Source organism: Triticum urartu, chromosome 2 (assembly GCF_003073215.2).
Source record: "Triticum urartu cultivar G1812 chromosome 2, Tu2.1, whole genome shotgun sequence".
Classification (NCBI taxonomy): Eukaryota; Viridiplantae; Streptophyta; class Magnoliopsida; order Poales; family Poaceae; genus Triticum; species Triticum urartu.
This window is the reverse complement of record NC_053023.1, coordinates 474,881,327-474,953,415: the sequence shown is the minus strand read 5'-3', so window position 1 is coordinate 474,953,415 and position 72,089 is coordinate 474,881,327. Positions and strand designations below refer to the sequence as shown.

At 45.7% G+C, this 72,089-nt stretch overlaps 1 protein-coding gene across 1 annotated transcript; it reads right to left on the bottom strand.

Moving 5' to 3' along the window:
• Positions 1-53,564: 53,564 nt before the first annotated feature.
• LOC125541686 lies at positions 53,565-55,263 on the bottom strand. Its single transcript, XM_048705027.1, has one exon. It carries the CDS (start codon positions 54,890-54,892, stop codon positions 53,873-53,875), a length of 1,020 nt encoding a protein of 339 aa, XP_048560984.1. The 5' UTR covers positions 54,893-55,263; the 3' UTR covers positions 53,565-53,872.
• Positions 55,264-72,089: the final 16,826 nt, after the last annotated feature.

The window sequence follows — 72,089 nt, the reverse complement described above, 5'->3', positions numbered from 1 at the left end:
CGGCGCAGCACCGAACTCTGAACAAGCTCTTCGACACAACTCACGAAAATGCCTGGAGGGTGCTGTTCCAAAGTGCCAAGGTCCCCCCTCCCATTACTGAGGATCGCGGATTCAGCGCGAAGCGCCAAGCTAGTGCGGTAAGCTGCTTTACCTTTCACATGATACTTATTTTTTATAGATTGACTCCATGCGGGATCTAAACTCCTGTACCTTTGACAGGACTGGCAGGAGACGGCCGGACAGATCGACTGTCCGGCTCCTTTGCCCGAAGGCCCAGCTGACGCTCTTCTGGCGAAGATGCTGACTCCGACTCCTTATACGGTGCCCGAGAAGACGAAGAAGGCCAAGGGAACCCGAAAGAGTTCCCGACGCCAGGCGTCGTCGGACTCACCGTCCGATGACTCTGCGGCGCACTCCTCCCCCGAAGACGAGGAAGAAGAAGAAGATGCTCCCCTTCCGGCTGGGGGAGATAAGAAAAGGAAGGCCGCCCTAACTGGGGGGCCGAAGGGTCCAAGAAGGGAAGGACTCTCCTTCCGGACAGTTCCACCGCCGCCGACGAAGGCGAAGACGAGTGGTTGCCCAGGGCCAAGCCCCTAGGGGGATCGTAAGTATTCGGATACCAGAGTAACTCATAGCATTCCTTTGTCGCACTGCTTTCCCTAACGCCGAACATAACTATGCAGGCCGCCACGAGCCAGTATCGATGTATCATCGGACGGCTCCCTGGGCCTGTCGGACAAGGAGAAGAAGAAGAAGAAGGAGAAGAAGGAGAAGCAGAAGAAGAAGGAGAAGCAGAAGAAGAAGGAGAAGAAGAAGAAGAAGGAGAAGAAGAAGAAGAAGAAGAAGAAGAAGAAGAAGAAGAAGAAGAAGAAGAAGAAGGAGAAGAAGGAGAAGCAGAAGAAGAAGTAGAAGAAGAAGAAGAAGAAGAAGGAGAAGAAGGAGAAGCAGAAGAAGGAGAAGCAGAAGAAGAAGAAGAAGAAGAAGAAGAAGAAGAAGGAGAAGAAGAAGAAGAAGAAGAAGAAGAAGAAGAAGAAGAAGAAGAAGAAGAAGAAGAAGAAGAAGAAGGAGAAGGAGAAGAAGAAGGAGAAGAAGAAGGAGAAGAAGAAGAAGAAGGAGAACAAGAAGGAGAACAAGAAGAAGGAGAAGAAGAAGAAGAAGAAGAAGAAGAAGGAGAAGAACAAGAAGGAGAAGCACAAGAAGGAGAAGAAGAAGAAGAAGAAGAAGAAGAAGAAGAAGAAGAAGAAGAAGAAGAAGAAGAAGGAGAAGAAGAAGAAGAAGGAGAAGGAGAAGGAGAAGAAGAAGGAGAACAAGAAGAAGGAGAAGAAGAAGAAGGAGAAGGAGAAGAAGGAGAAGAAGAAGAAGAAGAAGAAGAAGGAGAAGGCATCATCATGATAATGCATCATCATAATGAGCTCAAAGTGACCAAGTGTCTGGTCACGGGATCATGCATTACGGTACGAGTAAAGTGACTTGCTGGTAACGAGATTGAACGACGTATTGGGATACCGACGATCAGATCTCGGGCAAGTAACATACCGATTGACAAAGGGAATTGTATACGGGGTTGCTTGAATCCTCGACATCGTGGTTCATCCAATGAGATCATCGAGGAGCATGTGGGAGCCAACATGGGTATCCAGATCCCGCTGTTGGTTATTGACCGGAGAGCGATCTCGGTCATGTCTACATGTCTCCCGAACCCGTAGGGTCTACACACTTAAGGTTCTGTGACGCTAGGGTTGTAGGGATATGTATATGCAGTAACCCGAATGTTGTTCGAAGTCCCGGATGAGATCCCGGACGTCACGAGGAGTTCCGGAATGGTCCGGAGGTAAAGATTTATATATGGGAAGTCCTATTCCTCCCCTTGGCCGCACCCCCCTAGGAGATTAGATCTCCTAGGGCCGGCGCCCCCCCCCTTGGCCCTCCTATATATAGTGGGGGAGATGGAGGACTTCTTACCTTTGCCTTTGGTGCCTCCCTCTCCCTCTCCAACACATCCTCCTCCTCCATAGTGCTTAGCGAAGCCCTGCCGGAGTACTGCAGCTCCATCATCACCACGCCGTCGTGCTGCTGCTGGAGCCATCTCCCTCAACCTCTCCTTCCCCCTTGCTGGATCAAGAAGGAGGAGACGTGGCTGTTCCGTACGTGTGTTGAACGCGGAGGTGCCGTCCGTTCGGTGCTAGGATCTTCGGTGATTCGAATCACGTCGAGTACGACTCCCTCATCCCCGTTCTTTGAACGCTTCCGCTCGCGATCTACAAGGTACGTAGATGCATCTAATCACTCGTTGCTAGATGAACTCCTAGATGGATCTTGGTGAAACCGTAGGAAATTTTTTGTTTTCTGCAACGTTACCCAACAGTGGCATCATGAGCTAGGTCTATGCGTAGTTCTCTTGCACGAGTAGAACACAATTTGTTGTGGGCGTTGATGTTGTCAACTTTCTTGCCGCTACTAGTCTTATCTTGCTTCAACGGTATTGTGGGATGAAGCGGCCCGGACCAACCTTACACGTACGCTTACGTGAGACCGGTTCCACCGACTAACATGCACAAGTTGCATAAGGTGGCTAGCGGGTGTCTGTCTCTCCCACTTTAGTTGGAGCGGATTCGATGAAAAGGGTCCTTATGAAGGGTAAATAGAAGTTGACAAATCATGTTGTGGCTTTCACGTAGGTAAGAAAACGTTCTTGCTAGAACCCTACTTCAGCCACGTAAAACTTGCAACAACAATTAGAGGACGTCTAACTTGTTTTTGCAGCAAGTGCTTTGTGATATGATATGGCCAAAGTTGTGATGAATGATGAATGATCTATATGTGATGTATGAGATGTTCATGCTATTGTAATAGGAATCACGACTTGCATGTCGATGAGTATGACAACCGGAAGGAGCCATAGGAGTTGTCTATATTTTTTGTATGACCTGCGTGTCATTGAGAAACGCCATGTAAATTACTTTACTTTATTGCTAAACGCGTTAGCCATAGTAGTAAGTAATAGTTGGCGAGCAACTTCATGGAGACACGATGATGGAGATCATGATGATGGAGATCATGATGATGGAGATCATGGTGTCATGCCGGTGACAAGATGATCATGGAGCCCCAAGATGGAGATCAAAGGAGCTATGTGATATTGGCCATATCATGTCACTATTATTATTTGATTGCATGTGATGTTTATCATGTTTTTGCATCTTGTTTACTTAGAACGACGGTAGTAAATAAGATGATCCCTCATAATAATTTCAAGAAAGTGTTCCCCCTAACTGTGCACCATTGCGACAGTTCGTTGTTTCGAAGCACCACGTGATGATCGGGTGTGATAGATTCTAACATTCACATACAACGGGTGTAAGACAGATTTACACATGCAAACACTTAGGTTGACTTGACGAGCCTAGCATGTGTACAGACATGGCCTCGGAACACAGAAGACCGAAAGGTCGAGCATGAGTCGTATAGAAGATACGATCAACATGAAGATGTTCACCGATGTTGACTAGTTCGTCTCACGTGATGATCGGACACGGCCTAGTTAACTCGGATCATGTTATACTTAGATGACAGGAGGGATGTCTATCTAAGTGGGAGTTCATTGAATAATTTGATTAGATGAACTTAATTATCATGAACTTAGTCTAAAAGCTTTACAATATGTCTTGTAGATCAAATGGCCAATGTAGTCCTCAACTTCAACGCGTTCCTAGAGAAAACCAAGCTGAAAGATGATGGCAGCAACTACACGGATTGGGTCCGGAACCTGAGGATAATCCTCATAGCTGCCAAGAAAGATTATGTCCTACAAGCACCGCTAGGTGACGCACCTATTCTCCCTACAGAACAAGACGTTATGAACGCTTGGCAGGCATGTACCGATGACTACTCCCTCGTTCAGTGCGGCATGCTTTACAGCTTAGAGCCGGGGCTCCAAAAGCGTTTTGAGAGACACGGAGCATATGAGATGTTCGAAGAGCTGAAAATGGTTTTCCAAGCTCATGCCCGGGTCGAGAGATATGAAGTCTCCGACAAATTCTTCAGCTGTAAGATGGAGGAAAATAGTTCTGTCAGTGAGCACATACTCACAATGTCTGGGTTACATAACCGCTTGACTCAGCTGGGAGTTAATCTCCCAGATGACGCGGTCATTGACAGAATCCTTCAGTCGCTTCCACCGAGCTACAAGAGCTTTGTGATGAACTTCAATATGCAGGGGATGGAAAAGACCATTCCTGAAGTATTTGCAATGCTGAAATCAGCAGAGGTAGAAGTCAAAAAGGAACGTCAAGTGTTGATGGTGAATAAAACCACTAAGTTCAAAAAGGGCAAGGGTAAGAAGAACTTCAAGAAGGACGGCAAGGGAGTTGCCGCGCCCGGCAAGCAAGCTGCCGGGAAGAAGCCAAAGAATGGACCCAAGCCCGAGACTGAGTGCTTTTATTGCAAGGAAAGTGGTCACTGGAAGCGGAACTGCCCCAAATACTTAGCGGACAAGAAGGCCGGCAAAACGAAAGGTATATGTGATATACATGTAATTGATGTGTACCTTACCAGTACTCGTAGTACCTCCTGCGTATTTGATACCGGTGCAGTTGCTCACATTTGTAACTCAAAGCAGGAGCTGCGGAATAAGCGGAGACTGGCGAAGGACGAGGTGACGATGCGCGTCGGGAATGGTTCCAAGGTCGATGTGATCGTCGTCGGCACGCTGCCTCTTCATTTACCCACGGGATTAGTTTTGAACCTCAATAATTGTTATTTAGTGCCAAGTTTGAGCATGAACATTGTATCAGGATCTCGTTTAATACGAGATGGCTACTCATTTAAATCCGAGAATAATGGTTGTTCTATTTATATGAGAGATATGTTTTATGGTCATGCTCCGATGGTAAATGGTTTATTCTTAATGAATCTCGAGCGTAATGCTACACATGTTCATAGTGTGAGTACCAAAAGATGTAAGCTTGATAATGATAGTCCCACATACTTGTGGCACTGCTGCCTTGGTCACATAGGTGTCAAACGCATGAAGAAGCTCCATGCTGATGGACTTTTAGAGTCTCTTGATTACGAATCATTTGACACGTGCGAACCATGCCTCATGGGTAAAATGACCAAGACTCCGTTCTCAGGAACAATGGAGCGAGCAACCAACTTATTGGAAATTATACATACTGATGTATGCGGTCCAATGAGTGTTGAGGCTCGCGGTGGCTATCATTATGTTCTCACCCTCACTGATGACTTGAGTAGATATGGGTATGTCTACTTAATGAAACACAAGTCTGAGACCTTTGAAAAGTTCAAGGAATTTCAGAGTGAGGTTGAGAATCAACGTGACAGGAAAATCAAGTTCCTGCGATCAGATCGTGGAGGAGAATACTTGAGTCACGAGTTTGGCACACACTTAAGAAAATGTGGAATAGTTTCACAACTCACGCCGCCTGGAACACCTCAGCGTAATGGTGTGTCCGAACGTCGTAATCGCACTCTATTAGATATGGTGCGATCTATGATGTCTCTTGCCGATTTACCGCTATCTTTTTGGGGGTATGCTTTAGAGACTGCCGCATTCACTTTAAATAGGGCTCCGTCGAAATCCGTTGAGACGACACCGTTTGAATTATGGTTTGGGAAGAAACCTAAGCTGTCGTTTCTAAAAGTTTGGGGATGCGATGCTTATGTCAAGAAACTTCAACCTGAAAAGCTCGAACCCAAATCGGAAAAATGCATCTTCATAGGATACCCTAAAGAAACTATTGGGTATACCTTCTACCTCAGATCCGAAGGCAAGATCTTTGTTGCCAAGAATGGGTCCTTTCTAGAGAAAGAGTTTCTCTCGAAAGAAGTAAGTGGGAGGAAAGTAGAACTTGATGAAGTATTACCTCTTGAACCGGAAAATGGCGCAACTCAAGAAAATGTTCCTGAGGTGCCTGCACCGACTAGAGAGGAAGTTAATGATGATAATCAAGATACTTCTGATCAAGCTCCTACTGAAATTCGAAGGTCCACAAGGACACGTTCCGCACCGGAGTGGTACGGCAACCCTGTCTTGGAAATCATGTTGTTAGACAACGGTGAACCTTCGAACTATGAAGAAGCGATGGCGGGCCCGGATTCTGACAAATGGCTAGAAGCCATGAAATCCGAGATAGGATCCATGTATGAAAACAAAGTATGGACTTTGACTGACTTGCCCGTTGAGCGGCGAGCCATAGAAAATAAATGGATCTTTAAGAAGAAGACAGACGCGGATGGTAATGTGACCATCTATAAAGTTCGCCTTGTCGCTAAGGGTTATCGACAAGTTCAAGGGGTTGACTACGTTGAGACTTTCTCACCGGTAGCGAAGCTGAAGTCCGTCCGAATCATGTTAGCAATTGCCGCATTCTATGATTATGAAATATAGCAAATGAACGTCAAAACGGCATTCCTTAATGGTTTCCTTAAGGAAGAATTGTATATGATGCAGCCGGAAGGTTTTGTCGATCCTAAGAATGCTGATAAGGTGTGCAAGCTCCAACGCTCGATTTATGGGCTGGTGCAAGCATCTCGGAGTTGGAACATTCGCTTTGATGAGATGATCAAAGCGTTTGGGTTTACGCAGACTTATGGAGAAGCCTGTGTTTACAAGAAAGTGAGTGGGAGCTCTGTAGCATTTCTCATATTATATGTAGATGACATACTTTTGATGGCAAATGATACAGAACTCTTGGACAGCATTAAGGCCTACTTGAATAAGAGTTTTTCAATGAAGGACCTTGGAGAAGCTGCTTATATATTAGGCATCAAAATCTATAGAGATAGATCGAGACGCCTCATAGGTCTTTCACAAAGCACATACCTTGATAAGATATTGAAGAAGTTCAATATGGATCAATCTAAGAAGGGGTTCTTACCTGTGTTACAAGGTGTGAAATTGAGCTCTGCTCAATGTCCGACCACGGCAGAAGATATAGAAGAGATGAGTGTCATCCCCTATGCCTCAGCCATAGGTTCTATTATGTATGCCATGCTGTGTACCAGACCTGATGTAAACCTTGCCGTAAGTTTGGTAGGAAGGTACCAAAGTAATCCCGGCAAGGAACACTGGACAGTGGTCAAGAATATCCTGAAGTACCTGAAAAGGACTAAGGAAATGTTTCTCGTTTATGGAGGTGACGAAGAGCTCATCGTAAAAGGTTACGTCGACGCTAGCTTCGACACAGATCTGGATGACTCTAAGTCACAAACCGGATACATGTATATTTTGAATGGTGGGGCAGTAAGCTGGTGCAGTTGCAAGCTGAGCGTCGTGGCGGGATCTACATGTGAAGCGGAGTACATGGCAGCCTCGGAGGCAGCGCATGAAGCAATTTGGGTGAAGGAGTTCATCACCGACCTAGGAGTCATACCCAATGCGTCGGGGCCAATCAAACTCTTCTGTGACAACACTGGAGCTATTGCACTTGCCAAGGAGCCCAGGTTTCACAAGAAGACAAGGCACATCAAGCGTCGCTTCAACTCCATTCGTGAAAATGTTCAAGATGGAGACATAGATATTTGTAAAGTACATACGGACCTGAATGTCGCAGATCCGTTGACTAAACCTCTCCCTAGAGCAAAACATGATCAACACCGGAATTCCATGGGTGTTCGATTCATCACAATGTAACTAGATTATTGACTCTAGTGCAAGTGGGAGACTGTTGGAAATATGCCCTAGAGGCAATAATAAAAGCATTATTATTATATTTCCTTATTCATGATAATTTTCTTTATTCATGCTATAATTGTGTTATCCGAAAATCGTAATACATGTGTGAATAATAGACACCAACATGTCCCTAGTAAGCCTCTAGTTGACTAGCTCGTTGATCAACAGATAGTCATGGTTTCCTGACTATGGACATTGGATTTCATTGATAACGAGATCACATCATTAGGAGAATGATGTGATGGATAAGACCCAATCCTAAACATAGCATAAGATCGTATAGTTCGTTTGGTAGAGTTTTCCAATGTCAAAGTATCTTTTCCTTAGACCATGAGATCGTGTAACTCCCGGATACCGTAGGAGTGCTTTGGGTATACCAAACGTCACAACGTAACTGGGTGACTATAAAGGTATACTACGGGTATCTCCGAAAGTGTCTGTTGGGTTGACACGGATCAAGACTGGGATTTGTCACTCCGTATGACGGAGAGGTATCACTGGGCCCACTCGATAATGCATCATCATAATGAGCTCAAAGTGACCAAGTGTCTGGTCACGGGATCATGCATTACGGTACGAGTAAAGTGACTTGCCGGTAACGAGATTGAACGAGGTATTGGGATACCAACGATCAGATCTCGGGCAAGTAACATACCGATTGACAAAGGGAATTGTATATGGGGTTGCTTGAATCCTCGACATCGTGGTTCATCCGATGAGATCATCGAGGAGCATGTGGGAGCCAACATGGGTATCCAGATCCCACTGTTGGTTATTGACCGGAGAGCGATCTCGGTCATGTCTACATGTCTCCCGAACCCGTAGGGTCTACACACTTAAGGTTCGGTGACGCTAGGGTTGTAGGGATATGTATATGCAGTAACCCAAATGTTGTTTGGAGTCCCGGATGAGATCCCGGACGTCACGAGGAGTTCCGGAATGGTCCGGAGGTAAAGATTTATATATGGGAAGTCCTATTTCGGCCATCGGGACAAGTTTCGGGGTCATCGGTATTGTGCCGGGACCACCGGAAGGGTCCCGGGGGTCCACCGGGTGGGGCCACCTGTCCCGGGGGGGCACATGGGCTGTAGGGGGTGTGCCTTGGCCTACATGGGCCAAGGGCACCAGCCCCAAGAGGCCCATGCGCCTATGGTTTCAAGGAGGAAGAGTCCTAGGAGGGGAAGGCACCTCCTAGGTGCCTTGGGGAGGAGGGATTCCTCCCCTTGGCCGCACCCCCCTAGGAGATTAGATCTCCTAGGGCCGGCGCCCCCCCCCTTGGCCCTCCTATATATAGTGGGGGAGATGGAGGACTTCTTACCTTTGCCTTTGGTGCCTCCCTCTCCCTCTCCAACACATCCTCCTCCTCCACAGTGCTTAGCGAAGCCCTGCCGGAGTACTGTAGCTCCATCATCACCACGCCATCGTGCTACTGCTGGAGCCATCTCCCTCAACCTCTCCTTCCCCCTTGCTGGATCAAGAAGGAGGAGACGTGGCTGTTCCGTACGTGTGTTGAACGTGGAGGTGCCGTCCGTTCGGTGCTAGGATCTTCGGTGATTCGAATCACGTCGAGTACGACTCCCTCATCCCCGTTCTTTGAACGCTTCCGCTCGCGATCTACAAGGTACGTAGATGCATCTAATCACTCGTTGCTAGATGAACTCCTAGATGGATCTTGGTGAAACCGTAGGAAAATTTTTGTTTTCTGCAACGTTACCCAACATAGACAACATACATCTTATCAAAATATCAAACGAATACCAAATTCACATGACTACTAATAGCAAGACTTCCCCCTTGTCCTCAGGAACAAACGTAACTACTCACAAAGCATATTCATGTTCATAATCAGAGGGGTAATAATATGCATATAGGATCTGAACATATGATCTTCCACCAAATAAACCAACTAGCATCAACTACAAAGATTAATCAACACTACTAGCAACCTGCTAGCACCAATCCCGGACTTTGGGACAAGAATTGGATACAAGAGATGAACTAGGGTTTGGAGATGAGATGGTGCTGGTGAAGATGTTGATGGAGATTGCCCTCTCCCGATGAGAGGAGCGTTGGTGATGATGATGGCGATGATTTCCCCATCCCGGAGGGAAGTATCCCCGGCAGAACAGCTCTACCGGAGCTCTAGATTGGTTCCGCCAAGGTTCCGCCTCGTGGCGGTGGAGTTTCATCCCGAAAGGTTCCTCCCTATTTTTTCTCATCGAAAGACTTCATATAGGAGAAGATGGACGTCGGAGACCCACCAGGGGGCCCATGAGGTAGGGGGGCGCGCCCTACGAGGGGGGGCGCGCCCCCCACCCTCGTGAGAAGGGTGTGGGCCCCCTGGACTTCATCTTTGGCGAGGATTTTTCTTTGTTTATTTTAAGATATTCCGTGGAGTTTCAGGACTTTTGGAGTTGCGCGGAATAGGTCTCTAATATTTGCTCATTTTCCAGCCCAGAATTCCAGCTGCCGGCATTCTCCCTCCTTATGTAAACCTTGTAAAATAAGAGAGAATAGCCATAAGTATTGTGACATAATGTGAAATAACAGCCCATAATGCAATGAATATCGATATAAAAGCATGATGCAAAATGGACATATCAACTCCCCCAAGCTTAGACCTCGCTTGTCCTCAAGCGAAAAGTCGATAACAATAAATATGTCCTCATGTTTAGAGGTAGAGGCGTCGATAAAAATAAAATACGGACATGAAGGCATCATGATTATTCTCATAACAACAACATATATAGATTTTGTCATATGATTACTTATGTTCAAGTGATCATCTATTCACAATGCAAAAGTATGAATCATAAACCTTATTGGGTTCCAACAAACTATAATCTCAGTCATTGAAGCAATTGCAATTTATCATAACATCAGAAAAGAGTCTATGTCAGGGCTTAAAAAGCAAGTCCACATACTCAACTATCATCTAGTCCTTCATAATTGCTAGCACTCACGCGATATTTGTGGTTACGGAGTTTTAATCGGACATAGAGAAAGATAGGGGCTTATAGTTTTGCCCCACAACCTTTTACCTCAAGGGTAATGTCAACAATAATGGTTCATGCTCCCCTACATCCAATTAGATATATATATCATGTTCTTTCCAACATGCTAAGCTTGCCAAAGGATAAAATAAAAGAGGAAAGGTGAAGATCACCGTGACTCTTGCATAAGGTAGAAGATAATAATAAAAGATAGGCCCTTCGCAGAGGGAAGCAGAGGTTGCCATGCGCTTTTATGGTTGGATGCACAAAATCTCAATGCGAAAGAACGTCACTTTATATTGCCCCTTGTGATATGAACCTTTATTATGTAGTCTGTCGCTTTTATTACTTCCACATCACAAGATCGTATAAAGCTTATTTCTCCCACACCAATCAATCATACATATTTAGAGCAATTTTTATTGCTTTTCACCGATGACAACTTACTTGAAGGATCTTACTCAATCCATAGGTAGATATGGTGGACTCTCATGGCAAAACTGGTTTAAGGGTATTTGGAAGCACAAGTAGTATTTCTACTTGGTGTTGAGAATTTGGCTAGCATGAGGGGGAAAGGCAAGCTCAACATGTTAGAGGATCCATGACAACATACTTTATCTCAGATATAAGAAAAACATAACTCAGTGTGTTGTCTTCCTTGTCCAACATCAACTCTTTAGCATGTCATATTTTAATGAGTGCTCCCAATCATAAAAGATGTCAATGATAATATATCTATATGTGAGACCTCTCTTTCCTTATTACTTCCTATTAATTGCAACGATGACCAAAGCTGTGTCTGTCAACTCCCAACAACTTTTAATCATCATACTCTTTCTATGTGAAGTCATTACTCTCAATAAGATCAATATGAACTCTTTGTTTCTTTTTATTCTTTTCTTCTTTTCTTTTATTCACCCAAGATCATGGCAAAATAATCAAGCCCTTGACTCAACACTAATCTTTATTATATATAGCTCGCGGACTCGATTACAAAGAGATATCATAAAGCAAAACTCAAAACTAGATCATGCCATAAACTTTATTCTACTAGATCAAGATACTACTAATAGGATTGAACTAAGAAAAACGGTAAAGATAGGAGTTGTGATTGTGATACGATATCGGGGCACCTCCCCCAAGCTTGGCAGTTGCCAAGGGGAGTGCCCATACCCATGTGATTATATCTCCTTCTTTGTTGTTGGTGAAGATGGAGGTGTTGTTGATGACGCAGGCTTAGACTTCTCCCTTAATTTGCGCTTGAGAACAGAATTTTGATCCCTTAGATCATCAATCTCCCATTCCAGGGTTAATATCTTTTTGCATAAGTCCTTCTTGTTCCCCTGCAAGAGACGAAAAGGGATAAACTCGAACTTGGGTTTCTTCACCCTATCAGGGAGACTTGACTTTTTGAACTCCATGTGCATGTCCCCAGGTTGAGGCAATGGGGCTTCATCTTCATCTGAGCTCGTCTCCTCCTTCCCCTTGGGTTCATATTCCTCTTCTTCCTCCGTGGTCCAGCCATCGTGTTCCACATCTCCGTAGACCTTGGGGTTTGCTAAATAATCATCCACATAGCTTTCTCCTTCCGAATCCTGGGAAGACATGTTGATCTAATCTGCAGCGGGACAGCTCGAAACGAAAACAGAGGAGATTTGCGTGATACGGGGGTCAAAACCTTCGGGAGAGTATATAATAAATTTTTACCGACCAAAATACATATCGTGCAAGAAAACGGAGTCCGGAGGGCACACGAGGTGCTCACGAGGTAGGGGGGCGCGCCCACCACCCTCGTGGGGCCCTCATGTCCTTCCCGGACTGCTACTTATTTTTCTATTTTTCTAAATATTCCAAAACGGAGAGATATTGCCTTAAAAATTGTTTTGGAGTCGGTTTACTTACCGTACCACATACCTATTCCTTTTTGGAGTCTGAAACGGTCTGGAAGGTGTCCCTTATGTATTCCTCCGGGGTTACGGTTTCAATAATATTGGTTTCAACATTTATGGGATTACCTGAGATATAATGTTTGATTCTTTGACCGTTTACCACCTTCGGATTTGTGCCTTCGAAGTTGTTGATTTTTATGGCACCGGAACGATAGACCTCTTCGATAACATAGGGGCCTTACCATTTAGAGAGAAGTTTTCCTGCAAAAAATCTTAAACAAGAGTTGTATAGCAATACATAATCACCTACATTAAACTCACTCTTTTTATCCTTTTGTCATGCCATCTTTTAACTTTTTCTTTAAACAACTTGGCATTTTCATAAGCTTGGGTTCTCCATTCATCAAGTGAGCAAATATCAAATAGCCTCTTCTCACCGGCAAGTTTGAAATCATAATTGAGCTCTTTAATGGCCCAATATGCCTTATATGTTGAAGTTCGAGAGGTAAGTGACATGCTTTTCCATAAACCATTTTATACGGAGACATACCCACAGGATTTTTGTATGCAGTTCTATAAGCCCATAATGCATCATCAAGTTTCTTGGACCAATTCTTTCTAGACCTATTAACAATCTTTTGCAAAATTAATTTGATCTCTCTATTGCTCAATTCTACTTGACCACTAGACTGGGGGTGATAAGGAGATGCAATTCTATGATTAATATCATACTTAGCAAGCATTTTATGGAAAGCACCATGAATAAAGTGTGAACCACCATCAGTCATTAAATATCTAGGGACTCCAAACCTCGGAAAAATAACTTCCTTAAGCATTTTAATAGAAGTGTTATTATCAGCACTACTAGTTCGAATAGCTTCTACCCACTTAGTAACGTAATCAACAGCAACTAGAATATGTGTGTATCCATTAGAGGCAGGAAAAGGTCCCATATAATCAAAGCCCCAAACATCAAATGGTTCAATAACAAGAGAATAATTCATAGGCATTTCTTGACGTCTACTGATATTACCAATTCTTTGACATTCATCAAAAGATAAGACAAACTTACGAGCATCCTTGAAGAGAGTAGGCCAATAAAAACCAGATTGCAATACCTTATGTGCAGTTCTGTCTCTAGCGTGGTGTCCTCCATAAGCTTCGGAGTGACACTTGCGTAGGATCTGTTCCTGTTCATGCTCAGGTACACAATGTCTAATAACACCATCTACTCCTTCTTTATAAAGATGTGGGTCATCCCAAAAGTAATGTCTCAAATCATAGAAGAACTTTTTCTTTTGCTGGTATGTGAAACTAGGTGGTATGAATTTAGCAACAATGTAATTAGCATAATCAGCATACCATGGAGTACTACGAGAAGTACTTATAACATTTAATTGTTCATCAGGAAAGCTATCATTAATAGGTAGTGGGTCATCAAGAACATTTTCTAACCTAGATAAGTTGTCTGCAACGGGGTTCTCAGCTCCTTTTCTATCAACAATATGCAAATCAAATTCTTGAAGCGGGAGAACCCATCTAATAAGTCTAGGTTTAGCATCTTTCTTTTCCATAAGATATTTAATAGCAGCATGATCAGTGTGAATAGTTACTTTAGAATCAACAATATAAGGTCTGAACTTATCACAAGCGAATACAACTGCTAAAAGTTCTTTTTCAGTAGTGGCATAATTTCTTTGAGCATTGTCTAGAGTCTTACTAGCATAATGAATAACATTTAATTTCTTATCAACTATTTGCCCTAGAACAGCACCTACAGCATAATCACTAGCATCACACATAATTTCAAAGGGTCAATTCCAATCAGGTGGCTGAACAACAGGTGCAGAGACTAATGCTTTCTTAAGTGTTTCAAATGCTTCTACACAATCATCATCAAAGACAAACGGTATATCTTTTTGCAATAAATTAGTCAGAGGCCGAGAAATTTTTGAGAAGTCCTTAATGAACCTCCTATAAAATCCGGCATGACCAAGGAAACTTCTTATACCTTTGATGTCCTTGGGACATGGCATGTTTTCAATAGCATCAACCTTGGCTTTATCAACTTCAATACCTCTTTCGGAAACTTTGTGCCCCAAGACAATACCTTCATTAACCATAAAGTGGCACTTTTCCCAATTCAAGACAATTTTAGTTTCTTCACATCTATGCAAAACTCGATCAAGATTGCTCAAGCAATCATCAAAAGAGGAACCATAGACGGAAAAGTCGTCCATGAAAACCTCACAAATCTTTTCACAAAAGTCAGAGAATATAGCCATCATGCATCTTTGAAAGGTAGCAGGTGCATTACATAAACCAAAAGGCATACGTCTATAAGCAAAAGTACCAAAAGGGCATGTAAAAGTAGTTTTTGATTGATCTTTAGCCGACACAGGTATTTGAGAGAAACCAGAATAACCATCTAGAAAGCAGTAGTGTGTATGTTTGCATAATCTTTCTAGCATTTGATCAATAAAAGGTAAGGGGTAATGATCTTTCTTAGTAGCTTTATTTAATTTGCGGAAATCAATTACCATCCTATAACCTGTAATAATTCTTTGTGGAATCAATTCATCTTTATCATTAGGAACAACAGTAATACCTCCCTTCTTAGGGACACAATGGACAGGACTTACCCACTGACTATCAGCAACGGGATAAATTATACCTGCCTCCAGAAGCTTTAATATTTCTTTTCTTACAACTTCTTTCATTTTGGGATTCAGACGTCGTTGAGGATCACGAACTGGTTTGGCATCTGCTTCCAAATTTATTTTATGTTGACATAGAGTGGGACTAATGCCCTTAAGATCATCAAGAGTATATCCAATAGTGGCACGATGCTTCTTCGGAGTTTTCAATAATCTTTCTTCTTCATGCTCTGAAAGGTTAGCACTAATAATAACAGGATATATCTTCTTCCATCAAGATAAGCATATTTAAGATTATCAGGCAACGGTTTAAGCTCAAACACAGGATCACCCTTGGGTGGAGGAGGATCCCCTAAAATTTCAACAGGCAAATTATGTTGCAGAATAGGTTCTTGTTTAACGAATACTTCGTCTATTTCCCTTCTTTCATTCATGAACATATCATTTTCATGGTCTAGCAAATAGTGTTCTAAAGGATCACTAGGAGGTACGGCAATAGAAGCAAGACCAATAATTTCATCCTTACTAGGTAATTCTTCCTCACGATGTTGTTTACTAAATTTAGAGAAATTAAACTCATGAACCATATCATCCAAGACAATAGTAACAACATTCTTTTCACAATCTATCTTAGCATTAACACTGTTCAAGAAGGGTCTACCAAATATAATGGGACAAAAGTTATCTTGTGGAGAACCAAGAATAAGGAAGTCAGCGGGATATTTAGTTTTCCCACACAAGACTTCAACATCTCTAACAATCCTAATTGGTGATATAGTATCTCTGTTAGCAAGTTTAATAGTGACATCAATTTCTTCTAACTCAATAGGTGCAATGTCATGCATAATTTCTTTATACAAGTCGATAGGTATGGCACTGGCACTAGCACCCATATCACATAAGTCATGATAACAATGATCTCCTATTTTAACAGAAATAACAGGCACGCCTACCACAGGTTTATGTTCATCTTTAGCACAAGGTTTAGCAACTCTAGCAGCTTCACCGCAGAATTCAATAACATGCCCATCAATATTATCTGACGAGAGATCTTTAACAATAGCAATATTAGGTTCTACTTTAACTTGCTCAGGAAGTGTATAAGTTCTAATATTGCTTTTGCAAACAATAGTTGAAGCTTTAGCATGATCCTTTATTCTAACAGGGAAAGGTGGTTTCTCAACATAAGAAGTAGGAACTATAGGATCATTATAAGTGATAGTTTTTTCTTCAACTTTAATAGGTGCAGCTACTTTTACTTCTATGGGAGGATGATATTTAAACCACTTCTCCTTGGGGAGATCAACATAAGTAGCAAAAGATTCACAGAAAGAAGCTACTATCTCAGAGTCAAGTCCATATTTAGTGCTAAACTTACGGAAAATATCGGTATCCATAAAAGATTTAACACAATCAAACTTAGGTGTCATACCTGACTCCTTACCTTCGTCGAGGTCCCAATCTTCAGAGTTGCGTTTAATTCTATCCAATAAATTCCATTTAAATTCAATAGTCTTCATCATAAGAGAGCCAGCACAAGAAGTATCGAGCATGGTGCGATTGTTTTCAGAAAGCCGAGCATAAAAACTTTGAATAATTATTTCTCTTGGGAGCTCATGATTGGGGCATGAATATAACATTGATTTAAGCCTCCCCCAAGCTTGAGCGATGCTTTCTCCTTCGTGAGGCCAAAAATTATATATATAATTGCGATCACGATGAACAAGATGCATAGGGTAATATTTTTGATGAAATTCCAATTTCAATCTTTTATAATTCCATGATCTCGTATCACATAGCCTATACCATATCAATGCGTCTTCCTTCAAAGATAAAGGGAAGACCTTCTTCTTAGCAACATCATCGGGTACACCTGCAAGCTTAAATAATCCACAAACTTCATCCACATATATTAAGTGCTCATCAGGATGCTTTGTTCCATCTCCTGTAAAAGGGTTAGCTAGCAGTCTTTCCATCATACCCGAAGGAAATTCAAAAGGAGTTTCATTTTCAATAGGTTCGGTAGGTTGAGGAGCAACTCTTTGCTCTACTGGACGGGGTGAAGATACCCCGAACAAGCCCCTCAGAGAATTACTTTCCATAGTAACAAGTGACAGTAAATTTCAGCACACTATATAAATTTTTCCTTACCAAATTCCACCTACCAAAGGCGCTACACTCCCCGGCAACGGCGCCAGAAAAGAGTCTTGATGACCCACAAGTATAGGGGATCTATCGTAGTCCTTTCGATAAGTAAGAGTGTCGAACCCAACGAGGAGCAGAAGGAAATGATAAGCGGTTTTCAGCAAGGTATTCTCCGCAAGTACTGAAATAAGTGGTAACAGATAGTTTTGTGACAAGGTAAATTGTAGCGAGCAACAAGTAACAAAAGTAAATAAAGTGCAGCAAGGTGGCCCAATCCTTTTTGTATCAAAGGACAAGCCGGAACAAACTCTTATAATAGGAAAAGTGCTCCCGAGGACACATGGGAATATCGTCAAGCTAGTTTTCATCACGTTCATATGATTCGCGTCCGGTACTTTGATAATTTGATATGTGGGTGGACCGGTGCTTGGGTGCTGTTCTTACTTGAACAAGCATCCCACTTATGATTAACCTCTATTGCAAGCATCCGCAACTACAACAAAAGTATTAAGGTAAACCTAACCATAGCATGAAACATGTGGATCCAAATCAGCCCCTTACGAAGCAACGCATAAACTAGGGTTTAAGCTTCTGTCACTCTAGCAACCCATCATCTACTTATTACTTCCCAATGCCTTCCTCTAGGCCCAAATAATGGTGAAGTGTTATGTAGTCGACGTTCACATAACACCACTAGAGGCTAGACAACATACATCTTATCAAAATATCAAACGAATACCAAATTCACATGACTACTAATAGCAAGACTTCCCCCTTGTCCTCAGGAACAAACATAACTACTCACAAAGCATATTCATGTTCATAATCAGAGGGGTAATAATATGCATATAGGATCTGAACATATGATCTTCCACCAAATAAACCAACTAGCATCAACTACAAAGAGTAATCAACACTACTAGCAACCTACTAGCACCAATCCCGGACTTTGGGACAAGAATTGGATACAAGAGATGAACTAGGGTTTGGAGATGAGATGGTGCTGGTGAAGATGTTGATGGAGATTGCCCTCTCCCGATGAGAGGAGCGTTGGTGATGATGATGGTGATGATTTCCCCCTCCCGGAGGGAAGTATCCCCGGCAAAACAGCTCTGCCGGAGCTCTAGATTGGTTCCGCCAAGGTTCCGCCTCGTGGTGGTGGAGTTTCATCCCGAAAGGTTCCTCCCTATTTTTTTCTCATCGAAAGACTTCATATAGGAGAAGATGTACGTCAGAGACCCACCAGGGGGCCCACGAGGTAGGGGGCACGCCCTAGGAGGGGGGCGCGCCCCCCACCCTCGTGAGCAGGGTGTGGCCCCCCTGGACTTCATCTTTGGCGAGGATTTTTCTTTATTTATTTTAAGATATTCCGTGGAGTTTCAGGACTTTTGGAGTTGCGCAGAATAGGTCTCTAATATTTGCTCCTTTTCCAGCCCAGAATTCCAGCTGCCGGCATTCTCCCTCCTTATGTAAACCTTGTAAAATAAGAGAGAATAGCCATAAGTATTGTGACATAATGTGAAATAACAGCCCATAATGCAATGAATATCGATATAAAAGCATGATGCAAAATGGACGTATCACATGTACACGTACGTACAGCGGCCAGGGTGCAAGAAAGAAAATACGGCCACGTATGTGTACATACGGGCGGGGGCTCGAACGCCTACTCACGCATACGTACGGCCAGGGCTCGTGTACATGGCTGGGTCGGAACGGAGAAACAGCGTCGTCGTCGTGTTCATGGGGAGGCAACGGAATGCGCCGTGTTCATGGGGAGGCAACGGAATGTGTCGTGTTCATCGGGAGGCAACGAAACGCGTGGGAGCCAACCGGCTGGGTCGAAACGGAATGCATGGTCGTGTTCGTCGGGAGGGCTTGGACGGAACAGGCGATGGAAACGAGGCCTGGCGTACCGCAGAACGGAGGAAACGGACCTCCTACGGTCGAAACGGGGGTCCTGTTGATCGGGAGGGGTGTGGCGTACCACAAAACGGACGAAACGGACCTCCTACGGTCGAAACGGGGGTCCTATTGATCGGGAGGGGTGTGGCGTACCGCAAAACAGATGAAACGGACCTCCTACGGTCGAAACGGGGGTCCTGTTGATCGGGGGGGTGTGGCGTACCGCAAAACGGACGAAAAGGACTTGTGTTGGAGCGCTACAGTCGAAACGGGGGTCCTGTTCATCGGGAGGGGTGTGGCGTACCGCAAAACGGGACTCCACGAGATACTGTTCATCTCCACCGTCGACCTCCTCCAGCCTCCACGGGCTACCGTCGACCTCCTCCAGCCTCCACGGGCTCCTGTTCATCCAGCCTCCACCGCGCGCTACTCCACCGGCTACTGTTCAACCACCCCTCCACGGGCACCCCTCCAGCGTCTACTGTTCATCCAGCCCTCCACACAACGGGGTCCTGTTCAACCACCCCTCCACGGGCACCCCTCCACCGTCTACTGTTCATCCAGCCCTCCACCACACCACGGGGTCCTATTCATCTAGAGGCAACGCCACCGCTCACTGTTCATCCAAACCCCCCGCAACGCTCACTGTTCATCCCAGAGGCAGCATCGATCGGCTTCAGTTAGCAGCAGTAGCGAAGGAATCACTCCATCAGGTTCAGTTAACAGCCATCGATCGATCGCTCGGGTTCAGTAACGCGTAGCCTGCAGTGCAATCGCTCGGGTTCAGTTAGAGCCCAATGCCTCGCTCGGGTTCAGTTAGAGCCAACGCCTCGCACACACGCGCGTACGTGTACGAGAGAAACGCGCATCGCTCGGCCCCCGACCTCCCACCCTAACCGGGAACTCCCCAAAATTTTCCTCGCCCTCGCTTCTACCACGGTTTTTTCCGTCATGGACGGCCCAAAGAATGTCATGCAGCACGCGTCTCCGGCCCGCCCAGGACGAAAAGCCAATTTTCTGTCATGATTTTTTGTCATAAAAGTAGGAGCCCACCACATCTATGATGATACCGGGTTTTGTCACAATTATCGTCATAGAAGTATCATATGTATGACAGAAAAAAAATTCGTTCGGCCCAAAATGTCACGGATGTGTCTTTTTTTTGTAGTGTCCGCCTCGTGTCATATTGACCCATTTGCACCGAAACAAAGGGACCTTCAAACCACGTCCATAGTCAAGTTCCCATATGTCATCTATGTAACCATAATATGTTTCTGTACCCGTCTTGGTTGCTGCATCAAAGCGGACACCACTGTTTTGGTTGGTGCTCTTCTTATCTTGGGTGATCGTGTAAAATGTATTCCCATTTATCTCGTACCCTTTGAAAGTCATTATATTCGAAGATGGTAACTGGGACAGCGAGTACAGGTCATCTTCAATAGAGGCGTCATGCATGGTACGTGTCTGCAACCAGCCGGCGAAAGTCCTCGTTTGTTCACTTGTAATCCAGTCATCAGACCGCTCTGGGTGTTTGGAGCGTAGAAAATTCTTGTGTTCGTCCATATACGGAGCCACCAAGGCAGAATTCTGTAGAACTGTGTAGTGTGCTTCAGTGAGAGAATGTCCATCCATACATATTATTTGATCCCCTCCTAGCGTGCCTTTTCCATCCAGTCTGCCCTTATGCCGCGATTCAGGAACACCAATCGGCTTAAGGTCAGGAATAAAGTCAATACAAAACTCAATGACCTCCTCATTTTCATGGCCCTTGGAGATGCTTCCTTCTGGCCTAGCACGGTTATGAACATATTTCTTTAAGACTCCCATGAACCTCTCAAAGGGGAACATATTGTGTAGAAATACAGGACCCAAAACGTTAATCTCTTCGCATAGGTGAACTAGGACGTGCGTCATGATGTTGAAGAAGGATGGTGGGAACACCAACTCGAAACTGACAAGACATTGCACCAAATCATTCTCTAACCTTGGTATGATTTCTGGATCGATTACCTTCTGAGAGATTGCATTGAGGAATGCACATAGCTTCACAATGGCTAATCGAACGTTTTCCGATAAAAGCCCCCTCAATGCAACCGGAAGCAGTTGCGTCATAATCACGTGGCAGTCATGAGACTTTAGGTTCTGGAACTTTTTCTCTGCCATATTTATTATTACCTTTATATTCGATGAGAAGCCAGACGGTACCTTAATACTGAGCAAGCATTCAAAGAAGATTTCCTTCTCTTCTTTGGTAAGAGCGTAGCTGGCATGACCCTGATGTATGCCGTCTTTTCTGTGCATACGTTGCTGGTCCTCCCGTGCCTCAGGTGTATCTTTTGTCTTCCCATACACGCCCAAGAAGCCAAGCAGGGTCATGCAAAGATTCTTCGTCGCGTGCATCACGTCGGTTGCGGAGCGGAGCTCTAGGTCTTTCCAATAGGGCAGGTCCCAAAATATAGATTTCTTCTTCCACATGGGTGCGCGTCCATCAGCGTCATTCGGAACAGGTTGTCCGCCAGGACCCTTTCCAAAGACTACCTTCAAATCCTTGACCATATCATGTACATCAGCACCAGTACGGTGGCGAGGCTTCGTCCGGTGATCCGCCTCACCTTTGAAATGCTTGCCTTTCTTTCTTACAGGATGCCTGCTCGAAAGAAATCGACGATGTCCCAGGTACACATTCTTCCTACAATTATCCAAATATATACTGTCGGCATCATCCAAATAGTGTGTGCATGCGCGGTATCCCTTGTTTGTCTGTCCTGAAAGGTTACTGAGAGCATGCCAATCATTGATGGTCACAAACAGCAACGCTTTTAGGTCAAATTCTTCCTGTCCGTGCTCATCCCATGCACGTACACCTGTTCCATTCCACAGCTGTAAGAGTTCTTCAACTAATGGCCTTAGGTACACATCAATGTCGTTGCTGGGTTGCTTAGGGCCTTGGATGAGCACTGGCATCATAATGAACTTCCGCTTCATGCACAACCAAGGAGGAAGGTTATACAACATAAAGTCACAGGCCAGGTGCTATGGTTACTGCTCTGCTCCCCAAAAGGATTAATGCCATCTGCGCTTAGACCAAACCATACGTTCCTTGCATCACGTGCAAACTCCTTCCTGTACTTTCTCTCGATTTTTCTCCACTGAGACCCGTCAGCGGGTACTCTCAACTTTCCTCTTTCTTATGGTCTTCACTGTGCCATCGCATCGCCTTGGCATGCTCTTTGTTTTGGAACAAACGTTTCAACCATGGTATTATAGGAGCATACCACATCACCTTGGCAGGAATCTTCTTCCTGGGGCGCTCGCCCTCGACATCACCAGGGTCATCGTGGCTGATCTTATAGTGCAATGCACCGCATACCGGGCAAGCGTTCAAATTCTCGTACTCACCGCGGTAGAGGATGCAGTCATTAGGGCATGCATGTATCTTCTGCACCTCTAACCCTAGAGGGCAGACAGCCTTCTTTGCTTCGTATGTACTCTCGGGCAATTCGTTGTCCTTTGGAAGCATATTCTTTATCATTACCAGCAACTTTCCAAATCCCTTGTCAGATACACCATTTTCTGCCTTCCATTGCAACAATTCCAGTGTGGTGCCCAACTTTTTCTTGTCAGCTTCGCAATTCGGGTACAACAATTTCTTGTGATCCTCTAACATGTGCTGCAACTTCTTCTTCTCCAAATCACTTGCGCAGTTTCTCTTTGCATCGGCAATGGCCCGACCTAGATCATCAACGGGCTCATCTGATGCCTCTTCTTCAGCTTCTTCCCGCATTGCTGGCTCAGCTTCTTCCCCCAATGTTGTATCATCGTATTCAGGGAACCCATGGCCAGGATAGTTGTCATCGTCCTCTTCTTCTTCATTGTCTTCCATCATAACCCCTCTTTCTCCGTGCTTGGTCCAAACATTATAGTGGGGCATGAAACTGGACTCAAACAGGTGGACGTGAATGGTTCTTGACTTAGAGTAATTGTGATCATTCTTACAGCTAGCACATGGACAAGGCATAAAACCATCCGCCCGCTTGTTTGCCTTAGCCGCAAGCAGAAAAGTTTGCACACCATTAATGAACTCGGGAGAGCATCGATCATCATACATCCATTGTCGACTCATCTTCATTACACAACACCGAAAAGACCAAATTAATACAAGTTCATACATAAAGTTCATATATAAAGTTCATACAACACTTAAATGCAACAAACAAATAACTCTCTAGCTAAAGCATTTAAATGCAACAACAAATGCGATCAAGATCGCAACTAAGGTAACAATTGGTCCAACAGCACAATGATACCAAGCCTCACTATCAATGGCATATTTTCTAATCTTTCTAATCTTCAAGCGCATTTTCTCCATCTTGATCTTGTGATCATCGACGACATCGGCAACATGCAACTCCAATTCCATCTTCTCCCCCTCAATTCTTTTCAATTTTTCTTTCAAATACTCGTTTTCTCTTTCAACTAAATTTAACCTCTCGACAATAGGGTCGGTTGGAATTCCCGGTTCACATACCTCCTAGATAAAAATATCTATGTCAACTTGATGGGCATAATTTGTCATAACACGAAATGCAACAAATAGTTTTAAAAGAGAATATACCACATCCGAATCATAACAAGGACGAGGGCCAACGGGGACGGATATTAAAACCATGGCACTATGTATAACAAACAACGTACGGGTAAGATAATTATATGAGTAACTATATATCCAAATCACACAAACATCATTTTTTTTATATAAAACATTCATGAACAAGAGGCTCACCACAAGGTGGTGCCGGCGACGGGACGGTGCGGGCGATCGACGGTGGTTACGACGGAGATTTAGAAGGCACTAAGTAAACCACACCTACATATGCAAACTAAGTGTTATTTTTTTTACCTCAAATTGCATATAAATCAAATACTAGCACATATAATTCCTCCCAAATTACTAAAATCACAAATTAAACACTATATAAAGCATTGCAAGAGCTAATCTAGCAATGAGAGATGAAAGGACAAAGTTGCTAACCTTTGTGATCATTTGAATGGATGGGGGCCTTCAAATCTTGACAAATTTTGGGCAAAATGTGTGATGAGCTCGAGAGGAAGAGGGGAAGAACAGCGAGGAGAGGGGAAAGGGGAAGAACAGAGCGAGCTCGGGTGGACGAAGGGTTTATGTAGGATGACCTTTAGTACCGGTTCATGTCACGAACCGGTACTAAAGGTGCTGGAGGGGCCCCAAACTGACAACATCCTGCCACCACTCTCATTATTACCGGTTTGTGGCACGAACCGGTGCTAAAGGTTCACCCCGAACCGGTACTAATGAGAGCGGCCCGGCTAGCCGTTGGAACCAGCACTAATGGACACATTAATGCCGGCTCAAATTCAAACCGGCACTAATGTGCTTCGCATTTGACACTTTTTCTACTAGTGAAAATAGAAGATTGTATGATGGAAAATAGAAGATTGTATGATGGAAAATAGATCGGGGCCATAGGTTTCACTAGAGGCTTCTCTCAAGATAGAAATTATTACGGTGGGTGAACAAATTACTGCCGAGCAATTGATAGAAAAGCGCAAAGTTATGACGATATCTAAGGCAATGATAATGAACATAGGCATCATGTCCGTATCAAGTAGACCGAAACGATTCTGCATCTACTACTATTACTCCACACATCGACCGACTCCTGCCTGCATATAGAGTATTAAGTTCATAAGAACAGAGTAACACATTAAGTAAGATGACACGATGTAGAGGAATAAACTCATGCAATATGATTTAAACCCCATCTTTTTATCCTCGATGGAAACAATATAATACGTGTCGTTTCCCTTTTGTCACTGGGATCGAGCACCGCAAGATTGAACCCAAAGCTAAGAACTTCTCCCATGGCAAGAAAAACCAATCTAGTAGGCCAAACCAAATCGATAGTTAGAAGGGACTTTCAAAGATATCAAATCATGCATAAAAGAAATCAGAGAAGATTTAAATAATATTCATAGATAAGTTGATCATAAATCCATAATTCATCGGATCTCGGCAAACACACCGCAAAAAAGTATTACATCGAATAGATCTCCAAGAACATCGAGGAGAACTTTGTATTGAGAATCAAAGAGAGAGAAGAAGCCATCTAGCTACTAGCTATGGACCCGTAGGTCTGTGGTAAACTACTCACGCTTCATCGGAGAGGCTATGGTGTTGATGTAGAAGCCCTCTGTGATTGAATCCCCCTCCGGCAGGGTGCCGGAAAAGGCCCCAAGATGGGATCTCACGGGTACAGAAGGTTGTGGCAGTGGAAATGTGGTTCGTGGCTCTCCTGGAAGTTTTTAGGATATATGTGTGTATATAGGAGGAAGAAGTAGGTCGGTGGAGTCACGAGGGGCCCACAAGGTTGGGGGCGCGCCCTCCACCCTTGTGGCCGACTCGTGGCTCTTTTGACGTGCACTCCAAGTCTCGTGGGTGTCTTCTGGTCCAAGAAAAATCATCGTGAAGTTTCATTCCGTTTGGATTCCATTTGGTATTCCTTTTCCGCAAAACTCTAAAACAAGGAAAAAACAGAAACTGGCATTGGGCTCTAGGTTAATAGGTTAGTCCCAAAAATCATATAAAATAGCATATTAAAGCATATAAAACATCTAAAACAATATAAATAGCATGGAACAATAAAAAATTATAGATATGTTGGAGACGTATTAAGCATCCCCAAGCTTAATTCCTGCTCGTCCTCGAGTAGGTAAATGATAAAAACAGATATTTTTTTGATGTGGAATGCTACCTAACATATTTATCCATGATGAAGAACCCCTCCGTGATCGTTTTCCCTCCAACAGAGTGCCAGAAAGGGTCCCCAGATGGGATCTCTCGAGAACAGAGGCTTGCGGTGGCGGAAAAAGTATTTCGTGGACTCCTGATACGTCTCCAACATATCTATATTTTTTATTGTTCCATGCTGTTATATTATCATTCTTGGATGTTTTACAATCATTTTATATCATTTTTTTGGGACTAACCTATTGACATAGTGCCAAATGCCAGTTGTTGTTTTCTACTTGTTTTTTACATCGCAGAAAATCAATATCAAACGGAGTCCAAATGCAGTGAAACTTTTTATGGATTTTTTTGGACTAGAAGACACCAGATGGGCCAGAGAAGCACCTGGGGGTGCCCCGAGGGGGCACAACCCACCAGAGAGCGCCTAGGCCCCCAGGCGCGCCCAGGTGGGTCTCGGTGGCCACCTGCACTGCCTCTTATCTTTATAAATACCTCCTTGCTCTAGAAACCCTAGGGGAGTCGATGAAATTTTATTCCAGCCGCCGCAGGTTTCAGAACCATCAGATCCGATCTACACACCATCACAGAGTGGTTCATCATCCTCATTGGTGCCTCTCCGATGATGCGTGAGTAGTTCACTCAGACCTACGGGTCCGTATATAGTAGCTAGATGGCCTTTTCTCTCTTTGTATCTCAATACAATGGTCTCTTGGAGATCTATTTGATGTAATGACTCTTTGCAGTGTGTTTGTTGGGATCTGATGAATTGTGAGTTTATGATCAGATTTTCCTTGATTTAATATCCAATCCTGATTGTTATAGCCTCCTATTTCTTCTCCGATATTTGGGTTTTGTTTGGCCAACTTGATCTATTTATCTTGCAATGTGAAGAGGTGCTTTGTGATGGGTTCGATCTTGCGGTGTCCTTTCCCACTGCCAGAAGGGGCAGCAAGGCACACATGTATCTTTGTTATTAAGGATAAAAATACGGGGTCTATTCCTGTTGGGGAACGCAGTAATTTCAAAAAAAATCCTACGCACACGCAAGATCATGGTGATGTATAGCAATGAGAGGGGAGAGTGTTGTCTACGTACCCTCGTAGACCGCAACGGAAGCGTTGACGCAACATAGAGGAAGTAGTCGTACGTCTTCCCGATCCGACCGATCCAAGCACCGTTACTCCGGCACCTCCGAGTTCTTAGCACACGTACAGCTCGATGACGCTCCCCAGGCTCCGATCCAGCAAAGCTTCGGGGATGAGTTCCGTCAGCACAACGGCGTGGTGACGATGATGATGTTCTACCGACGCAGGGCTTCACCTAAGCACTACAACGATATGATCGAGGTGGAATATGGTGGCAGGGGGCACCGCACACGGCTAAGGAACGATCACGTGGATCAACTTGTGTGTCTAGAGGTGCCCCCCTGCCCCCGTATATAAAGGATCCAAGGGGAGGGGGTGCGGCCGTCCCTAGGAGGCGCGCAGGAGGAGTCCTACTCCTACCGGGAGTAGGACTCCCCTCCCAATCCTTGTCCAACTAGGAGAGGTGGAGGGAGAATAGGAAAGGGGGGGCGCCGCCCCTCCCTCCTTGTCCAATTCGGACTAGGGGGAGAGGGGGCGCGCGGCCTGCCCTGGAAGCCCCTTCCTCTTCTCCACATTAGGCCCATGAGGCCCATTAACCCCCCGGGGGGTTCCGGTAACCCCCCGGTGCTCCGGTTTTATCCGATACTTCTCCGGAACCCTTCCGGTGTCCGAATATAGTCATCCAATATATCAATCTTTATGTCTCGACCATTTCGAGACTCCTCGTCATGTCCATGATCACATCCGGGACTCCGAACTAACTTCGGTACATCAAAATGCATAAACTCATAATAACTGTCATCGTAACGTTAAGCGTGGGGACCCTACGGTTCGAGAACAATGTAGACATGACTGAGACACATCTCCGATCAATAACCAATAGCGGGGCCTGGATGCCCATATTGGCTCCTACATATTCTACGAAGATCTTTATCGGTTAGACCGCATAACAACATACGTTGTTCCCTTTTTCATCGGTATGTTACTTGCCCGAGATTCGATCGTCGGTATCCAATACCTAGTTCAATCTCGTTACCGGCAAGTCTCTTTACTCATTCCGTAATACATCATCTCGCAACTAACTTATTAGTTGCAATGCTTGCAAGGCTTATGTGATGTGCATTACCGAGAGGGCCCAGAGATACCTCTCCGACAATCGGAGTGACAAATCCTAATCTCAAAATACGCCAACCCAACATCTACCTTTGGAGACACCTGTAGAGCTCCTTTATAATCACCCAGTTACGTTGTGACGTTTGGTAGCACACAAAGTGTTCCTCCGGTAAACGGGAGTTGCATAATCTCATAGTCATAGGAACATGTATAAGTCATGAAGAAAGCAATAGCAACATACTAAACGATCGGGTGCTAAGCTAATGGAATGGGTCATGTCAATCAGATCATTCAACTAATGATGTGACCTCGTTAATCAAATAACAACACTTTGTTCATGGTTAGGAAACATAACCATCTTTGATTAACGAGCTAGTCAAGTAGAGGCATACTAGTGACACTAAGTTTGTCTATGTATTCACACATGTATTATGTTTCCGGTTAATACAATTCTAGCATGAATAATAAACATTTATCATGATATAAGGAAATAAATAATAACTTTATTATTGCCTCTAGGGCATATTTCCTTCATACACCTGAGTCCTTCCTCTCTCTTTAGAGATTCTGTAGAAGGTTGGGTTTGCACCCCATGCTGTGATCTTTCTGTACGTTTGAGTGTCTGGCGTTCATGTGCCCATACCCGATACGTAAACACTGATGTTGTGACTTGCTCTTGGCTCATTATAAAAAAATGGGGCCGGGGCGAATGCCACCATTCTCTAAAAAAAGGCCACGATAAGGGACAGACAGTTGTCTCGGCTGAATCAAATATCGGGGAAAGGGAGTTGCCTCTTGGCTAGGAATCGATGGCTGTTGTGGGTGTATGGCCGACAAAGGATAAGAGGCCCGTAGGCGGGGTGGCCGTCAGGGTGAGGCTGGCTAGATGGCATCGGATGAGTAAGTCGGCAGGAGGAGGATATCGGTTCACCGGCCGGAAGCCATACAACGCCGGAAGGAAGGAAGACGGAAAAGGACGGAGATTGCTCTGCTCTGCTCGTTGATGGGCCTGCCCGCACGGGCGAGAGTGTGAACGAAGGAGGAGGATTGCGGAGACAGAGCTTGGGAGGTCTCGCCTTGTGTTAGGATCTTCTTTCGGTTGCCAGCCAGAGGAAGAGGCAGAGCATGGCGTGAAATCATGGATGGAAATGCGGATTCATGGGACGGCGCGTATGGCCCGCCGTTTGGGGAGACGCGAGGGGCGATCTCTGGGCTCTCCGTCCGGTGAAAGTTGTTGGAGCCCTAGCGTGGGAGTGGACCTAGGGTTCGCGGACATTGAGTTTGCTAGGATCGACGGCAGGGGATCGTCGAGGATGAGAAGAGCTGGCAACGAGCGTTGTTCCCTCTGCTCGCCGTTCTCGTTGGGTGCGGGGTGCGTTAGTGCGGGCGGGCGGGCGCGCGGGCGAAGCTTTGTTTTATAGAGGGAGAAAACAAAGGCTGGCGTCGTCGGCCGTCCGGCGGCGACGCCGGAGAGGTTGGGAGCAGCCGGAGCCATGCATGGCGGCGCGTGGGGTTCGGTCTGCTCGTTTGGGTGGGGGCATGGAGAGAGAGGTCCTTCTGGTACTTCTTGGGTCCGGGGGTGTGGCGTGTCCAGAGCATGGGTGAGGCGAGGCCAAGGAGCGTGAAAAATCATGGAGGGCGATGCCGATTGGATGGCGCGGTGGAGGGAGAAGGGAGGGCATCTCAGCTGTCCCCGTCGGTGAAATTGGAGCAGCTGGTGGGGAGTGGACCGGTGGTACTGGTTCTGCCGGCATCGAAAGAAAAACGCGGTGCTTTGGGCGGGCTGGGAATCGACGCGTTGTTGTGGGTAACCGTCGGTGGCGGAGAGCGAAGAGAGGAATCGAGGTGGGGAGCTGTATAGCCGCCGGCGGTGTTCCTCTGCTCGTTGGTTGGGCCGGGCGAGCGCGCGAGGAGGAGGGAGTGACGGAAATGAACTAGATGAACAGCAAAGTGGGAGCTAGCTGTGGAAATATGGCCCGTACTAGAGGCAATAATAAAAGCATTATTATTATATTTCCTTGTTCATGATAATTGTCTTTATTCATGCTATAATTGTGTTATCCGGAAATCGTAATACATGTGTGAATAACAGACACCAACATGTCCCTAGTAAGCCTCTAGTTGACTAGCTCGTTGATCAACAGATAGTCATGGTTTCCTGACTATGGACATTGGATGTCATTGATAACGAGATCACATCATTAGGAGAATGATGTGATGGACAAGACCCAATCCTAAACATAGCACAAGATCGTATAGTTCGTTTGCTAGAGTTTTCCAATGTCAAGTATCTTTTCCTTAGACCATGAGATCGTGTAACTCCCGGATACCGTAGGAGTGCTTTGGGTATACCAAACGTCACAACGTAACTGGGTGACTATAAAGGTATACTACGGGTATCTCCGAAAGTGTCTGTTGGGTTGACACGGATCAAGACTGGGATTTGTCACTCCGTATGACGGAGAGGTATCACTGGGCCCACTCGGTAATGCATCATCATAATGAGCTCAAAGTGACCAAGTGTCTGGTCACGGGATCATGCATTACGGTACGAGTAAAGTGACTTGCCGGTAACGAGATTGAACGAGGTATTGGGATACCGACGATCGAATCTCGGGCAAGTAACATATCGATTGACAAAGGGAATTGTATACGGGGTTGCTTGAATCCTCGACATCGTGGTTCATCCGATGAGATCATCGAGGAGCATGTGGGAGCCAACATGGGTATCCAGATCCCGCTGTTGGTTATTGACCGGAGAGTCGTCTCGGTCATGTCTGCATGTCTCCCGAACCCGTAGGGTCTACACACTTAAGGTTCGGTGACGCTAGGGTTGTAGGGATATGTATATGCAGTAACCCGAATGTTGTTCGGAGTCCCGGATGAGATCCCGGACGTCACGAGGAGTTCCGGAATGGTCCGGAGGTAAAGAATTATATATAGGAAGTGCTGTTTCGGCCATCGGGACAAGTTTCGGGGTCATCGGTATTGTACCGGGACCACCGGAAGGGTCCCGGGGGTCCACCGGGTGGGGCCACCTGCCCCGGGGGCCACATGGGCTGTAGGGGGTGCGCCTTGGCCTACATGGGCCAAGGGCACCAGCCCCAAGAGGCCCATGCGCCTAGGGTTTCCAAAGGGAAGAGTCCCACTAGTGGAAGGCACCCCTAGGTGCCTTGGGGGGAGGGAAACCTCCCTTGGCCGCCGCCCCCTAGGAGATTGGATCTCCTAGGGCCGGGCGCCCCCCCCTAGTACCCCTATATATAGTGGGGGAGAGGAGGGACTTCACACACCAGCCCCTGGCGCCTCCCTCTCTCCCGTTATGTCTCTCTCTTGTAGTATAGGCGAAGCCCTGCTACTGTGACGCCCTGCATCCACCACCACGCCGTCGTGCTGCTGGATCTTCATCAACCTCTCCTTCCCCCTTGCTGGATCAAGAAGGAGGAGACGTCTCCTGTCCCGTACGTGTGTTGAATGCGGAGGTGCCGTCCGTTCGGCGCTTGGTCATCGGTGATTTGGATCACGTCGTGTTCGACTACATCATCACCGTTCTTTGAACGCTTCCGCACGCGATCTACAAAGGTATGTAGATGCATTCGATGACTCGTTGCTAGATGAACTCCTAGATGGATCTTGGTGAAACGAGTAGGAAAATTTTTGTTTTCTGCAACGTTCCCCAACAGTGGCATCATGAGCTAGGTCTATGTGTAGTTCTTCTTGCGCGAGTAGAACACAATATGTTGTGGGCGTAGATTTGTCAACTTTCTTGCCGCTACTAGTCTTATCTTTCTTCAGCGGTATTGTGGGATGAAGCGGCTCGGACCAACCTTACACGTACGCTTACGTGAGACCGGTTCCACCGATTAACATGCACTAGTTGCATAAGGTGGCTGGCGGGTGTCTGTCTCTCCCACTTTAGTTGGAGCGGATTCGATGAACAGGGTCCTTATGAAGGGTAAATAGAAGTTGACAAATCACGTTGTGGCTTTAACGTAGGTAAGAAGACGTTCTTGCTAGAACCCTAATTCAGCCACGTAAAAAACTTGCAAACAACAATTAGAGGACGTCTAACTTGTTTTTGCAGCAAGTGGTTTGTGATATGATATGGCCAAAGTTGTGATGAATGATGAATGATCTATATGTGATGTATGAGATGTTCATGCTATTGTAATAGGAATCACGACTTGCATGTCGATGAGTATGACAACCGGCAGGAGCCATAGGAGTTGTCTTTATTCTTTTATATGACCTGCGTGTCATTGAGAAACGCCATGTAAATTACTTTACTTTATTGCTAAACGCATTAGCCATAGTAGTAGAAGTAATAGTTGGCGAGCAACTTCATGGAGACACGATGATGGAGATCATGATGATGGAGATCATGGTGTCAAGCCGGTGACAAGATGATCATGGAGCCCCAAGATGGAGATCAAAGGAGCTATGTGATATTGGCCATATCATGTCACGTTTATTATATGATTGCATGTGATGTTTATCATGTTTTGCATCTTGTTTACTTAGAACGACGGTAGTAAATAAGATGATCCCTCATAATAATTTCAAGAAGTGTTCCCCCTAACTGTGCACCGTTGCGACAGTTCGCTGTTTCAAAACACCACGTGATGATCGGGTGTTTTATTCAGACGTTCACATACAACGGGTGTAAGACAGATTTACACATGCAAACACTTAGGTTGACTTGACGAGCCTAGCATGTACAGACATGGCCTCGGAACACAGAAGACCGAAAGGTCGAGCATGAGTCGTATAGAAGATACGATCAACATGAAGATGTTCACCGATGTTGACTAGTCCGTCTCACGTGATGATCGGACACGGCCTAGTTAACTCGGATCATGTAATACTTAGATGACTAGAGGGATGTCTAATCTAAGTGGGAGTTCATTAATAATTTGATTAGATGAACTTAATTATCATGAACTTAGTCTAAAATACTTTACAATATGTCTTGTAGATCAAATGGCCAACGTAGTCCTCAACTTCAACGCATTCCTAGAGAAAACCAAGCTAAAAGACGATGGCAGCAACTATACGGACTGGGTCCGGAACCTGAGGATCATCCTCATAGCTGCCAAGAAAGATTATGTCCTACAAGCACCGCTAGGTGATCCTCCCGTCCCACAGAACCAAGACGTTATGAACGCTTGGGAGACACGTGTTGACGACTACTCCCTCGTTCAGTGCGGCATGCTTTACAGCTTAGAGCCGGGGCTCCAAAAACGTTTTGAGAGACATGGAGCATATGAGATGTTCGAAGAGCTGAAAATGGTTTTTCAAGCTCATGCCCGGATCGAGAGATATGAAGTCTCCGATAAGTTCTTCAGCTGTAAGATGGAGGAAAATAGTTCTGTCAGTGAGCACATACTCACTATGTCTGGGTTACATAACCGCTTGTCTCAGCTGGGAGTTAATCTCCCAGATGATGCGGTCATTGACAGAATCCTCCAGTCGCTTCCACCAAGCTACAAGAGCTTTGTGATGAACTTCAACATGCAGGGGATGCAAAAGACCATTCCTGAGTTGTTCTCAATGCTGAAATCAGCGGAGGTAGAAGTCAAGAAGGAACATCAAGTGTTGATGGTCAATAAAACCACTAAGTTCAAGAAAGGCAAGGGTAAAAAGAACTTCAAGAAGGACGGCAAGGAGGTTGCCGCGCCCGGCAAGCAAGCTGCCGGGAAGAAGCCAAAGAATGGACCCAAGCCTGAGACTGAGTGCTTTTATTGCAAGGGAAGCGGTCACTGGAAGCGGAACTGCCCTAAATACTTAGCAGACAAGAAGGCCGGCAAAACAAAAGGTATATGTGATATACATGTAATTGATGTGTACCTTACTAGTGTCCGTAGTAGCTCCTGGGTATTTGATACCGGTGCAGTTGCTCACATTTGTAACTCAAAGCAGGGGCTGCGGAATAAGCGGAAACTGGCAAAGGACGAGGTGACGATGCGCGTCGGGAATGGTTGCAAGGTCAATGTGATCGTCGTCGGCACGCTACCTCTATATCTACCTTCGGGATTAGTTTTAAACCTTAATAATTGTTATTTAGTGCCAGCCTTGAGCATGAACATTGTATCGGGATCTCGTTTAATTCGAGATGGCTACTCATTTAAATCCGAGAATAATGGTTGTTCTATTTATATGAGAGATATGTTTTATGGTCATGCTCCTATGGTGAATGGTTTATTCTTAATGAATCTCGAACGTAATGCTACACATGTTCATAATGTGAGTACCAAAAGATGTAAAGTTGATAATGATAGTCCCACATACTTGTGGCACTGCCGCCTTGGTCACATAGGTGTCAAACGCATGAAGAAGCTCCATGCAGATGGACTTTTAGAGTCTCTTGATTATGAATCATTTGACACGTGCGAACCATGCCTTATGGGTAAAATGACCAAGACTCCGTTCTCAGGAACAATGGAGCGAGCAACCGACTTATTGGAAATTATACATACTGATGTGTGAAGTCCAATGAGTGTTGAGGCTCGCGGTGGCTATCGTTATGTTCTCACGCTCACTGATGATTTAAGTAGATATGGGTATATCTACTTAATGAAACACAAGTCTGAAACCTTTGAAAAGTTCAAGGAATTTCAGAGTGAGGTTGAGAATCAACGTGACAGGAAAATCAAGTTTCTACGATCAGATCATGGAGGAGAATACTTGAGTCACGAATTTGGCACACACTTAAGGAAATGTGGAATAGTTTCACAACTCACGCCGCCTGGAACACCTCCGCGTAACGGTGTGTCCGAACGTCGTAATTGCACACTATTAGATATGGTGCGATCTATGATGTCTCTTACCGATTTACCGCTATCTTTTTGGGGCTATGCTTTAGAGACTGCCGCATTCACTTTAAATAGGGCTCCGTCGAAATCCGTTGAGACGACACCGTATGAATTATGGTTTGGGAAGAAACCTAAGCTGTCGTTTCTAAAAGTTTGGGGATGCGATGCTTATGTCAAGAAACTTCAACCTGAAAAGCTCGAACCCAAGTCGGAAAAATGCGTCTTCATAGGATACCCAAAAGAAACTATTGGGTACACCTTCTACCTCAGATCCGAAGGCAAGATCTTTGTTGCCAAGAATGGGTCCTTTCTAGAGAAAGAGTTTCTCTCGAAAGAAGTAAGTGGGAGGAAAGTAGAGCTTGATGAAGTATTACCTCTTGAACCGGAAAATGGCGCAACTCAAGAAAATGTTCCTGAGGTGCCTGCACCGACTAGAGAGGAAGTTAATGATAATGATCAAGATACTTCTGATCAAGCTCCTACTGAAATTCGAAGGTCCACAAGGACACGTTTCGCACCAGAGTGGTACGGCAACCCTGTCTTGGAAATCATGTTGTTAGACAACGGTGAACCTTCGAACTATGAAGAAGCGATGGCAGGCCCGGATTCCGACAAATGGCTGGAAGCCATGAAATCCGAGATAGGATCCATGTATGAAAATGAAGTATGGACTTTGACTGACTTGCCCGTTGAACGGCGAGCCATAGAAAATAAATGGATCTTTAAGAAGAAGACAGACGCGGATGGTAATGTGACCATCTATAAAGCTCGACTTGTCGCTAAGGGTTATCGACAAGTTCAAGGGGTTGACTACGATGAGACTTTCTCACCGGTAGCGAAGCTAAAGTCCGTCCGAATCATGTTAGCAATTGCCGCATTCTACGATTATGAAATATGGCAAATGGACGTCAAAACGGCATTCCTTAATGGTTTCCTTAAGGAAGAATTGTATATGATGCAGCCGGAAGGTTTTGTCGATCCTAAGAATGCTGACAAGGTGTGCAAGCTCCAACGCTCGATTTATGGGCTGGTGCAAGCATCTCGGAGTTGGAACATTCGCTTTGATGAGATGATCAAAGCGTTTGGGTTTACGCAGACTTATGGAGAAGCCTGCGTTTACAAGAAAGTGAGTGGGAGCTCTGTAGCATTTCTCATACTATATGTAGATGACATACTTTTGATGGGAAATGATATAGAACTCTTGGACAGCATCAAGGCCTACTTGAATAAGAGTTTTTCAATGAAGGACCTTGGAGAAGCTGCTTATATATTAGGCATCAAAATCTATAGGGATAGATCGAGACGCCTCATAGGTCTTTCACAAAGCACATACCTTGATAAGATATTGAAGAAGTTCAATATGGATCAATCTAAGAAGGGGTTCTTGCCTGTGTTACAAGGTATGAAATTGAGCTCAGCTCAATGTCCGACCACGGCAGAAGATATAGAAGAGATGAGCGTCATCCCCTATGCATCAGCCATAGGTTCTATTATGTATGCCATGCTGTGTACCAGACCTGATGTAAACCTTGCCGTAAGTTTGGTAGGAAGGTACCAAAGTAATCCCGGCAAGGAACACTGGACAGCGGTCAAGAATATCCTGAAGTACCTGAAAAGGACTAAGGAAATGTTTCTCGTTTATGGAGGTGACGAAGAGCTCGTCGTAAAGGGTTATGTCGACGCTAGCTTCGACACAGATCTGGATGATTCTAAGTCGCAAACCGGATACGTGTATATTTTGAATGGTGGGGCAGTAAGCTGGTGCAGTTGCAAGCAAAGCGTCGTGGCGGGATCTACATGTGAAGCGGAGTACATGGCAGCCTCGGAGGCAGCACATGAAGCAATATGGGTGAAGGAGTTCATCACCGACCTAGGAGTCATACCCAATGCGTCGGGGCCGATCAAGCTCTTCTGTGACAACACTGGAGCTATTGCACTTGCCAAGGAGCCCAGGTTTCACAAGAAGACAAGGCACATCAAGCGTCGCTTCAACTCCATTCGTGAAAATGTTCAAGATGGAGACATAGAGATTTGTAAAGTGCATATGGACCTGAATGTAGCAGATCCGTTGACTAAACCTCTCCCTAGAGCAAAACATGATCAACACTAGAATTCCATGGGTGTTCGATTCATCACAATGTAACTAGATTATTGACTCTAGTGCAAGTGGGAGACTGTTGGAAATATGCCCTAGAGGCAATAATAAAAGCATTATTATTATATTTCCTTATTCATGATAATTGTCTTTATTCATGCTATAATTGTGTTATCCGGAAATCGTAATACATGTGTGAATAACAGACACCAACATGTCCCTAGTAAGCCTCTAGTTGACTAGCTCGTTGATCAACAGATAGTCATGGTTTCCTGACTATGGACATTGGATGTCATTGATAACGAGATCACATCATTAGGAGAATGATGTGATGGACAAGACCCAATCCTAAACATAGCACAAGATCGTATAGTTTGTTTGCTAGAGTTTTCCAATGTCAAGTATCTTTTCCTTAGACCATGAGATCGTGTAACTCCCGAATACCGTAGGAATGCTTTGGGTATACCAAACGTCACAACGTAACTGGGTGACTATAAAGGTAGACTACGGGTATCTCCGAAAGTGTCTGTTGGGTTGACATGGATCAAGACTGGGATTTGTCACTCCGTATGACGGAGAGGTATCACTGGGCCCACTCGGTAATGCATCATCATAATGAGCTCAAAGTGACCAAGTGTCTGGTCACGGGATCATGCATTACGGTACGAGTAAAGTGACTTGCCGGTAACGAGATTGAACGAGGTATTGGGATACCGACGATCGAATCTCGGGCAAGTAACGTATCGATTGACAAAGGGAATTGCATACGGGGTTGATTGAATCCTTGACATCGTGGTTCATCCGATGAGATCATCGTGGAGCATGTGGGAGCCAACATGGGTATCCAGATCCCGCTGTTGGTTATTGACGGGAGAGTCGTCTCGGTCATGTCTGCTTGTCTCCCGAACCCGTAGGGTCTACACACTTAAGGTTCGGTGACGCTAGGGTTGTGAAGATATGTATATGCAGTAACCCGAATGTTGTTCGGAGTCCCGGATGAGATCCCGGACGTCACGAGGAGTTCTGGAATGGTCCGGAGGTAAAGAATTATATATAGGAAGTGCTGTTTCGGCCATCGGGACAAGTTTCGGGGTCACCGGTATTGTACTGGGACCACCGGAAGGGTCCCGGGGGTCCACCGGGTGGGGCCACCTATCCCGGGGGGCCCCATGGGCTGAAGTGGGAGGGAACCCAGCCCAAAGCGGGCTGGGGCGCCACCCCCCTAGGGCCCATGCGGCTAGGGTTGAGGGGAAACCCTAGAGGGGGCGCCCCCTTGCTTGGGGGGCAAGCCCCCCACCCTAGGCCGCCGCCCCCCCCCTAGTAGATTCCATCTACTAGGGCCGGCGCCCCCCCCTAGTACCCCTATATATAGTGGGGGAGAGGAGGGACTTCACACACCAGCCCCTGGCGCCTCCCTCTCTCCCGTTACGTCTCTCTCTTGTAGTATAGGCGAAGCCCTGCTACTGTGACGCCCTGCATCCACCACCACGCCGTCGTGCTGCTGGATCTTCATCAACCTCTCCTTCCCCCTTGCTGGATCAAGAAGGAGGAGACGTCTCCCGTCCCGTACGTGTGTTGAATGCGGAGGTGCCGTCCGTTCGGCGCTTGGTCATCGGTGATTTGGATCACGTCGTGTTCGACTACATCATCACCGTTCTTTGAACGCTTCCGCACGCGATCTACAAAGGTATGTAGATGCATTCGATGACTCGTTGCTAGATGAACTCCTAGATGGATCTTGGTGAAACGAGTAGGAAATTTTTTGTTTTCTGCAACGTTCCCCAACAGTTAAATCACATGACGATGTGAACTAGATTATTGACTCTAGTGCAAGTGGGAGACTGAAGGAAATATGCCCTAGAAGCAATAATAAAGTTATTATTTATTTTCCTTATATCATGATAATTGTTTATTATTCATGCTAGAATTGTATTAACCGGAAACTTAGTACATGTGTGAATACATAGACAAACAGGGTGTCCCTAGTATGCCTCTACTTGACTAGCTCGTTAATCAAAGATGGTTAAGTTTCCTAGCCATGGACATGTGTTGCCATTGGATGAACGGGATCACATCATTAGAGAATGATGTGATGGACTAGACCCATCTGTTAGCTTAGCACTTTGATCGTTTAGTTTGTTGCTATTGCTTTCTTCATGACTTATACATGTTCCTATGACTATGAGATTATGCAACTCCCGAATACTGGAGGAACACTTAGTGTGTTATCAAACGTCACAACGTAACTGGGTGATTATAAAGATGCTCTACAGGTGTCTCTTATGGTGTTTGTTGAGTTGGCATAGATCGAGATTAGGATTTGTCACTCCGATTGTCGAAGAGGTATCTCTGGGCCCTCTCGGTAATGCACATCACTATAAGCCTTGCAAGCAATGTGACTAATGAGTTAGTTGCGGGATGATTCATTACAAAACGAGTAAAGAGACTTGCCAGTAACGAGATTGAACTAGGTATTTAGATAGCGATGATCGAATCTCGGGCGAGTAACATACCGATGACAAAGGGAACAACATATGTTGTTATGCGGTTTGACCGATAAAGATCATCATAGAATATGTAGGAACCAATATGAGCATCCAGGTTCCGCTATTGGTTATTGACCGGAAGTGAGTCTCGGTCATGTCTACATAGTTCTCGAACCCGTAAGGTCCGCATGCTTAACGTTCGATGACGATTGATATTATGAGTTTATGTGTTTTGATGTACCGAAGTTAGTTCAGAGTACCGGATGTGATCACGGACATGATGAGGAGTCTCGAAATGGTCAAGACATAAAGGTTGATATATTGGAAGGCTATGTTTGGACATCAGAATGGTTCCGGATGAGTTCGGACATTTACCGGAGTACCGAGGGGTTACCGGAACTCCCCAGGGAGTCAATGGGCCTTATTGGGCCTTAGTGGGAGAGAGGAGGAGGCTTCCAGGTGGAGGGCGCCCCCCCCCCAAGCCCAATCCGAATTGGGTGCCCCCCCCTTTCCTTCCCTCTCTCTCCCTCTTCCTTCTTCTCCTACTCCAACTAGGGAAAGAGGGGAAACCTACTCCTACTGGGAGTAGGACTCCCCCTTGGGCACGCCATAGAGAGGGCCGGCCCTCCCCTCCTCCCCTCCTTTATATACGGGGGAGGGGGCACCCCATAGACACACAAGTTGACAGTTGTCTTAACCGTGTGCGGTGCCCCCTCCACAGATTTCCACCTCGGTCATATCGTTGTAGTGCTTAGGCGAAGCCCTGCGTCGGTAACTTCATCATCACCATCATCACGCCGTCGTGCTGACGAAACTCTCCCTCGGCCTCAGCTGTATCAAGAGTACGAGGGACGTCACCAAGCTGAATGTGTGCAGATCGCGGAGGTGCCGTGCGTTCGGTACTTGATCGGTTGGATCGCGAAGACGTTCGACTACATCAACCGTGTTATTTAACGCGTCCGCTTTCGGTCTATAAGGGTACGTAGACATACTCTCCCCTCTCGTTGCTATGCATCCCCTAGATAGATCTTGCGCGATCGTAGGTAAATTTTTTGAAATACTGCGTTTCCCAATAACCATCACCGTCACCACGCCGTCGTGCTGACAGAACTCTCCATGGCCTCAACTGGATCAAGAGTTCGAGGGACGTCACCGAGCTGAACGTGTGTTGATCGCGGAGGTGCCGGACGTTCGATACTTGGATCGGTTGGATCGTGAAGACGTTCGACTACATCAACCGCATTACTAAACGCTTCCGCTTTCGGTCTACGAGACTACGTAGACACACTCTCCCCTCTCGTTGCTATGCATCTCCTAGATAGATCTTGCGTGTTCGTAGTAAAATTTTGAAATACTGTGTTCCCCAACAGATAAATCTTACATGAGCATAGATTTTTTTTTTGAAATTGCATGCTAGTTCCCCAACAAATCTCGTTGTCGACCACCCCGAACGATAATTGTCAAGACAAATACGGATATACAACAACCGTAGTCATCTGCAAACAGCAAAGAAAAACAATTGTTCAAGTGGTTCACTCAACTTCATGCCTACAGTTTCAAATATTTTGCTTACCTTTTCCAGAAAATCGAGGATGCATGAATGCATCTCAGTTTCATACTATCGTTGAGCAACACGAAAAATCGTTCGAGTAACTTTTGAGCAAATACAAATGATCGACCGCCAAATACGAGGATTAGTGATGAACAATTATCACGCGCCAGCCGAGCAGGGCGGACCCAAGCAGAACGGCCATTGTACTTGTTCGCCCGGTACAAATATATCAACAGCATGGGTCCATTTTTCATGTCAATTTTGTCTCGCTTTTTGAGGAGTTTGTGACGAAAATACACTCGAGGTTTTAAACATGAATTGACTGCAAGTGATTATGTCCATATCGTGTTTTATGTCTATCGTATATATTTGCCAATGAAAGGCGTACATCGATGATCATTTTCCATGTTCTTCTTTCATCGGCCGGCGCAACCCAACAACCAGATCAACAGAAAAAACAACCATAACAACCTACGACACATGACCTAAACTGCCAGAACCGGGGACACTTAGTCAAAACAACTAAGGCCACTCCGGACTATCTGGGGCCATCTTGTGCAAGGAAATTGCACGAACATATGGCGAGTCCCTTTAGTGATCTAGTAAAGGAGCAGAAATGATTCTCGCCTTTTTCCCTAACATGACCCTGAGCCGTCGAACACACGGGAGAAGGTGCATCTTTAAGATAAGGGTTTCTACCAAGCTTTGCAAAAGTATTAAATTCCAGTTTTTAACCGGATCGAAATCAAGTTGCACAATTGAACACTTATAAATAAAAATAGGCATGGACATGAGGACTTACTCTTAAAACCATATATTTACGAACGGGGTCATCATGACATTCGTTTGTGCGAAGTCATCATTAAGATGTGCTTGCAACATTTTGAAGTGGGGGATGTGTCTAAATTAGGCCTTTTATGTGAGATAGAGGATCCAGAGCTCATGCCATCGCTCAGTGGGCTGGCCCAACAACGTGGTGAGCCAGCTCGCTCGGTTCGTAGTTGGCCATTGACTTTTGGGGGAAATGCAAAAAAATCATAAAAAGGAATTCAAAAAATCATGGATTTTAAAATTTTCACCAATTCAAAAATCATGGATTCAAAAAAGTTCATAGTTTTAAAAAAGTTCAAGAGTTCTAAAAAAAGTTCGCCAACGTCAATTTTTAGGTGTGTCAAATCGAACATTTTTCATGGCAAATTATGTTCGTCGAGGATGGAAATTTTAGTTGGCGAGCATGACAAATCCGTCTCAATTCAATTTTTTGCGATGAAACTGCCGTCCTTGCAAATTAAATTTGCCATTATCACACCAGTATAAGTTGCCATAAAAAAGTTTGATTTGCAAAAATCTGACATCTAATTTTAGTTTTCTGAAAATTAAATGGCCCGAGCAAAAATTGGTGGTGATGGTGGGGGGGGGGGGCATTTTGTGGAAACATGTGTAACAGAAATCACTACTGTACGTATGATTATTTTTTATCGGACACTGGTACGACCAGACAACATATGCTATGGCCCACAAACTGATAATTTATGATTTGTCTCTAATCATACTAAGTGTTGGATGGAATTTCATCGTACATATAGCAAGGTTCCAAGTTGTCGGGGTTTCACAGAGGCGGACAACCCAGCGACAGGGATACATGATCCTGATTTTAGGAACATTCTGGAAGGGCCCAAGCTGTTTTTCGGTTTTAGGAACTTCCCGGAGGTTCCTGAACCGGGTTTGTTCTGTTTCTTCTCCATTTTTTTCCTTTTTCTTGATTTTTCATTATTATTATTATTATTATTATTATTATTATTATTATTATTATTATTTCCACTCTTTTTTATTTCCTCCCCTTTTTTCAAGATTACTTTTCCATTTTTTAAAGTGTTCTTGATTTAGAAAAATCTTAAATTCAAAAAATATTTGCTTTTTCACAAATTGTTCAAACTTCAAAATTGACCCTATTTCTTACTTTTTCAGGATTCAGAAAATGTTCGGGGATTTAAAAATGTTTGTGCTTTTCATTATTTATTCAGAAGTTCAAATAACGCACCTATTTTCAATTATTATTCAAAGTTTCAAAATTTGCTAACAACTTCAAGAGAAGTCCTTGTTTTAAAAAAATTATTCAAAAATTCTAAAAATATTCACCTTTTCTAAATTTTATTCTCAAATTCAAAAAATATTCAGGAATTTCGAAAAATGTTTGCTAATTTGAAATGATCATGTTTCGAAAAATGTCTAGGCATTTCAAAAATGGTTTTTACTTTTACTTTTGGAGGGAATTTGAAAAAAACCCCTCATTTTTTCATAAATTCAAAAAAATCAGAATTTTCAAAAACTATTTGAGTTTTAAAAAATGTTTTCATTTTGGAAAAATGTTCAGGAATTTCAAACAATGCCATGTTTTTACATATTTTTTCAATTTCTAAATATGTTTATGTTTTCAAATTTTATCCTTAAATTCAAAAAAAAATTGCGCCTTTTGAAATTTCTTGAGAAGTTAAAAAATGTTCTTATTTAAAAAACCCACAAATTTAGGTAAGATTGTGATTTCAAAAGATGTTGCCACTTTCGAAAATTGTTCCTACACCAATTTTTAAATATTTTGCCCAAACAATTTCGGAGTTTCACAATGTTCCCATTTGAAAAAAATGTTCATGTTTTTAAAAAATTGTTCGTGTTTTCAGAAAATACTTCCTTTTTCTAGTTATTCTGAATTTTTCTAATTTTGTTTGCATTTTTGTAAACTGTTCAGGATTTTTAAAGCTCCATTTCGGAGTATTTTTACTTCGCTTTCAACATAAAACATGGAAAGCGGGACATTGCTTAATGGACCGGCCCAGTCACTACGCCAATGCGAACTAAGGGCAATTCGATGCAGAGAGCGTCGTATACGAGGTCCCCCATGTAAAGCTCCCTTTCGCGGTATTTTTACGTTGCTTTCAACATAAAATGTGGAAGGAGGGACATTGCTTAATGGGCCGGGCCAGTCGCTCGCGCGTGAGAACTGAGGGCAATTTGAGGAGGTCCCTTATGTAAGGCTCGCTTTCGTAGTAGTTTTACGTCGCTTTCTAGATAAAATGTGGAAGGAGGGATGTTGCTTAATGGGCCAGCTCAGTCGCTCGCGCCTGTGCGAACTGAGGGCAATTCGACGCAGAGAGTGTGGCAAACCCTATTTGACGCTCGTTAGCGTCAAAATGTTATGCTTTCGCTGAGTGAGCCATGGGTTGGGCCGGCCCATGTACGGGATTAGCGTTTACCGTTTGATGCGTTCGCTGCCGCTTCCTTCTCTATTCCTTGCGGGGTTTTTTTTTTCGTTTTTCTTCTACGATTTTTTCTTCCAGTGTTTTCACTGTTTTGCCTGGTTTTCAGTTGTTTTCTTCCTGTTATTTATTTTTCTTTTTTGGTTCCTTTTTTCTTTTATGTTTCCTTTTTATTTTCTCTTTCTGTTTTTTCTCTTTATTGCGCATTATATAAAAAGTTCACCGCGTATTACAAAAATCTTCATCATATTAAGAAAATGTTCATTGTATATTATGAAATAGTGCACCTTGCATTCTAAAATTGTTCATCCTGTATTACAAATAGTTCATAGTACATAATGAAATTGTTCAACGTATACTAAAAAAGTTCATTGTGTATTTAAAATTTGTTCATCGTATATACAAATTTGTTCAACGTATACTACAAAATGTTCAGTTGTGTATTTTAAAATTTCGAGTGTTTGTTTTTAAAAAATATCTGTATTTTAAAGTTTGTTCAACTCATATTATAAAAAAATATTTTAAAAAATAACATGATTTGCCGCTGCCTTTTATACTTTAAGAAAGGCGCTGCAATTTTACCATTGTAGGTAGCTAGCTCGGCTGGTTGGCTCGCTTGGATCCAGAATGAGGTCTGCAGTTCGATCCTTTGACCCGTCCATCACCGAGCTCCCCACCATGGCTGTTGTCCTCCTCCGCAAACTCCTCTCTCGGACGACATCCTCCGACTCTGGCCCCTCCTCTTCCCTGAGAGCCTGACCGTGCTCAAGTTCAACCTCCTCAACGCGTCCGACAGTGCCGCAGCAGACCTGACGGAGCTTGATATAATCAGGAGTGTCTTATATTTAGCTACTTTGTGCTCAGTTGGCTTGTAATATAGTCTAGTTGCACATATATTGATGTTTAGTTGGTTTGTAATGTAGTCTAGTTGCACACACATTGATGTTTAGTTGGGTTATAATGTAGTCTAGTTGCACACACATTGATGTTTAGTTGGCAGGAAGACTAGTTGCACACACATATACTCAGTTGGCTTGTAATTTAGTCTAGTTGCACACACACTGATGTTTACTTGGCTTTTAATGTAGTCTAGTTGCACACACATTGATGTTTAGTTGGCAGAAGGACTAGTTATACACACATGCTTAGTTGGCTTGTAACTAGTCTAGTTGCACACATACTGATGTTTAGTTGGCAGGACACTAGTTGCACAGACATATGCGCAATTGACGTGGCAATGTAGTCTAATTGCACACACATTGATGTTTAGTTGGCAGGATTATTGACACACATATGCTCAGTTGGCACCATGTTATATGCTGCATGGTTACACCTGATAAAAACCATTTCATAGCTGAGAAGGAAGATCAGGATGCTCTCTCATCGCAGTATAGTAGGGTGTGTCAAAATGCCATCTCAGTTATTGTATGACTGCATTTTCTAAGGACGCGCTGCAGATGTTTGAGACTGAAGTTTGTAGGTTGAGCGTAGATCTAAAACAGATTGGACTTCTCCATTTAGTAAATAAACTTATGTAGGAGATGTCAATGTACTTAACAATGTACAACAAACCGACCTAGAAGTTGGTAGAAAAAAAAGGGTAGGAAGTGAAACAGGAGTCAAGAAAAAAAAAGATACACCCCCAATAGTTCACTATTCAAATCATTGTATTGCTTCCCAACATCTTCCTCAAGACATGGGAAACACACGTATGTAAACTGTGGATTTGGTGTTCCGAGAACACTATTTTTTTCCACCCAGTCATCTCACGCGTCACTCTGTAGGGTTATGTGGGCTTGTGTATCAAATGTGGGTTAGATGGATTCTGGATGAGGGGATTGGCTAACATCTGTTCTGCTGTGCTGGTAGAAACAGGGGTCCTACCGGATCTGCTCCGGAGGTTGTAGGAGAAGGATGGAGTGGGACGGGGCGATGATCGGACGCGCCGGCGGCTGGGCGCCGTCGCGTCGGAGGGAGATGGCGGCGGCTAGGGTGGCTCCTCTGGGAGCCGGGCAATAGAGATAATAATATTTTTATTGCTTAATTCCAAAAAGAGTCTTACAGCCTATATTTATAACCTAGATAACTTGCATAAGAATTAACCTAAGATAACTTGCATAAGAATTAACCTAAGATAACTTGTGGGCTAAGATTGCCCGGTGGGCCTAGCTAAACCGGCCATAACACTTCTCCCCGCCTGCACAAACAGCTCGTCCTCGAGCTGTAAGGTGGGGAAGCGATTGTGGAACTCCTCGAGGCGATCAACCAGCGTCAAACACCTTCTCGACAGCTGGGGCGGCTAGGTCGGCGGCGACGGCGTCCTCCGGAATGTAGTCTGCAACCTCCAGGTAGAAGAGTTGCGGGCAGGCATGGCCGGGCGTGTAGGGCTCGTCGCAGTTGAAGCACAACCCTTGACGGCGACGCTCGAGTAGCTCGGCTGAGGTGAGCCGGTGGAACTGGCGCGCTGCGGTCGCGGCGAGGGGTGCCGCAGAAGCCTGCGCAGGCCGACCCTGCGCGGAATCCGGCCAGGGTAGCGACCCAGCGGTCCGGGACGGTGATTCCTGCTGGATGGCCACCGCGCGACATTCAAACGCGCGGGCGTAGTACATGGCCGAGTGGAGATTCTGGGGTCCCCGAAGCTCCACGTCCACGCGGATGTGATCCGGAAGTCCACCGACAAGAGGTCGGCCCGCTGTTGCGCCGTCATGCCCGACGCATGGCATGCCAGGGCCTGGAAACGGTCGGCGAAGTCCTGCACCATGGAGGTGAAGGGAAGGCGGCCGAGCTCCGCCAGGCGGCTCCCGCGAACCGGAGGCCCAAAGCGAAGGAGGCAGAGCTCGCGGAAGCGCTCCCAAGGGGGCATGCTGCCCTCGTCCTGCTCGAGGGCGTAGTACCAGGTCTGGGCTGCACCGCGGAGGTGGTAGGATGCCAGCCAAGTGCGCTCCGACGCGAGCGTGCGCTGGCCACGGAAAAACTACTCACACTGGTTGAGCCAGTTAAGCGGGTCCTCCGTGCCGTCATAAGTGGCGAAATCGATCTTGGCGAACCGTGGCGGCGTCTGGGTCGATGCGCTATGGCCGACCGGCTCGACGGTGCGGAGCAGTGATGATGACGGCGCCCGGTCAACGGTGGGAAGGCCGTCGTAGGCCCTTGCGGAGCCGGACGAGGCCCCAGACTGCAGCGTGGGTACCAGTGGGTCCCCGACCTCTGTGTAAACTGGCGGTGGCGACGTCCCGGTTAGCCAGGCCGGGGTCGGGGACGGTGACGGCGGAAACCAGACCTGCTGGATCGGAAATCCTCCTGGTGTGGACTGGCCCAGTCCAGAGCTGGGCGGCGGCGGTGGGAGCTGGACCGGCGCGCTTGGCGCGGCTGGGGCCGGCGTGGGCCGGTGCGGCCATTGCGGCGCTGGGGCAGGTGCGGGAGGTGCGAGTGGCGCTGTGGGAACCTGCGCGGGCCACTGCGGCCAGGACGGCACTGGGGCGAGCGGCGGCTGGAGCGACGGATGGGCCCCGACGATCGCCGCGGGTACCGAGTATCAGGGCAGGTGCAGCAGTGGCGGGGGCCCGCCGGTGTAGCCCGCCTGGAACAGCAGCAGGGGCGTCCCGCTCGGGCCTGACGCGTTCTGGATCGGCCAGTGCGTCGCCGGGTGGCTGTAGGCGGGGGGCGCAGCCGGCGGGGTGGTGTGCGGGCTGGCCAAGTACAGGGAGATGCCCTGGACGGCCGTCACGAGGTCCCGCAGGGTGCTGGTCATCTCCTCCGGCGTGAAGACGGAGGTTGTCGGCGGCGCGGAAGTGACGGGGGCCGGCGGCATTGGGGGCCCGGCATTGGTTATCGGGGCGGTGGTGATGATGGGTAGCGGCGGCGTGGGTGTTGATGACGACATGACCGAACCCAAGTCTCTGGATACCAAATTGGTAGAAACAGGGGGCCCACCGGATCTGCTCCGGAGGTTGTAGGGGAAGGATGGAGTGGGACGGGGCGATGATCGGACGCGCCGGCGGCTGGGTGCCGGCGCGTCGGAGGGAGATGGCGGCGGCTAGGGTTAGAGGCGGCTAGGGTTCCGGCTCCTCTGGGAGCCGGGCAATAGAGATAATAATATTCTTATTGCTTAATTTCAAAAAAAGTCTTACAGCCTATATTTATAACCTAGATAACTTGCATAAGAATTAACGTAAGATAACTTGCATAAGAATTAACCTAAGATAACTTGTGGGCTAAGATTGCCCGGTGAGCCTAGCTAAACCGGCCATAATATGTGCGCCTTGATGCCTTCATCAGATTATGGGGCAAAGTACAAGATGTTCAACTCACCTCTGAACCTGACAAAATATCTTGGAACACCACGGCAAATGGACAGTATTCCGCATGTTCAGTCTACAATGTGCAATTCCTTTCGCGCATCCTGATTCCGATCTTTGAAAAAGTCTGGACTATCAAAGCTGAAATGAAAGTGAAATTCTTCGTCTGGACCTTGCTGCAAAATAGGCTTTGGACTGCGGACAGGTTACATATCAGAGGATGGGATCATCATGCCAATTGTTTTACCTGCGATCAAACTATGGAATCAGCTTCTGACCTGTTCCTTCAATGCCCTTTTGCAAAGGAAATATGGCAGCAAGCTGGTTCTCTATTCCCAGGTGCGGCTCTTGGGGTTTTCTCTGCTGCCTCGGCCTTGGATTGGTGGTCCAAATGCCAACTGCTTCATAAAAAGAAAAACGAGATTGATGAGTGCACTGCTGTTGCTTACATTGCTTGGGGAATTTGGAAAGAACGAAATGCAAGAATTTTCAACAGCATGCAAGCAACACCTCAGAGAGTTCTCCTGCTTATCAAAGATGATATCAGCCTCCTCAAGGAGGCTTGGGAGTGATCAGTTTGTTTCTTTAGTCCGTAAGCACTATTTTCTAGTGCTCTGGGCTTTCTTTCTTTATTCCTTCCTCCTTTCTCCTCTGTTTCTGGCTAGTTCTTAGCCTTTGTACCACTTGCTTTCCCACTATAATGAAAATGCAAAGCTCCTGCAGTTCCAGTCAAAATTCCTTAGATAGTGTTCCTTATTCTAGAAATGAGACCCCAACGAAGTGTAAGCACATACTGCTGCAACCTTAAGAACACCCTTTTGCTTCAGAAATCATACTGCAAATGCATACTGCTGCAACCTTAAGAACGCCCTTTTGCTTCCGAAGTCATACTGCAAGTGCATTCTGCTGCCACCTTCAGATGCCCTTTTGCTTCAGAAACCATCATGTCCATCCAAGTATACTTGGGCCTATTTATTTTCCATTGTGAATAAACTGGTGTTTGATGAAGTCAATATTTCTCTATTCTAAAATCGTCGTTATCTTAGGTGACTGAGCCGGACTAAGCATACCATCAATGTGACTAATCATCTGTTCTTTGATGGGGAGTAACATCACACTTCTTCCAAATAGAGACTTGGAAGTTGGAATAAGAAATCATGCGGCATGTATTCTAACATTGTTTTGTTTTTCTTACCTTGGTGCCATCCCTGCTTGCCTTTCTAAAGATCATCAAGAAGGTCATTTGTAGTTTTTATGCAATTACTTGTTTAGTTCAATGTTAATTTAGCAGTGCAGCAGAAGGCTTTCCTTTTTCCTGATTATTGTATTCCAGCATCAAGTTTTTGTATAGTGATATAGTTCGATGGCATATATTTTCTACTTTTTTGAGTTGAAGGCTAATATGTGACTATCTTCTTAAACAAGTATTTGTGATATCACTGAACCATGATTCAAGCCCGAGTTATCATTTTCCTCGCTGGTTCTTCTTTTCATGTCGATTTAATGTCATAGTACAGATGATCTAATGATGACAATCAGAAGACAGGAAGCACGGGGAAGGGGATACAATTTCTTCATTGATTTGATACTCAACAGTGAATTCATTTTCTTCATTGATTCCAAATTCAATTCTAGTCTGTACCCTTGTACCTCCTCTCAAATAATTGTCTTGTTCAGTACGCGATTTATATTTTGTTGTCATCTTGAAAGCGTTGTAGCTCTCAGAAGTTCGTCCATCTTGCCACCATCTATCAGGAAAGGCATATGGTTGCCCGACAGTAATGGAAGAAGATTGGTGTACGTTTCCTGGACCACAAGTAATCTGCTTGCATGACTCATGTTCTGATTTGAGTTACAGGTACTGCCTCATGACTTCTGTTCCGTCCATGTGAAGCTTCAACAGACGGCCTGGCGTCTGCAGATGATTTATTTTGCAACCTACCTCTGTCCTGTTCGCGTGGATTACCAACTGAAGCACACTCCTGTCTCTCGGGCACTCGAACAAGTAAGCTTCTTATGTGTTCCATGGATGATTGGATATCGGATGCTGGGAGGTATCATCCATGTCCTGGAATTACCACTTAATTGTGTGTGTGTTTTTGCTGTTGCAATTTAAAGCGGGCCGCCCAGAGGTGTCCATTTGCAATCATCTGTGACGGTGAAATAAACCATCCACAATCAAATTGGAGACCTTTCTAATGTGGGTACTCTTGTGTCAGTCATACCATAAATGGCTGACTAGGTCGCTAGTTTTCACTAACCTAACATGCTGACCTAGCAGGCAGGTAAAGTTGCATTGCTAAGCAGGTTTTCATAAAGTTCTTGGCATAGTTAGGGCTAGTAGCTGAACAAATTAGCAAGGCTATCATGATCAAGAAAGAGGTGATCGAGAGAGACGAACAGCTCTGGGGACTGCAACACCAGGGTGCCTTACAAGCCCTAACTTCGACATTTTTTAAAATTACTTATAGAATTGACAAAACATGTATAAATTTCATACCTTTCTGGAACCAGTGCATGAACAAAATCTATGGACATGTCTGGGCAAATAAATCGGACGTGATTAAAGCCAGTCCAATATGCCTGGAATGAACAAAGTTTTATTTGGTTTGTTCTATTTTGTTGAAATGACCACTCTCAAGCCTGCACATTTCTTTGTACTGGTAAATTGATAATGTCATAGATTGTGTACTACTCCCTCCGTTCCTAAATATTTGTCTTTCTAGACATTTCAAATGACTACTACATACGGATGTATGTAGACATATTTTAGAATGTAAATTCACTCATTTTGCTCCGTATGTAGTCACTTGTTGAAATGCCTAGAAAGACAAGTATTTAGGAACGGAGGGAGTATGTGGTATAACGCATATAAGCCCATTTTACAACAGTAGTTGATCAGTCAAACTTAAGCTGTATTCTTACAGAATGAGCAATCAACATCTGTGATGGTTAATGCTTTGCGTGATTTCCTTGAAAAAGTGACAACATCTGTGCAGCATTATGGAGAAAGTGGATTGATCCTTACCTCAACCGGACCTGGCAATCCATAATGTTTAAGCTCCAGCATGTTTATCACTCGCACCGGTTACTGTCATCTTCCACGCCTGTCTCCGACAAACATTTGGCATGATCACTGAACAAACACCAAGGCTTCTGCTCAAATATGATAGGAGCCCCTGCTGTCATTTTGCTCACTGACAAATCGGCATTTCCCTCCATGATTCCTTATGCTTTTACCATTGATTACAGATTCAACTCTAGGTTGTACCCTTGTACCTCATTTGGAATCATTGTCTTGTTCAGTACGCAATTCACATGTTATACCGTCCTCCTGGATCGGATGTCTGTTCATCAGTGGTGCTATCCTCTAGTATTCAGGAAGAGGAAGGCATGGTGGCCGCCCAGCAGTAATGGAAGATGAAGATTGCTGCCTGTACGTGTCCTGGACCACATGTAATCTGCTGGCGTAAACCAATCACTCATGCCCTGATTGAAGCTACATGTACTGCCTCTGCGTGATGGCCATGGCGTCTGTTGTGTTCATGTGAGTTCAGCGTAGGAGCTGACGTCTGAAGATGATGTATTGCGCAACCTACTGTTGTCGTGAATCAGCAGCTTTATAAAGCAATAATGTATACCAGCTTAAGTAGTACGTACATCCCTTTTCCAACTGGGCATTGGATGCTGAGAGGTATCCTCCGTGTACGGGAACTACAGATTTATTGTGTGCATGTTTTTTCTGTTGCAATATCCTAATCCTCCCGTTCCAAAATACTGAAGTTCTAAGCATGTCCTAAGTCGAACATTTGTTAAGTTTGAGCAAGTTTGTAGAAAAAACATGTCAACATCTACAACATCAACCATATAAAGTATGAGAATATATTTTATGATGAATCTACTTGAAACTAATTTGATGTTGTTACAATTTTTATGGACTTGCCAAACTTTAAGATGTTTCACTTGGGACAAATCTAGAACTTCGAGCATTTCGGAGCGGAACAAAGAAAACACCTAGAGTTAAAACTAGGAGGCTTTTCTGAAGCCGTTACTCTTGTGCTACTGTGAATCCCATAAATGGCCGGTTAGTTGGGCTAGTTCTCTTCTCACTAGCCTAACATATTGACCTTTGGCAGGCAGGTGAATGGCATAAGTTGGCCACAGCGAAGGCAAGCAGTAGGTCAACAAATTAGCAAAGCTCATCTTGATCAAGAGGGGGGAAGGAATAGCCACTAGCGACTCTGGTTTTCGAGCGAATCCTGAATTTATGCCATCATTGCATCGGATAAACGTCCCCAAGTCTTTTTGCAATCGATATAATATCTTATTGGTTTTGTTTTTCAGAATCCCACAAATGTTTCATTTCAGAATTCCACACTCGTAAGGTTGGACCATGTTTCATTTGCTTCTTCTCTTTGGGACCTCTCGGATTCATGAGAGTGGCAGTCATGTCCCGGAATAATTGAGAGGGGCCCCATTTTATTTTAGATTAGAAGAAGAGTTGATATGTCAAACACAAGTTTTGTTTATAAAGCTCACAATCGACGTCGGCGATGTCTATGGTTGTGTGCGCGGGTTACTCAAAGCTAGAGAATGACAAGGATTGCGGAGAAAAAGTGTTTTTATCCCCATCTCCACCCGGCTTGATATATCCATAAAGTTTTCTTAACTTGCTTGTTTATCACTCTTGCGTGTCAGCATCCCAAATACTGCGGTTTTAATGGTGCAAATCAGCTTACACGACCCATAGAAACATGCTCAAACAAAATGCTGTGGCTATGTGCAATGAAAAGGAGCAAACGGTTTAAACAAAATGTTGCAACCTTTGTTTGTATATTTCTGGAATCCACAACACATTCACAGTCAGGTATCAATCAAATCAGCAAGCAAAAAACGGAAAACCAACGCCTTCTTATGTCAACATGAACCTCCCCACGCACGTCTACCTACCATTCACAGCTTCACGCTCGTGTGATTCTGTGAAGCATCGGATCAATTCACAACCAGCATCAATCAGTAAGTACATCGACCCTAAATTTCATTTCCAGGCACACAAACCAAGAAGAAGTCGAAAAGGATTGGTGAAGAAATCCTGTGGCGGAATGTACAGATCAGGTGGTCTTGGAGGATCTCCTGAAGCCCTGGATGAGCAGGCAGAACCCCTGCCCTGACGGCCCCTGCTTCTGTCGCTGGCCGCGCGCCGGCGCCGGCGCCAGAGGCTTGTCGTGTTCCTTGTCGCTTTCGCCGCTGCTGCTGGCGGCGCCGTCGTCGTCGTCCATCCACAGCCTCGTCTCCGACGCGCCGCGCGCGTGGAACGTGAAGACGGCGCTGCACGAGGAGGCGGAGGGGTCGATCGCGTGGAAGAGCCAGCCGTGGAGGTCCCACGTCATGTCCACCGGCGCGCCGCCGTCCAGGATGAGGGTGTGGCTGCCGCGGAAGTTCCACCGCAGCCGCCGCAGCTGCACCACCTTCCGGCCGTCCACGGTGACCCACGCCTCCGTGTCGCCCTCCAGCCCGACGCCGATCTCGTGCTCCGCGCCGGACTCCAAGAAGCGCGCTTTCGTGGACCAGCACCCGCACCCGACGAACCGCTCCCGCCGCCGCGCCATCCGCGACTCGGCCACCGGTATCCCGCCGTGCAGCCGCTCCACGTAGCCCCGGCTCATGTCGCCGAGCAGGAGCACGAACTCGGCGTCGGCGACCACGGCGACGTAGAACCCGGAGACGGGCTCGGGCCCCGCGCCGTACCGCGCCGCCGCGTAGTCCCAGAAGACGCCCACCACGCAGCTGCCCGCGGTGAAGGTGCCGCTCCCCTTCCGCCTGTGCAGGTGGCGCGGGGCGGCGGCGGCGGCGGCCCGGTGCCGCGGGGCGCCGGCGTCGTGGACGGCGACGGAGAGCGCGGGGCCGTCCGGCGAGCGCGCCCACGTGACGTCGACGAGCAGGTCCTTGCCGGACGCCGAGAGGCGCGAGCGGTACACGGTGGTGACCGCGCTGATCCCCGCCGCCCTGCCCCCGCCGTCGGCCGTCCCCGTCGTGGCCGCCGCGGCCGCATTGGCGGCGGCGGAGCCGGAGCAGGCGACGTCGGAGATCCTGATGGCGTGCTCGCTGAAGCACGACACCAGGTCCTTCATGCCACTAAGCAGTCGGGCGGTGGACGTACGTGCAGGCACGGCACGAGCACGGGGAGGAGGAATCGGTCTGGGGTTTGGCGACTAACCACTTTGGTAGCTAGCGCGCGGACGGCATTTTGCAGAGGGCGACGGGCAGTAGGAAGGAAGGGAGGGAATGAAGCAAGTTCGGTAATGGCAGGAGAAAGGTATCTCTTAATCGGGAAGCTAGGTATAAAATCTTCACTTTCTGCAGGGGTTTCCCCTCCAACTACTACTCTACTGTACTGTATTCCCTCCTATGCCCCCTTCTGCTTTAGTAGTAGGAGTAGTTCTTATGAGTCGTAGTAGGTCGCTAGTGGAGAACAAATTCGACGGGTGCGCGCAAAGCGAATTCAATCATGTTTGCGTCATGTTCTTGTATTTCGTTCGTTGGGATGGGAGGCTTCCAACTGCGAACGGACGAACGGAAACGGAGACGGAAACGGAAACGGAAAAGGAGGCCTATAAAACATGGGTAAACGGAAGGAAGAACCGAGAGTCCTCGTAGGCATAGCAGTCGTGCAGGGAGAGAAAAAACGCATCTTGGTCTTTACTGCTTTCCTAAATGGCCACTGAAACTTCCGAAACGAAACGGAAAGAGAGGGCAGCCGAGCAGTCCGAGACGCCCATGCACTAGGAAGGAACGTCCTGTACTGTACGGGCCCACCAGCCAAGGCAAATATCGTGTCGCGGCCATGCGCTACTCTTAAACAGCCAGCCACTGGGTCCAACAGCGACACGTGAGATCTTCCTTTGCCTCGGCAGCGACTGACCTGTGGGGCTGCGGGCTTTGCAGATTTTGTATATACAGACATACAGTAAGTAGTACGTAGTAGTAGTAGTAGTACGAGTTTAGGAGTATTGTTTTGGCGCACGCGAAGGCGTTAATGGAAGGGGCGCACTGCCACTGCCGTCATCTTCTCCGGTCGTGTCGAGACCACAAACTCCGTGGATTTCCTTTTTTCGAGAAGACGTGCATGGTCGAAATCGAATCGCGTGATGGAATGAATGATCGGACACAGCAAGAAATCATTACAAAATCTGGTGTCCGCAGACACGGCAGTCTGCGTTCAACAGCAAGCAGGCGGTCCCAAGTTCATTTCGCACCTACACCTACACGGTCACGCTCGTTCAAACATGAGCGAGTCGACAACCGTGGCGTCTGTGCGGCCTGTGTCACACCTAATACTAGGAGTAACTGCACTCACCCGGGACTCGGGCCCCCAAGGCTGAAAGCTGAAAAGGCCAAAGCAGCCGAGCAAGCAGACCCAGCAGCAGCAGCAGCAACCCGCCGCGTACGGTCGCAGCGCTCGCGATCTCGCAGGCGTCAGAGCCGAGACCGGGACCTTCCCCTTCCGCGTCGGAATTAAAATCGGGAACTGTGCTGCAGATCTCGGAGCGGGTAAATAAATTGGGAGCGGCGCTGTTGCTTGTGGCGCAGGGAACAGACAGAGGGTGCTCCTCCTCCTCCTGCCGTCCTGTGCCGCCGCTCAATGGCGCAACAGTGCCGCTGTCCGTCCGTGGACCATCCATCGCGTCGCATTTGGATGGACGGGGCATTCCGGCGCGGAGTTCGGTCTCGGCAGGCGAGGCGGGCACGTTCTTGGCCTTTCTCCCGCTCGAGCCAAGCATCAACGAAGCCGGCACGCTTCATCGGGTAAACAAATACGGCCACCAAACGCCTTTTGCCCCTGCGAAATCAGCGAGCGCCGGAACCAACACCAACGAACACATGTGACCGCGCCTGGGCTGCCTAACCGGGCCGTTGGGACACGCAAGATTCATGTGCACCTGCAACACAATAAATTAAATCAGCATCTAGGCGAAGTACGATAGTACTCCATATGTTCTTGTCCTGCTCCCCGATCGAATCATCCATCGCTCGATCTACCATAATCATTTTTTTTGCACCAAAAAGAGAGCTTTATTCAGGGAAGTAGCATACGATTACAATCTGCACGAAGGCAGCTGTGCAGAAAATCAGGGCTCTGAACTAGCCAGCTCTCCGTCCCATCTAGAGAACACGCACGTTGCGCACACTCATGAGCCGGAAAATTTAACTCCCTACTAATGTGCCGAATTGAAAAAGAAGTAAAACTAGGTAAAATAGCTTCCAATTCTCTTAAGATAGGCGCCGCTACTGATCTTATGGATGAGCGCGTATTCCAGAGGTTAATAAGCTCCTCGCAATCAACCTGTATAATCACATGTGAGTATCCTCGGAGCTGAGCAAAGATTACTCCCTCCCGAAACGCCAACAACTCAGAGATGAAAGGGTCTGAAACTCCTAGCAGAGGCTTGCACCATGCTCCCAAGAACGCAAGATGCGAGCGAGCAACTCCACCCGCTCCCGCGGAGAGGGCATCGGGCAGAACTGAGCCGTCAGTGTTGATGATAATCCACCCCGCATCTGGTGGACACCAGGCTTGTGTTGATGTGGATTTTGAGCGTCTAGCCGGAAGCTCCAAGAGGGAGAGGGTCTCATGGACCCACTTGATAGCTTCGGCTGGGTTATAACCTTCTTTGTCATGAGTCCATCTATTACGAGACAACCAAATGGAGTGCATGATGGTGATGATTTTGCACATGTCTTCTGCTGAAAATTGCTTATCTAGCAATATGTCGCGCGCCCAAGTGTAGGGATTCAATCTGGGGAGGTTCAGGTCGAATCGGTCCTTGGCTGCGATCCAGAACGCTTTAGCATGAGTACACGAGACGAGTGCATGCATAAGCGTTTCATCCATGGCCTGGCAGATATCGCATCGGCCTAAAGGCTTAATATGTCTGTACTTCAGCGTTGCTGCGTCCAGGAGGATACCTCGAAGAGCCCTCCACCAGAACACTCGCACCTTGGGTACCACATGTAGTTTCCACAAAACAGACCACAACTGTTTATTTGAGGATGAAGTATCCGTAATCGTCCCTTCCTCTAGAGTGCTGAGCTCGTTGCTAGTCATTAGAGAGCGATACGCTGATTTAACAGTGTACTGACCTGATTTTTCCAAAGCCCACGCCAAAGTATCATCACCCCCACCGAATTCAAAGGGATATTTAGAATTGCCTCCGCGTCTGGGTGAAGAAAATTTTGACGGACCAAGTCCACATTCCAGTTTCCTGTGTATTCATCAATCAAGTCCGAGACCATTTGCAATGGTGCAGAACCAATTCGGCCCATAGGTTTCAGACTTATTGTGTTGGGGATCCACTGATTGGCCCATATGGAAATAGAGAACCGTCTCCAATCCTATGAATCAGACCAACGTCCAGCGCTTTCCGCCCTGCCACAATCGCTCTCCACGTAGAGGAAGCTCGAGCGGGAACCGTAGCATGCAGAAAATCAGTGTTTGGGTAATATTTTCCTTTTAGTACCCGTGCACATAAACTGTTGGGGTGTGTCAACAGTCTCCAACCTTGCTTGCCAAGCATGGCAAGGTTAAAAAGTTCAGGATCTTTAAAGCCCATCCCTCCTTTGATCTTTGGCTCAGTAAGTTTCTTCCATGATAGCCAGTGGAGGGATCGCCTGTCAATGGAGCTACCCCACCAATATTGAGCCATTGGTGAAGTGATCTGCTTGCATACTTTTTTTGTCAGCAAGAAACAACTCATACTGTATGTCGGTATTGCTTGGGCAATGGACTTAAATAAGACCTCTCGGCCAGCACAAGCTAGGTTCCTTTCCGACCAACCACTGATCTTGCCGCGCACACGCTCCACAATATGAGAGAAGGTGCCGCTGGTTATTCTTCCAACAGCGGTAGGTAATCCTAGGTAGCGTTCTGAAAACGCTTCCTTGGAAATTCCCAGAGAAGTTTTTAATTCTTCTCTAAGTGATTGTCCTGTATTTGCACTAAAGAAGATAGAGCTCTTCTCCCGGTTCACGGCTTGGCCTGAACACTTAGCATAGATCCAGAGAACTTCATTTAGCCGTTCTGCACTTTGGGTTTTAGCATTGAGGAAGATGTGACTGTCATCGGCAAAGAGTAGATGATTAACCCATGGTGCATGAACACTTACCCGTATGCCTCTATCAATATAAGCCCCTCCATAGCTGTTTAGGAGTGAGGTTAGGCCTTGTGCACATATGAGAAAAAGGTACGGCGACCAAGGGTCACCTTGCCTTAAGCCCCTGGTAGGAGAGAAGTAGGGTAATAGCTCTCCATTTACCTTGATTGTAAATCTCACAGACGATACACACTTCATGACCAGTCTGATGAAACGATCTCCAAAGCCTAGTCTCGTCAACATGGCCTCGAGGTAGTGCCACTCGACTCTATCATAGGCTTTGAGCATATCTAACTTCACCGCACAGCAAGAGTTCTTTCCCTTTTTCCTTCTTCTGATAGCGTGAATGGTTTCGTACGCGACCAGCACATTATCTATGATTAGCCGGCCCGGTACGAAAGCGCTTTGTTCCTCTCCTATGACCTCGTCAAGGATAAGTCGAGTCCTGTTGGCTGCGACTTTTACTGCAATTTTGTACAATACAGGGCATAGAGCAATCGGTCTAAACTGAGAGATCTTTTGGGGGTTGCGGACCTTGGGGATAAGTGTTATTGCAGTGTCATTCAGACCCAAGGGAAGTTCACCCCCATTCAGAAATCCCAGTACAGCTGTGGTGACATCTTCACCCACGACATCCCAGTGCCGTTGATAGAATCCTGCTGTGAAACCGTCGACCCCCGGGGCCTTCGACAGTGCCATCTCAAAAAGCGCGGCCTTCACCTCCTGAGCAACAAAGTCTTTCTCTAACATCTCGTTCATAGCTTCGGTCACTCGAGGTTGGACACAATTCAATAGCTCATCCATCGGGGTGTATCCTTGGGAATGGTACAGCTCCTCGTAGAAGCTCAAAATTTCAGTCTTCACTTCATCTGGTGACGTGCACACATGTCCATCAGATTTTTCCAAGGAAGTGATCCTGTTAATTCTCTTTCTTTGGGCGGCCTGAGCCTGGAAATATCCAGTGTTTTGGTCCCCTTCTCGCAACCAAGAGACACACGATCTTTGTTTGAGCCAAATTTCCTCTTGTCGCAATGCCTCACGTACCTGGTTTGCTACTGCAATCTCTTCCTTCGATGGGCCGCGACCCACCGAGGCACATCTCAACCTTTCAAGTCGTTTCTGTAGTTTCGGCACTTTCTTCTCCATGTTACCAAACTCTTGATCGCCCCATGAGCCGAGCTGAGTCTGAACAATTGCAAGGGCATCCACCACCCCCTACAGACCTCTTTGCCCGGCACCTGATTGCCACATGGCCCGGACTTTGGCATCGTAGTCTGCATGTGTCTGCCACACATTCTCGTATCGAAACGAACGTTGAGCGCGTGTCCAACCTGACGCCATAACTGATCGTAGCTCTGCCAGTACAAAGCAGTGATCCGACTCCACACTGCTTATGTGCTTCACGGACGTAAACTCAAACAACCCCATGAAACTAGGATTAGCTAGTACACGGTCTAGCCTCGCTTTTACATTTGTGTTACCTGGTTGTCTGTTATCCCATGTGAATGGGACTCCTCGCCACCCCACATCTTGGAGCGTGCAATCTGTTACTGCATCCCGGAATGCCCGCATCTGGTTTTCCGGTCTAGCATTGATGCTGAAATGCTCTTCGGCATGAAGTGTTTCATTAAAATCTCCCATACATATCCAAGCTTCATGCTGAATGGCATACAAAGTACGTAAAAACCGCCAACTGTGATGTCTATTTTCCACCCTTGGCTCACCATAAAAACCAGTGAAGCGCCACATCTTATTATTCAGAGTGACTTTCACATCAATATGAGACAAACTATAGTTTTCCAATGTAACAATTGCATCCTTTGTCCAAAAAAGGCCAATTCCGCCGCTCAGGCCGCTGCTATCAACGGCAAAGCATCCCGAAAAACCCAGAGTGGTTTTCAACTCCTCCACACGCTTTCCCTTTATTTTGGTTTCCATAACAAACAAAAGGGAGGGACCTTCTTGCTTCACAATCTTGCGAAGCTCCCGAACTGTCCGAGGGTTCCCAAGCCCTCGGCAGTTCCAGCTTATGACACTCATTGGCTCGGGCAGGGCTGGCCTGCAGCCCCTGCCAAGGTTTCAGATGTTGGTGGTGTCGGTTTCTTTTTCTTCGGATCTCTCTCTATGAACACATCAGTCAAGTTTCCAGAATCTGCAGCTGAGCTCTTTCCTGTTATTTCTTCAATAGTCGCATGCACTTCCCCCTGTTCTGTTATAGCTAGCGGGGCTGTATCCACCCTTCGGTAAACCCGTTGAAAGATCGTGGATGTCGCCTAGAGGGGGGTGAATAGGCGCTTTAAAATAATTACGGTTTAGGCTTGAACAAATGCGGAATAAACCTAGCGGTTAATTTGCCAAGCATAAAACCTAAAACAACTAGGCTCACCTATGTGCACCAACAACTTATGCTAAGCAAGAAAAGCAACTATGAGATAGCAAGATATATGACAAAGAACAATATGGCTATCACAAAGTAAAGTGCATAAGTAAAGGGCTCGGGTAAGAGATAACCGAGGCACGAGGAGACGATGATGTATCCCGAAGTTCACACCCTTGCGGATGCTAATCTCCGTTTGGAGCGGTGTGGAGGCACAATGCTCCCCAAGAAGCCACTAGGGCCACCGTAATCTCCTCACGCTCTCGCACAATGCAAGATGCCGTGATTCCACTAAGGGACCCTTGAGGGCGGTCACCGAACCCGTACAAATGGCAACCCTTGGGGGCGGTCACCGAACCCGTACACTTTGGTAACCCTTAGGGGCGGTCACCGGTACCCGTCAAATTTCTCGGGGCGATCTCCACAACCTAATTGGAGACCCCGACGCTTGCCCGGAGCTTTGCACCATAATGATTGAGCTCCGAACACCAACAACCGTCTAGGGCGCCCAAGCACCCAAGAGGAACAAGCTCAAGGGTACCAAGCACCCAAGAGTAATAAGCTTCTCAACTTGTAACTTCCACGTATCACGTGGAGAACTCAAATCGATGCACCAAATGCAATGGCAAGGGCACACGGAGTGCCCAAGTCCTTCTCTCTCAAATCCCACCGAAGCAACTAATGCTAGGGAGGAAAATGAGAGGAAGAACAAGAAGGAGAACACCAAGAACTCCAAGATCTAGATCCAAGGGGTTCCCCTCACATAGAGGAGAAAGTGATTGGTGGAAATGTGGATCTAGATCTCCTCTCTCTTTTCCCTCAAAAACTAGCAAGAATCCATGGAGGGATTGAGAGTTAGCAAGCTCGAAGAAGGTCAACAATGGTGGAAGAACACAAGCTCAAAGGATAAGGTTTATTGGGAAGAAGACCCCCTTTTATAGGAGGGGGAAAATCCAACCGTTATGTGCTCAGCCCGCACACGAGCGGTACTACCGCTCCACGAGCGGTACTACCGCTCAGGTGGAAGAAACAGGGAAAAGGAGCAACAAAACATGAACCTTGGGGCGGTAGTACCGTAGGAGACAGCGGTACTACCGCTGGGTTAGGCGGTACTACCGCACCCTTCGGCGGTACTGCCGCGCAGAACGAAGGGTAAAGAGAAAGAGAGAATCGGGCGGTACTACCGCGGAGAAAGGGCGGTACTGCCGCTAAGGAGTGGTACTGCCGCACTACTGCCGCAGTGAGGTACCGCACAATCCGACACAGAAAAAGACCCCTCGAATCGACGCGGTAGGGACCTGGTAAGCCAACGGTAGTACTGCTGCGGAGTCACCGCCGGTACTACCGCTGCGGAGCGGTACTGCCGCTTGTGACTCCTCAGCGGTACTACCGCTGGGTACCACGGTACTACCGCTGGGACCCTGACAAAAACCACACTCAAGAAAACCAGAACTGCCATAACTTCTGCATATGAGCTCCGAATTGAGCAAACTCAAGCTTGTTGGAAACAAGACGACGAGTAGCATCAAAACAGCGACTGGTTATAATAAGAAGAGGCAGGGGAGGTATGCCAACAAATAGAGGAGTGAAACCTCCAATCGAGAAGAACCGACAAAACCTCCAACATCTAAAACATCATAGAAGAAGCAAGTGAACTCCGTTTTCGATGATCTCAAGGTTGTCAACAAGATGACCGTAAGCTCTAAGACTCACAAAAAGAACCAAACAAGAACCAAGAAAGATGATGCAAGGATGCAATGGTTTGAGCTCTCTACTAACGATACGATCAAGCTACCAACTTGAGAGCCCCCCTTGATAGTACGGCAAAAGATCCTATAACCCGGTCTCCAAACTACCACCATGAGACCGGTAAAATAGAAAACCTATCAAGGGCAAACCTTTGCCTTGCACATGGTTCACTTGAGCTAGATGATGACGATCTTGACTCCCTCAAGTTGGACCACCTTTCTTGATTGCGTTGACTCAATGAAGACTAGATGATTGCTCCCCCATAGTCCACTATGGGTGAGCCACTCTTCGGCACATCTTCACAAGTCCATTGTCACCACAATGACCGGCAAACTTCAAGCACTTGATCTCTTCGCGATGATCCACTTGAACTTGCACACGGCAATCTTGATGACGATCACCACTTGATGTCATCCTCTCCATGGGTTGAGTGATATCTTCCTCTTGACACAATCCCATGAACACGTACCTAACCCCACGTAGAACTCTCACATAGACCATGGGTTAGTACACAAAGCACAATGGACAATGCTTACCAAACCATGGGATCACTTGATCCCTCTCGGTACATCTTCTACGCTTTGTGAGTTGATCAATTTGATTCACTCTTGACTTAGTCTTGATCAACCTTGAATCTTTCCAACTCTCTTCGTTTGGATGATGTCTTGAAGGTAAACATGAATGATCACACAATCTTCTTCTTCAAGACATGCTTGCAATAAGCTCAACTCTCACATGACCAATCTTTGGATAATTCCTTGAATAACACCTTGGTCGACACAAACTCTCCTTGAAATCAACACATGTACTCCAAGAAAAGCCTATGGACAACACCTTCAAATATAACTCAAGGCAACCATTAGTCCATAGAGATTGTCATCAATTACCAAAACCAAACATGGGGGCACCGCATGTTCTTTCACCTGTTGTGGCCCACCCTTCCGCTTGTTCAGTACTGGGTTCTTCACTGGGGAAGTAACCTCGACCCCCTTGTTCTGCTTGGTGCTTGATGCCCATGATTCCTTCGTGCTTTGCCTTGTTTCATGTTGTTCCTTGGATGAGCTCTCACCAGAAAAACCCTTCTTCCGATCCTCAGCCGCCCGAAGGCTTGTGTTGAAGGGGAGATCACCCTTTGCATCTCGTGTCCCAGGCATGGGACAGAAGAGATCAGAGTGCCCTAGCCGTCCACAAGAGAAGAAAAAGTGAGGAATCTGTTCATACTCGATGTTGTAGTAATCCACTTTGTCTTTCTTCATCGACTCAATAACGATCCATCGACGGAGGGGTTTAAGCACATCAATGGTCACTCTTGCTCGCAGAAACCCCCCCACTGGATCAATCTGGACGACCGAGGCGTGCTTGTCGATCTGTTGAGCTATCGCCAAGTCCCGTCTGTCGTTTCTGAGATTATATGGTAGATTAACTACCCTTGCCCAAACCTGCAGTCTATCAAACCTAAGTTCAGAAGGCTGCATATGTGCTTCAAAATCCTCCAGGATCACCGCGTTCTTACTGATGTGCCATGGACCTCCCTCCCAAACACGGTCGCGATCCCGTTTGGATTCAAATTCAGCAGCAAACAAATTTTCCCCCATAGGTCGGAAGGTCAGACCTCTAGGGTTTCCCCATGCTGGACGGAGGGCGTTGCTAATCGTGTTAATGTGAAGGAGATTGCGGTGTAGAACCTTCCCTACCAGCAGAAACTTGGTTGGATCACCATCGTTGGCGTCATCGATCACCAGCGGTGTCGCTTCCTCCTCCGAGATGTCCAGCTTTCCAAGCGCTTCCTCCATCTGCGCTCGAGCGGAGCGAGGAGAGAGGGTGCCGCGCTTCCATCCCTTGCCGGCGGCCGATGTTGCCATCGTCCCGGTGCTTTTCGATGCGCCCCGCTGTTGAGATCAACGGGCACCGCCGTGTCCACCTAACCCTAATCGCCGCCAGGGTTTCTTAGGGTTTCGGGGAATTGGATCAGTATGTGATCCCCCACTTACTAAGTGACCATGACTCTACCATAATCATTGACCCACCAGCGCAGACAGTAATTAGTCTTTTCTACTCTTTTTTTTTGCGGGCAGTTAGTCTTTTCTACTCATACAACTAGATGCACCTTCTCGCATGTATATAGACTACTCCATCAAACTACCAGTATTTTGGAACGGAGCGAGTAGTTTCTTCAACCACTGGAACAGGCACTACTCCTTACGGACTGCGGTTGGGTGCCTTAAGGACCTATGACATGTGGCTGGCCCACATGTCAAGGACCCAAAGGCTGGTGCTTTTATGGCACTGAAGCTGCGTTCCTTCCAGACTAGCTTCATCTGCATCGATCATGTTTTTTTTTCGGCGATGGCAAATTGTGTGTCGAGCATGAAAATTCTCTTCAGCAAACATGGCAAATCCTAGCAAAATTTAAAATGTACATGTCAGAATTTGCCATGCTTGCTAAAGGGAGTGCTAAGCTCATGACATGTAATTCGCCATAAATTATATTCGATTACCATTTTTAAATGTCTGACATCAGATTTGTAGCAGGGTTCTTTCTTTTCTACTACACACATATACATGTTAAATAAATTCTACTGAAATGACAGCGCCTTGCTGCAGTGCATGTGCAAGCCTTGATCAGGAATCGTTCTGAGAAAGGTATAGATAGTACAATAACAAGTAAGTATTGCCCTAAAAAAGAGCAAGTATAAACCGTGATCTAGAAAGAGTACTATAATTTATATACATGAAAGAACCTTTTAGTACGTAACTGGCATCCCATGGAGTGACCCAGCGATCTGGAAATACTAGCTGTTCATCCAACAACGAATGTTTGTTAATTGTTAGTCGAGAGCAGAAGATACTGACCATGTGTCAAGTTGGTGAAATGTCCATTGGTTGTACGGCCTTGATATACCATTACAAACACACTAATGGCAGTACGAAACAACTGCTTATTAGTTATCACACTCACTAATCGCAAATTTGGTTTACTCCTTAGCCGCATGATTTTGCCAAGATTTAGAAACTTGTTTTATGATTAGAGCTTAATTAGCTCATGCATGTAGCTTTTGGTACACTCTTTGGCAGAGATTGCATGCGACATCCGCCCGTTTCCCATGTTTTTCGTTTTGACTTCTATATTTTATTTGCATATTCGTGTTTCTTTGACAAGGGCTTTGAAACAAGCCCACTTTCAAATATGTTTTGACAAGTTTTTAAATCTTCATCAACTTTCGACTACTAAAGTTCTGAAGCTTTCATGAATGAGGTGTAGAACAACGCTAACTATCTGAACGTCGGTAAATCATCATCAAGTTTCTATGATTGCATCCCCAACACTACTCATTACCTTCGTGCCATATCTTCCTTCCACTTGATTAATCATTTCTCTTGCTTTAGAATTGCATGTTAGGCATCCTCATTAGTGCTTTAAAACTGTCGTCGCTAAAATTAGAGCAGAATTTTCTAGTATCATTCACGCCACTCTAAACCATTACCACAAGGTCCACAACCCCCTCACACTAGCTCTCACCGCAGGTTTGAAGGTAGTTAACAGTGGTGTGAATTGTGACGCAAGTAGGGAAGGACGTGTCTGAAGCCATCGTTGAGCAGCGATCGGTTATTGTTAGAGAGTCATGTATCTAGTCGGTCAGTTGATGTACCATATCCAGCCAACAATGCTAAACATCCGAGTATGTTTAGATTACCAAACATAGACTGAGTCGGCTTGTAATTACCTTGACTTGCAAGACAAGTTCATACCATGTATATGTATATTGTGGCAATGAGAATAGAGGAGGCGTGCAATCTTGCAGCCCCCATTCCTATCTGTCTTACATGGTATCAGACACCGGTCATTCCTCTTCCTCGTGAATCCTAGCAGTTCGGTCCTCCTCCTCCTCTCCAATATCCAGCAAACCCCTACCTCCGCCATGACACCTGAAGAGCTCGCAGCACTCGAGACCCAGCTGCAACAACGCGAGGCTACCGTCGCCGAACGCGAGGCTGAGATCGCTCGTCAAGCCGAGGAGAAAGAAAAACCAGCTCCCCTGCAGCCGCCAAGGAGAAGCCCAAACGCACCACCGAATCATACCCCATCCCGCAGCATCCACCTTCATCCACTCAATCAAAACGTATGTCCTAGTCACCCTTGATCTCAAAGACTCGAACTATGCTCAATGGCGCGAGCTCTTCCTCGCCTCCCTCGGACGCTATGGCCTCACTGCTCACGTGCTCGGCTCAGATGGCGCCTCGCCGTCCGGCACCTCGCCCATGTCAGACTGGGCCCGTGACGACTTCACCGTCCTCAACTGGATTTACAGCTCCATCTCTCTTGAGCTGTTCGAAATCATCATGGCACCTGGGTCCTCTGCACGGCAAGTTTGGAACGCCATTGACAACCTATTCCGTGACAACAAGAAGAGTCGTGCCATCGCGCTCGACGCCGAGTTCCGCAACACCCCTCAGGGTGACATGACTGTGCACGCCTACTGTGCCAAGCTCAAGTCCCTCGTCGATGCCCCGGCTGACGTCGGTCAAGAAGTTATTGACGAGACGATCGTCCTCCGCGGCCTCAACGAGCAGTTCTCCCATCTGCGCTCCTTTCTTCCGTTTCAGGTTCCCTTCTCGTCTTTTTTTATAGACGCGGTTAGCACTCGTACTTGACGAGACCCCAGAAGAAAACCAACAGAAAAACGCCGCCGCAACTGCTCTCTGGGCGAGCGGCAACATCATCTTGCCAAGCGCTGATGGCGAGCGGACTTCTTCGCCCGGGAGCGGATGCGGCTCCATGATACGTCCATTTTTATCATGCTTTTATATCAATATTTATTGCATTATGGGCTGTTATTACACATTATGTCACAATACTTATGCCTATTCTCTCTTATTTTACAAGGTTTACATAAAGAGGGAAAATGCCGCAGCTGGGATTCTGGACCGGAAAAGGAGCAAATATTAGAGACCTATTCTGCACAGCTTCAAAAGTCCTGAAACTTCACGGAAGATGTTTTCCAAATATATAAAAAATACTGAGAGCAAGAATTTCACCAGGGGGGCCACACACTGCCCACGAGGGTGGGGGGCGCGCCCTACCCCCCTGGGCGCGCCCCCTACCTCGTGGGCCCTCCGGTGGCCATCTTCTGCTATATGGAGTCTTTCGATGGGAAAATAATAATAAGCCATCTTCTCGGACGAAACTCCTCCGCCACGAAGCGGAACCAATCTAGGGCTCTGGCGAAGCTGTTCTGCCGGGGAAACTTCCCTCCCGGAGGGGGAAATCATCGCCATCGTCATCACCAACGCTCCTCTCATCGGGAGAGGGCAATCTCCATCAACATCTTCATCAGCACCATCTCATCTCAAAACCCTAGTTCATCTCTTGTATCCAATTCTTGTCTCCAAGTCCGGGATTGGTGCTAGTAGGTTGCTAGTAGTGTTAATTACTCCTTGTAGTTGATGCTAGTTGGTTTAATTGGTGGAAGATCACATGTTCAGATCCTATATGCATATTAATACCCCTCTGATTATGAACATGTTTATGCTTTGTGAGTAGTTACTTCTGTTCCTGAGGACATGGGAGAAGTCTTGCTATTAGTAGTCATGTGAATTTGGTATTGGTTCGATATTTTGATGAGATGTATGTTGTCTCTCCTCTAGTGGTGTTATGTGAACGTCGACTACATGACACTTCACCATTGTTTGGGCCTAGAGGAAGGCATTGGGGAGTAATAAGTAGATGATGGGTTGCTAGAGTGACAGAAGCTTAAACCCTAGTTTATGCGTTGCTTCGTAAGGGGCTGATTTGGATCCATGTGTTTCATGCTAAGGTTAGGTTTACCTTAATACTTTTGTTGTAGTTGCGGATGCTTGCAATAGAGGTTAATTATAAGTGGGATGCTTGTCCAAGTAAGGGCAGTACCCAAGCACCGGTCCACCCACATACCAGATTATCAAAGTACCGAACGCGAATCATATGAGCGTGATGAAAACTAGCTTGACGATATTCCCATGTGTCCTCGGGAGTGCTTTACATCATATAAGAGTTTGTCCAGGTTTGTCCTTTGCTACAAAAGGATTGGGCCACCTTGCTGCACTTTATTCACTTTTGTTACTTGTTGCTCATTACAAATTATCCTATCACAAAACTATCTGTTACCACTTATTTCAGTACTTGCAGAGAATACCTTGCTGGAAACCGCTTATCATTTCCTTCTGCTCCTCGTTGGGTTCGACACTCTTACTTATCGAAAGGACTACAATAGATCCCCTATACTTGTGGGTCATCAAGACTCTTTTCTGGCGCCGTTTCCGGGGAGTGAAGCGCCTTTGGTAGGTGGAATTTGGTAAGGAAAAATTTATATAGTGTGCTGAAATTTACGGTCACTTGTTACTATGGAAAGTAATCCTCTGAGGGGCTTGTTCGGGGTATCTTCACCCCGACCAGTAGAGCAAAGAGTTGCTCCTCAACCTATTGAACCTACTGAAAATGAAAATGAAAATGCTTGCTTTGAAGTTCCTACAGGTATGATAGAAAAACTGCTAGCTAATCCTTTTTAGGAGATGGAACAAAACATCCTGATGAACATCTGATATATGTGGATGAAGTTTGTGGATTATTTATGCTTGCAGGTGTACCCGGAGATGTTGTTAAGAAGAAGGTCTTCCCTTTATCTTTGAGGGGAGATGCATCGACATGGTATAGGCTATGTGATGATATGAGGTCTTGGAATTACAAATGACTGAAATTGGAATTTCATCAGAAGTTTTACCCTATGCATCTTGTTCATCGTGATCGCAATTACATATATAATTTTTGGCCTCGCGAAGGAGAAAGCATCGCTCAAGCTTGGGGGAGGCTTAAATCAATGTTATATGCATGACCCAATCATGAGCTCTCAAGAGAAATGATTATTCAAAAAATTTATGCTCGGCATTCTGGTAACAATCGCACCATGCTTGATACTTCTTGTGCTGGCTCTTTTATGATGAAGACTATTGAATTCAAATGGGATTTATTGGAAAGAATTAAACGCAACTCTGAAGATCGGGACCTCGACAATGGTAAGGAGTCAGGTATGACACCTAGTTTTGATTGTGTTAAATCTTTTATGGATACTGATATTTTTCGTAAATTTAGCACTAAATATGGACTTGACTCTGAGATAGTAGCTTCTTTCTGTGAATCTTTTGCTACTTATGTTGATCTCCCCAAGGATAAGTGGTTTAAATATCATCCTCCCATAGAAGTAAAAGTAGCTGCACCTATTAAAGTTGAAGAAAAGACTATCACTTATAATGATCCTATTGTTCCTACTTCTTATGTTGAGAAACCACCTTTCCCTGTTAGGATAAAGGATCATGCTAAAGCTTCAACTGTAGTTCGTAAAAGCAATATTAAAACATATAGACCTCCTGAGCAAGTTAAAGTTGAACCTAATATTGCTATCGTTAAAGATCTCTTGTCTGATAATATTGATGGGCATGTTATTTATTTCTGTGATGAAACTGCTAGAATTGCTAAACCTTGTGCTAAAGATAAACCTAGACCTGTGGGAGGCATGCCTGTTATTTCTGTTAAAATAGGAGATCATTGTTATCATGACTTATGTGATATGGGTGCTAGTGCTAGCGCAATACCTCATTCCTTATACAAAGAAATTATGCATGAGATTGCACCTGCTGAAATAGAAGATATTGATGTCACAATTAAACTTGTCAACAGAGATACTATTTCACCAATGGGAATTGTTAGAGATGTTGAAGTCTTGTGTGGGAAAACTAAATATCCTGCTGATTTTCTTGTTCTTGGTTCCCCACAAGATAGCTTTTGTCCCATTATATTTGGTAGACCCTTCTTAAATACTGTTAATGCTACCATAGATTGCAAAAGTGATGTTGTTACTGTCGGTTTAGATGATATGACTCATGAATTTAATTTCTCTAAATTTAGTAGACAACACCGTGAAGAAGAATTGCCTAGTAAGGATGAAATTATTGGTCTTGCTTCTATTGCCGTACCTCCTAGTGATCCTTTAGAACAATATTTGCTAGACCATGAAAATGATATGTTTACGAATGAAAGAAGGGAATTAGATGAAGTATTCTTTAAACAGGAACCTATTCTAAAAAATAATTTACCTGTTGAAATCCTAGGGGATCCTCCTCCACCCAAGGGTGATCCCGTGTTTGAGCTTTAACTGTTACCTGATACTCTTAAATATTCTTATCTTGATGAGAAAAATATATATCCTATTATTATTAGTGCTAACCTTTCAGAACATGAAGAAGAGAGATTATTAAAAACTCTGAAGAAGCATCGTGCTGCTATTGGGTATACTCTTGATGATCTTAAGGGCATTAGTCCCACTCTATGTCAACATAAAATTAATTTGCAAGAAGATGCTAAACCAGTTCGTGATCATCAACGCCGGCTGAATCCTAAAATGAAAGAAGTGGTAAGAAAGGAGATACTAAAGCTCCTTGAGGCAGGTATAATTTATCCCGTTGCTGATAGTCAGTGGGTAAGCCCTGTCCATTGTGTCCCTAAGAAGGGAGGTATTACTGTTGTTCCTAATGATAAAGATGAATTGATTCCTCAAAGAATTATTACAGGTTATAGGATGGTAATTGATTTCTGCAAATTAAATAAGGCTACTAAAAAGGATCATTACCCCTTACCTTTTATCGATCAAATGCTAGAAAGATTGTCCAAACATACACATTTTAGCTTTCTAGATGGTTATTCTGGTTTCTCTCAAATACCTGTGTCAGCTAAAGATCAATCAAAGACTAATTTTACATGCCCTTTTGGAACTTTTGCTTATAGATGTATGCCTTTTGGTTTATGTAATGCACCTGCTACCTTTCAAAGATGCATGATGGCTATATTCTCTGACTTTTGTGAAAAGATTTGTGAGGTTTTCATGGATGACTTTTTCGTCTATGGATCTTCTTTTGATGATTGCTTGAGCAACCTTGATCTAGTTTTGCAGAGATGTGAAGAAAATAATCTTGTATTGAATTGGGAAAAGTGCAACTTTATGGTTAATGAAGGTATTGTCT

Excerpts from the sequence above, each read along its gene's own strand:
- LOC125541686 (XM_048705027.1), bottom strand. The coding sequence starts at position 54,892 with ATGAAGGACCTGGTGTCGTGCTTCAGCGAGCACGCCATCAGGATCTCC.